General features: G+C 41.5%; 1 pseudogene; it reads left to right on the top strand.

Annotated features, from left to right (window-relative positions):
• Positions 1-14,755: 14,755 nt before the first annotated feature.
• LOC100344406 (epimerase family protein SDR39U1 pseudogene) lies at positions 14,756-50,337 on the top strand (annotated as a pseudogene).
• The last annotated feature ends 21,752 nt before the right edge of the window (positions 50,338-72,089 follow it).

Consider the following 72,089-nt stretch of genomic DNA (forward strand, 5'->3'; position numbering starts at 1 on the left):
CATGCAAGAAAAATAAAAAAGAATCACCAAGCAGGGGCATCTACAGTGTCCTTAGTTCCCCTTTGAGAGGCTTGGTGAGGGCGTTAAGAGGGATTTGGAGCAAAGAAATGTCAAGGCGGGAAGCCTGTGAAATTCAGCACTGACTCAAGCCAACAGTTCCTAGAAAGATGTTGGGTTAATTTTGCGACTGCTGCTCATTCAGCCTGTTCTGCTTTTCAAAGCATCCAGAGTTTTGTCCTAGTTAAAGGCAGAGCTCACCCGCCTGCCTCTCTAAGCTAGGATTTAGACTTGTGCTACAACTGCCTTCCCCATCCGCACCACAACCTGTGAGTGTTCAGCCTGCCCAGGCCGGAATACAACAGTCTAATGAAGCATGACCACAGGTAGGATGTTGGATGTAGAGCTGGAAAGCCAAGTCCTCTCACTTCATCTGTGTTCTTGGAGACGTTAGCAGTGAGGACATCAGTGAGTTGAGTAAGAAACGCACAGCTGTGAAACTTTCCTTCTCGGTGAATGGACAGGCTAGGTGACTCTGAAGCTGCCCCATGGCAACTAGGACTTGCTGACGAATCATTGACAAATCTGCCCATGACAAAGTGGCCCACATCATTGTAGCAGTGTGCTCTCATTAACCTCCCTGGGTTTGGGTGGGAACAGACTTGGAGTAGGCCAAGAAGTGGGAAAGCCAGCTATTTGTCATTGTATGCTGGGTTGTTGGGCATAGAAATGATTCCCACCCACAAAACAACACAACTATAGCTCATTCAGAGGACGCGGCCAAACACAGGTATTTTTGCTCTTTTCATTCTGACAGATGATTTTTTTAAATTTCATTTTAAAATTTAAATTAGTTTTTAACAGATTCAATGTGGTTTGTAGATACAATTCTTTTTTTTTTTTTTTTTTTTTTTTTTTTGATAGGCAGAGTTAGACAGTGAGAGAGAGAGAGACAGAGAGAAAGGTCTTCCTTCCATTGGTTCACCCCCATCCGAAGCCAGGAGCCAGGTGCTTCCTCCTGGTTTCCCATGTGGGTGCAGGGCCCAAGAACTTGGGCCATCCTCCATTGCCTTCTCGGGCCACAACAGAGAGCTGGACTGGAAGAAGAGCAATCAGGACAGAACCGGCGCCCCAAGTAGGACTAGAACCCAGAGTACCGGCACCGCAGGCAGAGGATTAGCCAAGTGATCCGCGGCGCAAGGCTTAGATACAATTCGAAGAACATAATGTAATTACCTTCTTCACTCACTCCCTTTTTCTCCCTCTCTCCCTCCCACCCTCCTTCCTTCTCCTGATCTTGTTTTTGTTGTTAGTTTTTGAGAAAACATATTTTAAGTTGAAATTAAAGTAAAATTTCCTTTTGGGCCAATTGGTATGATTTTGTGTTTTCATGTTATTTAGGTATGTTTCCTCCACCATGGATAATCTTCTTTCCCACCTATGAAGTTGCCTCTTACTTTTAGAGATATCACTCAAATATTTTCTGTGAAATTTTGGTTAGTGATGCATTAATCCTGTGATTATGAAGTAAGTTTAAATCATGTTATTGCAAAAATTAAAGAAAAGAAGAAGAAAAGAAGGAGAAAGGGGAATTGGAGGAGGGAGAGAGGGCAGGAAGGAAGTATGGTTACCTTTTCAGAATTGTATCTATGAAACACATGAAATCTGTTCTTTTTATGTTAATAAAAATTTAAAACTATACCTTAATTCAAAGAGGTTTACATAGATTACTTCATCTCACATCTCATAAATGTGAGACTTTACAGATTCACTTATCATTTAATTGTATACTCCCTCTCTTATATCACCACTCAGCTACTCCCAATTCACAGACCTGCCCATCCGGTTGCACCCTCATTTAGCCCTCCTTGTTAGGGTCATCTGTGATGTCCCTGTACCTGGCCCACATTAGTGCTCCCAAATGTCCCCCCATCCAGCCCTCCAGAATTCCCTGTGAACTTCACCCAACTTTCGTTACCTGAATTCCTTCATTCTATAAGTCAATGTTATCATCTGCTAATGGGTTACATGCATGTAGCCCATCCCTTCTTGGAGCTCATATTCTATATATTTTTGGGGTTTTCTTCAACCAAAAATTCTGCCTGCTTCATATTATTGAACTATATTATTAGGGCTTTTCCCTATATCATCTTGTCTCGCTGATCCTCTTACTTTACTCTTCCTACAACCTTTTAAAAAATAAACTTATTGAGATATTAGAATCCCAAATCCTTCCTTTTCTCCTAGTCCTCAATCCTTAATGCAGATGAATAAGGGAGAAAATGAAACCATAATAAGTGTAGAAACTAAGAAAAAAATCCATTTTGTAGAAAATACTAGTGACCAAAAGCCAGCATGCTTGGAGATGAGCTGAGGAGCAGACCTCTGGTATTTCAACGGTTCCAAGGACAGAATACAGCTGCTCATGTCTGCCTCTGCTTTGGCTACTCTTTTAGCCAATTACGATTTACCTGGAGGTTGTTATGAGTCTGGTATTTCCTTGAGAATTTGTAGACATTTTCATATTTAATTATTTAGAATAATAGCCGGATGTGATTTATTGATTGTGACAAAGACACTACTACAAAATGTCCATAGGAGAAATGGGTGAGGAGTATATGGGGACTCTTTGTATTACTACCTCGCAATTTTTATTCTGTAAATTTTAAACTCTTCTGAAACACAATATCTAAACAAAAACGCTATTTATGAAAGTGTGCTCTTTGGACCTCCTGGGATGACCCTCGCTCCCTGGGAACTTGTTAAGAATATGGATCCTGAGCCCTATCCACCCCAGACCTGTACAAGGAGAAACTCATGATGGGGTCCAGCACTGTTTTCTCATTATCCCAGCTGGTTCTGGTGGACTCCCTGAAGCATGAGACCCACTGGGTCAGAACATCGTCAAGTTCCATTCTAATCTGAGACACTGCGGCTGATTGTGGATAGATGGAAGTGCCAAACAGTTTCGTATCATGTTGAAGGTTTATCTCTGGACTAGCTCTTAATGGCATCATGGCATGTGCAAGCTCTCTAAACCTCAGGAAGAAACGGCTTCATTGTTCTCGGAGATTTTATAACCATTTACCACGGTTGTATTTTTACTTTGGTGTAGTTGAGATGTCACAAATGCTCGTCAAGCTGACCTTGAGGTGCACCACAAGGACAGCATCCATTCTGTCTTAAACTGTAATATGATATCTTGGGAGTCTCTTAATGTGGTCCTTTAGAGCTGCAGTTTTAAGTCACAGAGTATTATTTCTATATTTAATGTTTAATTAGATTTTGAACTTGGAATCAAGTTGAGATAACCCAAAACTTTAGAAGAAAAATGGACTTTCACTTGCTCAGCTGAAATAAATTTTTGAGTAGTTTGCTTAATGTAGGGAAGTTCTGCTTTAAGTAATCCTATTGAAATAATGGTAAACATGATCTTTCTTCCTAGTATAAGGAAAATTCTAAAACATTTTTATGAACAGTTTTCCTGAGAAGACATTTTTACATAGGAAAATGAGTTAATAAAATGTTTTATTATTGAGCATTTGGAATTGTCATTTAATTTTGTTAGGTTCTTCTATATATTCTGTGATCATGTCTAAAACCAAGTGTGATACAGGAAAAAATGAGGGACTTTTTCTTCCAAATTTGTCTTGGTTAGAAGTGGGAAATGATGAAAACAGGAAAAGGTATTTTCTGAACAGAATGCCAAAGCAGAGTGCAACAAGAGAAAAAGGACTGTCTGTGGTCGTCTCTTACAACTGAAACCATTTCACCCTTGATAAATAGAAACCTGCAAAGGAAAATGACTCTAGCATTTCAGAAAAAAAATGTACTTTCACATCAAATACATGAATTAAGCGCTAGTAATGACAGTGAATAATTTAATCAATATCTCACAGTTATGTTAGTAGATCACATATATTTCAGCTCTTTTGGGTTTATTAAGTGTTTTAATTATTGTTTTAACATTTAAAAATTTAACATTTCTGTTAAATGTATTTATGCATATGAACATAAATATGTACATTCACATTTACACGATTTTTGAGGCAACTGTGAAGAATAAAATTGTGATTTTTATCTGCAGTGCTAGGTGATGTCATCTACAAACTCATATTATACAAAGGCATGATGAATTGCTAGAAAGTTGGCCATTCATTTTGAATATTTAAAGTCTCTTTCACATGTTTAGTGAGAACGAGCACTAAATTTGTCTTTCTGTGCCTCTCTTATTTCTTCTCACATAATGTCCCCTGGTGGCATTTATGTTTCTGCCAATGACAGCATTTCATTTGTTTCATGGCTGAATAATTTCCATTGTGTATATACACTACATTTTCTTATCCACTCATCTGTCAGTGGACACCTTGACTAATTGACTATGGTGAGCAGGGCTGTAATAAAAGTGTTAATTACTCTGATTTGAGGGTTATACATAACATATATTTACCAAATTATCACACTGTACTCCACTAATGTATACAATTGTTATGTATCAACTAAAAATAACGATAAAATCCATAAACTATTATACAATTTAATATTTACTTAATTTATTTTTAGTCATGGGGTTATCCACCCACTGATTCATTCCCTAAATATCTGCAACAACCAAGACCGGACCGTCTGAAGCTAGGAGCTCAGAACTCAATCCAGCCTTGCAACCGCTCCTTCCCCACTAACCCAGTGCCACAGATGGCAGGAATCCAACTACTTGAGCCATCATTGCTGCCTTACAGGATTCACATGATCAGGAAGCTGTCTTAGAAAAGGAGCGTCGACTTGAACCCAGGCACTTTGATACCGAATACAAATGTCCCAAAGGCAAATTAAGTGCTATGCTAAATGCCCACATTATTATTAACAGATCAGAACTGACAATTGAATTCTATGTAGTTAAAATAGTCTCTTGGAGTGATTAATATCAGGGTAGCCTGTTCTGATTTGTGTTGTAAAAGATGATTTAAATAATTCATATTTGTTGGAACATTTTAATGAAGATTCCTTATGAAATAATACCAATATCTGATGCATCTTGATCCTGTCATCAGTTTTTTTTTTTTTTTTTTTTTTGACAGGCAGAGTGGACAGTGAGAGAGAGAGAAAGGTCTTCCTTTTTGCTGTTCACCCTCCAATGGCCGCCACGGCCGGCGCGCTGTGGCCGGCGCACCTCGCTGATCCGATGGCAGGAGTCAGGTGCTTCTCCTGGTCTCCCATGGGGTGCAGGGCCCAAGGACTTGGGCCATCTTCCACTGCACTCCCTGGCCTCAGCAGAGAGCTGGCCTGGAAGAGGGGCAACCGGGACAGAATCCGGCACCCTGACCGGGACTAGAACCCGGGGTGCCGGCGCCGCAAGGTGGAGGATTAGCTTAGTGAGCCGCGGCACCAGCCCTGTCATCAGTTTTTATCAGTTTGCTCATGTAGGGCTTTTCCTGGTTCTTGCTCTGTGGTGTTTGCATTTCAATTGTGTTCTGGACATTTTGGATGCCATGTTAAGAGATTCTTTAGGTCTAGCTGAAGGTCCCTTGGCATACTAGATGTATATTAGAGTTTTGTGTCTAATAACAATTTAGTTTCAGGGCACTTGCAACACTACTTCGATGCCCCTGGGTCTCCCTCTGCGTTCTCTGCAGGTGCCATTGGGTGGGAACTTCAGGAAACTTGATATTGGTTTACTGTCTGATGCTGCAGGCAGTCAGGGGAATGCTGGCCTGGGGTAATTTTTGCTGAGTGGAAGGTTTGGGACATCAGGTCTGCTGGCTGCCAGGCCTAGCCAGAGGGGTCACCCATGCCACTAAATGGGGGCTGGGCATGGTGAGTTGCTGCACTTTCTGCTGATATTGACGCTCTGGGCCCTGCTCCCCGGGGTGGGAAGGGTGTCCACTCACTGCTCTGTGGCTGATGCAGCCTGCCCTTTGCCCAGTTGTGTGTGGATCTCCCTGCTACGTCCCCAGTGGTCTGTTCCTTCTCTGGCACTTGTCCACCAGTTTTGTTTCCATCTACATTTTGGTTTATGCCTGCAGTTGGTTCCAAGCACTGGGCAGTTCTGGCTCTCAGTCTGGGATGTATTGAAGACAAATGGAAAGGCTAAAGAATTCAGCTTAGTGGAGGAGCAGTTGAAGTGCTGTGTGGAGCACCATTATCCCATATCAGAGTACCTGGGCTCAAGTTCTGGCTCTGCTCCTGATCCACCTAAGGCACACCCTGTGAAGCAGCCAGGGATGGCTCAAGTACTTAGGTCTCTGCCACCCACACTGGAGACAGACTGAATGCCCAGTTCCTGGCTTTGGCCTGGCCCAGCCCCAGCTCTTATGGGCAACTGGGGGGTATGAACCAGTGGATGGAAGTTTCTCTCTCTCTTTCTCCTAAAAATAAACAAATTTTTAAAATAATATATTTTTTAAATTCCCTACAGTGTTGTCCAATCCTGGGGCCTCCAGGCAGTCTTTTTGCTTTACACATTCAGAGTTCTTTTATTTCTGGGACAAAGGCAGCCTTCACCTTCCCCTCAAACCTCATTAAATTTCAGACAGAATTCTTGCAGGATCTGGAAGTCCTGTCTCAGAGGCCCTGGCTTCCCTTTCCTAGGGGTATTTACTTTAGCGCCCTGACATCACAATTGCCCCCTTTGAGATAGAAATGTTTTGTAAGAGTCCCTTGCCACTTTCACTCTCCAGAACTGTGTTTTTCAAGCACCTGGGAGACATTCTTTGAAATGCAGCCAAATTAAGAAGATAGCATCTCAAGCTCCCACCTCGGGAGGAGAGTAGAAGTCTAACTTTCTTGCTGTAAAACCACCCCAGGCATGAAATTTTAATTTCCTTTGGGGAAGGCAAATCCAGAGAGGGAGGATGCCCAGCCCAGCTCCAGAATCCAGAAGGGCTTTGTTTCTGCACGTTGAGGTACCTGAGTCCTGGCCTTTTTCCCCCACCGCAACAGTCCTGGGTGCAGTACCTTTGTCCAGCACCACACCGGCACTTAGAATCCTGACAGAGCTCTTGCTGGTAGTGCTTGTCCAGTGCTTGTGTTTCTATCCGGGCTCTTAGAGACCCCTGAGTCAGGCAAGCACACCACAGAGGATTCAGTCCCCAGGAATGCACGTGAGACTTTGTGGGGATGGCTTCTTGGTGTTTCCTCTCCTTCTACTTCCCTCTTTTCTTTCTTCCTTCATTTTTGTTCATTTGTTTCTTTTCCAAAACCTTTTTGTTTGGGAGTTCCCTCAACTAAAGTTTAGATGAGATGAATAATAAGACGATGTTTTACTCCCTATTGGCATATTTGCATTTGAAGAAGGGATTAATGCCTTTCCTTCCCCCAGACTCTTATATAAACTATTTCAAGCATTGGAAAGTTCAGTAAGAGGCCCTGCTCAGGTACCTGATAAAGATCTCTCCTGATGGGTATTGATCATCACCCGAACAAACATTTATTTTTAGCACTATAATATTAAGGTCGTATCTCCAGATTAACTCTTTTTTTTTTTTTTTTTTTTTTTGGACAGGCAGAGTGGACAGTGAGAGAGAGAGACAGAGAGAAAGGTCTTCCTTTTCCATTGGTTCACCCCTCAATGGTTGCTGCGGCCGGCGCACTGCGCCGATCCGAAGCCAGAAGCCAGGTGCTTCTCTTGGTCTCCCATGCGGGTGCAGGGCCCAAGCACTTGGGCCATCCTCCACTGCCTTCCCGGGCCACAGCAGAGAGCTGGACTGGAAGAGGAGCAACCGGGACAGAATCCGGCGCCCCGACCGGGACTAGAACCCGGGGTGCCGGCGCCACAGGTGGAGGATTAGCCTAGTGAGCCGCGGCACCAGCCCAGATTAACTCTTAATCACCGTGCATATTGCCAAGGCTAGTGACTTCTTATCCTAAGGTGCCATCCTGAGCCACCCTGCAAGATAGGATTCGGTTTCTCAGAGAGAGGTTTTGGTTTCCTGAAACCAGGCCTGGTTTACCAGAAATCAGTGTCCAGATGTCATCCACATCACCCCCTACCCTAACAGGATTCGCTACTCCCACTCGCTTAACTCTGCAGGGCTATAATACGACTTGTTTTCTAACCTTAGGCTGCTGCTCTCTTGTACATGGAGAAGCAGCCTGTCAGCCTCCCTGTCTTCCTTTAATCCAGTGTTTGGTGTGTTTTGTGGTGGCCTTCCATTGGTGCAATGACTTAGATCCAGGCTCTCCTGTCCACCCGGCTCTCCCTTTGGGAACGTGAGCTGTGTTGGGATCCTGCATGTTGGCCAACTACAAAATCAACCCCCAGCCTCCTTCTTTGCCACCGAATACTCTGTGATCTCCATCCATACATCAACACTTTGAAATTCTGAGGTAAGACAGGGAGAGCTGAGGATTCTCGCACTGTGACTTCTCTAGGAGTTGTGGCTCTATGTTGCTTCACCTCGAAGTCCTGGTACCAGGCGCCACAACTCCTACGGGCTTTACACCCCGTATGAGCCTTACACCCTGCACACAAGTGGGTACGGGTGATGACCCCTCCCTGCGTGTGTTATGGCAAGCCTGTTATAGGAAGCCTGCTTGTGTTATGGTGATGTGGGGCATATTTGTTTTTATTCCAGGCTCTTGCCATGCACAAAGAGAAATTCCAGGTGTTGACATAATTAAGGTGAATTTTATTCAAAAGGTGAGGAAGTGAACACATGCATACACACACATGAACATGGGCTGCCCCACACAGACTCCAATTGTGAGTGGGCAGTGGGCCAGAGCAGAAATAGGGTACAGGAAGAGAGACAGAGACAGTACCCCAACTTCTCCTCCAGCCGTGACCTGTGACAGAATAGAGAGTGAGCATAATCTCTGTACCTCCTTTCGTGAGGCAGGGGTCAGTACCTCTGCAGACATAAAACCACCTGGGAGTTTAGGGTGCTTCCACAAAATTCCGTGTGGAGCCTAAGATCCATATTTACACGTTGTCTTCCCACTTCAGGTCTTGGATGAAGGAGAAGCACCCCCGGGAAACAGGGTGCGCTGATTGACACGTAGAATAGAATTGAGTTACATGGGATGGGGGCTTGCAGCTTGCAGGTGCCTCCAGATCTGCAGATCCTACCTCTCCCGTATCACATGGAGTTCCCTTTGTAGCTCTCCAGGTTTCAACTCCCCTTGCTCCTCTCTGTTTCCTGCCTTCCTCTCCTCATTTCTTTCCACCTAAATTAAAGGTGGCTGCATCGAGGGAGGTGGGGACCCTGATGTAAGAACTGGAGGGCAGTGATGGGGGACTCCTCAGTCCATGCTCCAGCTACAGCTTTCCTCTGTACTCACTTCTTTTCCTTCTTTTTAAAGATTTATTTTATTAATATGAAAGGCAGAGTTAGAGAGAGATCTTCCATCTTCTGGTTCACTCCCCAAATGACTGCATTGGCAGGGGCTGGGCCAGGCTGAAGCCAGGAGCTTCCTCTGGGTCTCACACATGAGTGTCATGGGCCCAAGGACTCTGCCCATTTTCTGCTGCTTTCCCAGGTACATGGCAGGGAAGTGGATTGGAAGCAGAGCAGCTAGGACTCAAACTGGAGCCCATGTCAGCATTGCCAGTGGTGGCTTAACCCTTTATGCTCCAACGCCTGCCACAACTCCTCACTCCTTACCTTGGCAACAACCAGACTTTTGCCAGGTGAAATGAGAGGAGGCTGAAAAGGAGCTGAGCACGGTTGGCTCCGTCAGTGTGGACTTCCTATTCCAAAACGATAATCCTAGTGTTTAAAGGATGAGGGGAGGGAAGGAGGCTGAGACCATTGACACAGTGATGGGAAGCAAACAAACCCTGGGTTGTCATTGTTGGAAGGCAGGGTGATGATTTCCAGCCATGGTAATGACCAGCTCATACTGCAGAAGGAGAGCGTATCCAGACCTAAATGTTGGCAAGGAAAATTATTCCGAAGAGTTAGGGCCTTGGTAGGTTCAACCACAGGACCACCCTGAGGAACTATGAGCAGAACTGGTTTTCCTTAGCCAGGGCAGAACCGCCCAGTGTGCTCAGGGCGATCCTTAACCACCTTCAGGATGAGAAGCACCTGCTGTGCCGGGCTGCACCCATGGCACATGGGAGAGCACTGAGCATGCCCCGCGCAGCTCTGAGACAGGGCAGCACCCCCAGCACAGACCCAGCCTCCTACGCTGAGGCCAGCAGGACTCCCCATAAGAAAGCCTCTGCCCTAGAGAGAATCCCAGGCCCTGTGCCCCAAGATGACACTGGAGATGTCATGTCCTTTTCCCCTCAAAGGGGGAATGTCTGCTGCTGACTGCAGGGCCAAGGATCCATGAGCAGGCAGGAACATTCTAGAAGAAGGGGCTCTTGGCTGAAAGACTATGAACTTCGACCTGTCAAATGTGTAACTTTATTTCTTTGTACTCTACTTAGCTTTTGATTCAATTTCTTTGAGTTAAGAGGAAAACCTAATTGTGCTAATCTAATCTAAATTTCTCCTTGCAGGAAACTCAGTTTCTAGAATAGGACAATCCAGGACTGGCCCCCTTCTCCCTTCTCCCCTTGTTCCTTCAGGGCCCCAGCTGGGGCTGGAGGAAGGGTGTGCGAGGCACTTCCATGTCACCTGGTATCAGAAGGGAGGGGCTGACAGCCACCACCTCCCTTTGCACAGCCCCCTCCACTGTGCTTTGTTTCACTGGGTCCTTGCCCTGGTTCCCCCCCTTTTTTTTTTTGACAGGTAGAATTAAACAGTGTGAGAGAGAGACAGAGAAAAAGGTCTTCATTCCGTTGGTTCACCCCCTAAATGGCCGCCAGGGCTGGCGCGCTGCACCAATCCGAAGTCACGAGCCAGGTCTCCCATGCAGGTTCAGAGCCCAAGCACTTGGGCCACCTTCCACTGCCTTCCCGGGCCACAGCAGAGAGCTGGACTGGAAGAGGAGAAACTGGGACAGAACCTGCGCCCCAACCAGGACTAGCACCCGGGGTGCTGGCGCCCCAGGCGGAGGATTGGCCTAGTGAGCCTTGGCGCCGGCCCACGGTTCCTTCTTATCCATGGCCTTGTAGAAGACTCCAGAGCAAGAGCCTCCCTGGCCCCACCTACCAACCTTTTCCAGCCCAGTGGAGTTGTGTTGTGCTGTCCCTCTCTCAGAGCAGCCCTCCTGAAGGGCTGGGGGTGCAGAGTCTCTCCCCTGTGCTGTCCGTGCCACACTGGGGAACAACAAATACCATGAGTCCATCGTCCATGCAATGCTGGCAACTTGTGTTCTTCCGAGAGAATCAGGCACTGCCTCATCAGCACCAGGCGAGAAGTGGGCTCACTCGTGCTCACGCTGCCTGCACAGGTTCTGCCTGTGGATTCTCCTTCTGTTAATGAGATCCACCAAGGAACTTAATTCTCGTTTATTATTATTTTTATTATTATTATTATTTGACAGGTAGAGTTAGAGAGAGAGAGGGAGAGAGAGAGGAAGATCTTCCTTCTGCTGGTTCACTCCCCAAATGGCCGCTGCGCCAATCCAAAGCCAGGAGCCAGGTGCTTCTTCCTGGTCTTCCATGCAGTTACAGGGGCCCAAGCACTTGGGCCATCCTCCACTGCACTCCCGGGCCACAGCAGAGAGATGGACTGGAAGAGGAGCAATCGGGACTAGAAACTGGTGCCCATATTGGATGCCGGCATCGCAGGTGGAGGATTAACCAAGTGAGCCACGGCGCTGACCCCCTAATTCTCTGTGTTATACCATGGAGTTCTCCTACCACATTAATGAGTGCCACTGCAACAGGGAATTCCAACCCGAGGGTAATAAAAAGAGAAAGGAGAGACAGAAAAGACTGGCTCTCCTCTCAAAGAAGCATCTTGCATTACAGCTGAGTTTCACGTCTGTGTGGAAATACCAGAAAATACTTGGGAATGCCAGCGGAGTGCTCAAGGGCGTCAAGTCAACCCCACAGAAAGGGAGCCTCCATTGGACTCCCCAGGACACAACAAAAACAAAGGACACAGACCCACGCCAGTGACACTGCCTGGCGTGCCTTGGTTGTCCAGCCTGGTTAGAGAAAGACAACTGAGGGGATTGTGAACACACAGCAAAGGGTCGGCCTCTCACAAGAAGCCTGTGGACAGGGAAGGAGGGCAGAGAGTGCAGCCGGGTCGGAGCCTGAGTGACACTGGCTGGGGAGGGAAGGGAAGGTGGAAGCAGGGGCTCAGGTCACCGTGGAAGCAGGTATTCATCTGTAGTTTTGAGTCGTATGTTTTCCACATTTCCCGAAAGGAAGTGATGATTAAAATGTGCTCAGAGAGGCAAGGTTTCTTTCTCAGGGCCACTGTCTCTTCGTGAAGGAGTTGGATTCACAGCTGTTTTTGTAGCCTTTGATAACCTTTTGAGCAGCATTATACCAGTTTGTTGAATAATTTTTTGCATTAAGACTATGCTTTATTTTATTTTCTCAAAAAAGGAAGTCAGATTTTTAAGATAGAAAAATGACAGGGCCAAAAATGACAGGAAATAAGACAGAGAGGGATGGGGAGACAGAGGGAGAGAGAAGATGGGGAGGGAACAGAGAGGGAGAGACGGGGGAGAGAGTGAGGGAGGAGCGGAGAGACAGGGAGGGAGAGACAGAGGGAGAGAGAAGGTGGCGAGGGAACAGAGGAGAGATGGGGAGAGACTGAGGGAGGAGGAGGAGAGAGAGAGAGAGGAGGCAGAGAGCAGGGGGGCAGAGAGGGGAAGAAAGAAGAGAGAGGGGGAGGAGGAATCAAATTAGGCTCCAGTGGGTGTAACTCATGGTGCCTCACTCAGATAAGCTAATGGGAGTGGTGGGAACACGCAGGTGGGAGGGTTTTTACTTGCCTACAGTAATTACTTTTTTTACATGAACAGGAAAAGCAGATTATAACATTGAGTTAGAAGAAATGTGAGGTGAAGAGAGTGGGTGTGGGTGTCCTGTGAGCTGAGAGTGGGGGCAGGGAGCATGCAGGTTGCTGAGGTGGGTGGTGCTAAGGAGGCATCACTGCCTAGAGCCGTGGATGATCACCAGGAGTTGGTGAAGCTTTGAAGGAAACTGTGCATCCTAACTTACTGTTTTTCTACATTCAGCTTGGTGCTATTTGTTCACTTGGAAAACCGACATATTGGGTGACTTGATCTTAAAGAAAACTAAATGAACAAATCTTTTTCAGACCACACAGAACTCAAATATTGCAGCTACCAATCATGTCCTGTTTTCTTTCTTTTTTTTCTTTTTCTTTCTTCTTTTTTTTTTGACAGGCAGAGTGGACAGTGAGAGAGAGAGACAGAGAGAAAGGTCTTCCTATTTGCTGTTGGTTCAGCCTCCAATGGCCATCACGGCCGGCGCGCTGCGGCCGGCGCACTGCGCTTATCCGAAGCCAGGAGCCAGGTGCTTCTCCTGGTCTCCCATGGGGTGCAGGGCCCAAGCACTTGGGCCATCCTCCACTGCATTCCCTGGCCACAGCAGAGAGCTGGCCTGGAAGAGGGGCAACCAGGACAGAATCTGGCGCCCCGACCGGGACTAGAACCCGGGGTGCCGGCGCCGCTAGGTGGAGGATTAGCCTATTGAGCTGCAGCGCCGGCCATGTCCTGTTTTCACTCAGAAAGGAAAGAGGGGAAGGTGAGGGGAAGGGGAAAAAGGAGAGGAAAGGAAAAATTCAATTGCTCTAAAATATTCACAAGGGATCCGGGTTCATTGAAGATGCCGCAGGGAAGATGAGCAGGTGTTCACTTTCAATCCCTAGGTACACTTTCAGGATGCTTGGGAGTCTCGAATTTTCCCAACACAGCAAGTGCCCTCTCTTTGCATCTTCCTCCTTTTCTAGTCTTGAAATGCTAAGTTAGTGGATGAATAAACCCGGCTATGCTGTTTAGACTTCATCCTGTAGGTGATGCAGACCTGCTGGGGTACTTGAACCTGAGCTGTGTGCCAGTGAATCTATTTGGGTGGAATAATTCTGGGGGCAACATGGAGAACAGTTATCCAGCCCTAAGCAAACGTTGAGATGAGATCCTCACAGAAGCAATGACATGGACCTCAAGAGCAGAAGGTTTGGTGGGTATTTAACAAACTTGGTAATCAATTGGCGGTCCAAGATGGAAGAAAGGGAGGAGTTTGGGATGGCTCCCGCGTGGATTGTTGTTTGGTTTGCATGCAATGCTCCACTGGGGGGAGATGTAAGGAGTAGGGCCAGAACAAAGGTGAGAAGCGTGAGGAACTACAGGTCAAATGGCATTAAAACTCAGTAATCAAGATAAAGACAGGTCAGACGAGGTCCACATTTAAGCTGTAAGTGCATGGGTTGAGTTTTGGGAATATTGATGAAAGGTTTATAGATCAAACCCACTGGCATACAAAAGTTTGGCATTAAAATTTTGAACAGGGCTAAAGTATAATTGTTTCCAGTAGCACAGAAGGAAGGTAGGTTGGAGGGACTCAGAGAGAGGCTGGGCTTAACATTATGCGCTGGCGTGATACATGCCATTTTTCTGAAGAGATATTTATTAGGGTCTCAATGTGGTCTATGCCTCTTCATGTTAAGAATTAGCTGAGCATACGCTGTTAAGCCAAAAGGTGAGGGAAATTGCATATAAAGAGCTGATTTTTTTTTTTCAGTAAAGTAGGAAGCAAGGCCATTTGAAAGTGATGCTTCAGAGAGGTGGATGAAAGTGGAAAGGGTTTAAAACAGCTCTGTGGAGAATTACAGAGTTGACCCATGATAATTAAAGAGATCAGTAAGTATCATCGAGGGGTCAGTAAGTAACTCCCAAGGCAGAATCCTTTTAAAAAGTTTTTTTTTTTTTTCTTGCCACCATGATTAAATACGTGTGTATCTTCTCCATGCACATTTTCAGGTAGGTAAGACTCATTTGTATATGTGAGATCATATATTTCCTAAAATTTCATCAGATTATTTTATATCTCCAACTTTTAAAGTGACACTTTCTACTAAAGTAAATTTTATTATCTCCCAAAATATTGACATTAAAATCCTTAAACACTTGATAAAGCAAACAAGTTTATTGATCTAAACTCTTCAATATTTTGACAAATGTCATTGATCAGACAGAAATTTTGGAAATTTAATGTGAAAGTAAAAAATAACTGAAACATGAAGGATGTTGGAGCCATCAAACCATAATCCTTCCTTAATATATGGAATGGCATTGTTTTGTCAGAGATGAGAGGTGTGGTTTTACCAGGAAGCAGATGAAGGCATCAGAATGAAAATGACAGAGGATAAGACATCATGATATTTTTCATACGAGGGAAGGAGGAATACTTGGCTGGTACGAGGTGCCCAATTACCTGAGGAAGTTTGTAAGACTACAAATAACATCTTTAAAAGACAGGTGACAGGTTTTTGAATATTTTCATCCCAATCAGATTATAGATGTTTGAAGAGATAAATATGCTTGCTCTGACTTGAACATCACACAATGTACGCATGCATTGAAACATCATATTAATACTCCATAAATAAGTGTTTATTAAAAATTACAAATAAAATAAAAATAAACCGACATGGGAGCTCTAACTGAACCCCACTGGAGGGGGAGTGGTGGCATTTAGTGAACTCTGTAGTCTCCTAAATGGGAGCCACCAGGCTTGAACTTCAGCTCCTAAATGATGGGACATTTTCCTCTAATCAGGGCTAGACATTTTAATGTATTAATGTCATTAATTAGGAAAAATACTTTAATTAAAAGTTAAATGTGCTTGAGGATAGAAAGACCACCACTGAATCCAGCTCTTGGTTATTCTTTGTAATCGGCTTTCCTTACAGAAGAGTAACGTCTTTGCAGAAAAGTAATATGTTTAGATATGGAACTGTGGCGAACAGGAGGACCTGCTGCTTCCTCTTCCAGACACATTCGTACAAAACCATTGCAAGATGCATCACTTCTGTGCACTCAACATAGACTCTGTATTCTAATTCACTTATGCTGGTATAGCCTTCTCAGCTAAGTTGAATACAAGGAGTTAGTAGCATTGTCACTAAAGGTCATCTCCACATTGCCTCTTGAATTATTTACTCTCTCATTTAATAAATGAGTAAACAGGGACAAATCATCTAACTTGGCAGATATATCCCACCACTCAGTGCAATGGGACAGGGAGAAGGAGGAACCAAGGCATCACCTGGGTTGCATCAACAAAATGAAGATAAATTATAAAATTTTTAGTTCTTAAAGACACTAGGGAGCTGTAGCAAGGAGAACTGCATGCATTAACATTCCAGAGAGTTAGCAATTGTCCTTGGGTGAGCTGACCACTGACCATAGTCTCACCTGAGGAAATGTTATGAGTCTGACATGAGAATAATTCTTGTTACAGGTAGAAAGAGTCAGCCCATGAAAGACCCAGCAGAGCCATTAAGGCTATGGAGGCTGCTATGACAGTTTGGAGTCTAGGATGTCACAGGGTCATTGTCCCTTACTGGACAATTCCCAAATGCTGTGATAACAGAGAATGCAGGGTGTGAGAGTTGGGCTGGAAGGCAAAATACAGTACCTGGTTAAACTGCCACTGGCAGCACTGGCATCCCAAATGGGTGCCAGTTTGAGTCCCGGCTGCTCCTCTTCTGATCCCGCTCTCTGCTGAAGTACCTGGGAAAGCAGTAGAACATGGCTCAAGTCCTTGGGACCCTGCACCCACATAGGAGACCCAAATGAAGCTCCTGGCTCCTGACATCAGTCTGGCCCAGCCCTGGCCATTGTGGCCATTTGTGGAGTGAACAAGTGGATGGAAGATCTATCTCTCTCTGCTCCTTCCTCCCCCTTTCTGTAACTCTTCCTTTCAAATAAATCAATAAATCTTTTAAAAAATTAGAAAATAAAATTCTAAAAAACATGTTAATTTAATTAAAGAACAGAGAACAAAATGGATGAAAAATGGAAACTTCAAAAATTCAAATAGAAATAGAAAATGAAATAAATGAACAATTTAAATGTGCCAGCACAATATCTGAAAAAAATCTTATGGGCTGGCATGATACATGCCATTTTTCTGAAGAGATATTTATTAGGGTCTCAATGTGGTCTATGCCTCTTCATGTTAAGAATTAGTTGAGCATGTGATGTTAAGCCAAAAGGTGAGGGAAATTGCATATAAAGAGCTGATTTGTTTTTTTTTCAGTAAAGTAGGAAGCAAGGCCATTTGAAAGTGATGCTTGGCTGGCACTGCGGCTCACTGGGCTAATCCTTTGCCTGCGGCGCCGGCACACCGGGTTCTAGTCCCGGTCGGGGCACCGGATTCTGTCCTGGTTGCCCCTCTTCCAGGCCAGCTCTCTGCTGTGGGCCAGGAGTGCAGTGGAGGATGGCCCAAGTGCTTGGGCCCTGCACCCCATGGGAGACCAGGAGAAGCACCTGGCTCCTGGCTTCAGATCAGTGTGTGCGCTGGCCGCGGCGGCCATTGGAGGGTGAACCAACAGCAAAAGAAGACCTTTCTCTCTGTCTCTCTCTCTTCAATGTCTACTCTGCCTGTCAATAAAATAAAATAAAATAAAATAAAATAAAATAAAATAAAGAAAGTGATGCTTTAGAGAGGTGGATGAAAGTGGAAGGGTTTAAAACAGCTGCTGTGGAGAATTGTTATAGGTAGAGTCAGCCTGAAAAAACCGTATTACTCTGTGGGTCTCATGGCAGATGGGAAGGAGAAGGCAGGACTGCAGAACTCAGAGGCCTGGCCCAGTGGCACTTTGTCTGGCAATCTGTAGGCTGTGGAGTCTGAAGTGGGGGTGGGTGGATGAAGACAGAGAGGACATCTGAAGAATCGAATGCTGAGAGGCCTTGGAACTTGAAGCACAAGTGCTGTGGTTAAAAATAGTTCATAACCCAAAGAAAAACAAACTTAAGCATTTCTTAATCAGTGCAAAATAAAGATAGTTTTAGATGAAAAAAAAAAGCTAATTGAATTAATTCCCAGTAAGGATCAGACATGATGAAATATCAAAATTCTGAAATTTGAAAAATAATTCAAAATTGTAAGCAATACATTCAAGGAAGAAATGAAAAGCCTCAGAAAGGTAAATGCTGTGTACATTGAAAGAATTGACTATTTATAATCAAATCTGTATATCTTGTTGTTTCTCTAATAGGTCAGCTAAAAACAGACGAAACTCTAGCTGACTTACGTGGCTACATGGGAGGGAACATACAAAGGTCAGTGGAATGAGGCAGTTAGCTGAGGATCGGGAGCAGGCAGTGTGCCTCTGGTGTCAAAGGGCCTGGTTTGAGTCCTGACTGCATTTCAGGTTCTATTTTTCTGCTGATGCACACCCTGGGAGGCAGGAGTGATGGCTCCTTTACTTGGGTCCACACCACCCATGTGGCAGATCAGAGCTGAGTTTCTGTTTCCTGGCGTTGGCCTGGCCCAGCCCTGGCTGTTACTGTTACAGATATTTGGGGAGTGAACTAATACATGGAAATTTTGTCATTCTGTCTGTCTCTATGCCTCACTTTGTATGTAATGGTCCCATTGAGACGGCATTCCAGTCAAAATGGCCATTCTTTTAATAAAATGGAGAAGGAAAAGCTTACAGACAGGAAAGAGTGATACCAGGCACAAGGCCAGGGACATGAGATCATTATAAAAAGATACAAGGGATTTTGCAGAGGGACGAACCAATTCAATCGTGGAAGTGGTTCCATCACTGTATGAATTTGTCAAAGTTCATTTCACTACAGGATTTAACATGCTCATTCTTACAATAAACGTTGAACAAACCGAAAATCTGTGACTCTTCTTGGTGCCACTGGAGAGCTGAGGTCACTGAGAAATGAGCTTGGACAGCCAGGCAAATCCTGGGATTACAGCTGAGCTCCGCGTGCCAGGAGCAGAAGGCACTGGAACCACTAACTGGTAGGAAATGGCGATTTCTGCAAATTGCTAGAGGCTGGCGTGTGGACTGGCATGAGGGTGAGAAACTGCTTAGGGCGGCAGTATTACGAAGACATCCATTTTCATGAGTCCTACCTCCAAAACCCCTCACAGTGAAGAATGGAAATAAAAGACTCCTGCGTCTGGCAGGGGAAGGGACACAGCAGTCACTGTGAAATACGGGAGGCAGCATTCCCCACTACAGAGCCCTACTCTGCAAGGAAACTCATTTCCAGGGCCCACCACACCTTTAGGAAGTGCAGTTTCCCAGCTCTGGCCCCACCTACACTTCCTATGAGAGCTAAGAGCCACGGTGGAGGCCACAGCCCAAGCCCACTGCAAGCCTGAGACATAACTGTAGGATCACAAAATGCTTCCCTTCCCCCACATCTCAGAACCACATCAACAGGATCCAGGATGACAGCAGCAGCTCACAGTGCACAGAGCAGCAAGGCGTGATGCACCTGACAAAGAGACGGTGGGGACACTGAAGACAACACCAGGTGAGCACAGATCAGGGCACGCGGGGCCTCTCCTGACTGCAATGCAGATGATTCTGTGTAGAAATCCTTATGGAGATGCCTACTTGCAACTTGATATTTCTTGGCTCTCTCAGCTGAAAGAGGCTAAAAGAAAAGGTGCCCAGTAGCAAAGAGAACATCCAGCATGTAGAACTGGGTTTCTAACACCGTTCTGTAAGAAAGGGAATCAGGGATCCATGGAGAAACTGCTGGAAATATAAAAGACAAACATGGACGTTTCGTAATGCCAGAAAGTTAGAACGTTCCCAAACAGCAAAGCCAAAAGAGAACACATTTAAGGGAAAGAGTCGGAGAAGCACAGGAGCCAGTGGAAAGAGCTATCAACAGTCAAAGGTCAAAAATTTGAGCAACATAAGCAAGGTGGCTTGGATGATAACTCAAAGTCCAAAGCAAATTCAGATCATTCCCCACAGGTTTTTTTTAATCGACTGAATGCATTGATCCTCAGGGGAAAAGAGGAGTCTCCTAAGCAGAGGGCTTGCAAGCAACTACAGGATACTCTCTCCTGAGGGGAAGGTGCTCTGACCTGTGCTGCGTCACGGGTCTCCTTCCAGACCCCAGACTGTGGGGAACGAGACACAGTTCACCAGAACAGCTCCAAACTGGGAAACAAAGCCTCAATGCTGAACGGTACTGTGCACATGAATACGATGGCGCATACGCTGTACTAAAACAGAGAAGTTACTGATGCAAACACCACACGGATTAAAGAAAGTGAAGCACACGGGGTACCTATCATTTGATTTCATTTATACAAGCTCAGTAACAATCAGAACCAATCAGAGCTCACAGAAAGGACAAGAATGAGCATCTATGTGTGTGTTGGGGGCGGGGCTCTGCATGATGTTCACTGGAATATTTAGTAGTCCTGCCAGTGTTTCACAACCAGCTCTGGCTGCTAGTTCATAAGAATACAAAAGTGCAGAATTTATTAAACTGTACTCCTCATATTAGCACACTTTACACATGCTGTTCCAAAAATGGAAACAGCTTAAAGAACAGCTACCAAGAAAAATTAAAACTGTGGGACAGCTCAGTCCTTCTACCTACTGCCAGCCTATGTGAACTGTTATCCCTCATCAAAGGGCACCCATCAAGCCTCTGGGTAGACCAGGGTCTGACCCGAGCATCGAAGCCCTCTTATATGTATGATCATCTCTGCCTCAGATAGTAACACATGATACATGTATGTATTCACGCTGGAATGCATGCCCTTTGCTTCTACATCCTTAGTGGACACACAGTGATTACCTGTGTGCCTTCAGAAACTAACACAAAACACGCTTTTTCTGTCTCAGGTAATAAAGGTATGAATGTTATCGGGTTCCTTTTGAAGACACAAAGCTCAGCTGAGTGAACACATTATAATGCATTTCATCAGGGGACAATGATGAGGAACAAACCACTTCTCCCTCTGAGGGCTAAATGGTGGAAATGACATCAGGACAGACATGCACAAAAGTCGCTTGGAAAGGAGGCAACAGTTCCCAGGTCACCCAGAAATCTTAAGTCATTCGGAGCAAGGAAGTGTGAACAGGAGTAGCAGAGGGCTGAGATGGTTCAGCTGTACAAGCCTAAGGCAGCCTTGAGATGGAGAAAACAGAGGCATCTCTGGGGGAGAGGGGCTGGGGACTGTCAAGGAAGGTGGTCATACAAGTTTGCGTTCACGGCTCCGTAAAACAGTGTGCATGTGTGTGAGTCAGTTCTTCAGAGCTAAAGGCCTTTCAGTGATGTTCAGGCTGGTAAAAAAAGCCACTTTAATTGTTCTCCTTTCTCTTCATTAGTGTTAAAATTAATTATTTAAATTTGAATTATTAGGAACTCCATATTGAATTGTAAAAGATAAATGGATTGTAGGAACTTTAATAAGTATGAATTCATTAATATATATTAATGGTATAAGATTATATAAAATATTCAATTTCTTAAGTGATATCCATATTTTCAAATCAAAGGAAGCAAGGCTGTAGTGCTGGCACTTGGTATGGGCACTGGTTTGTGTCCCAGCTGCTCCACTTTCGATCCAGCTCCCTGCTATGGCCTGGGAAAGCAGCAGAAGATGACTCAAATACTTGGGTCCCTGCACCCTTGTGGGAGACCTGGAAGAAGCTCGTGGCTCCTGGCTTCGGACTGGCCCAGCTGCAGCCCTTGTGGCCATTTGGGGAATGAAGCAGCAGATGGAAGACTTTTCTCTTTTTGTCTCCCTCTCTCTCTCTCTGTAACCCTAAGTCTCAAATAAATAAGATTTTTTTTTTGACAGGCAGAGTGGACAGTGAGAGAGACAGAGAGAAAGGGTTCCCTTTCCGTTGGTTCGCCCCCCAATGGCTGCTGCGGCGGGCGCGCTGTGCTGATCTGAAGCCAGGAGCCAGGTGCTTCTCCTGGTCTCCCATGCAGGTGCAGAGCCCAAGCACTTGGTCCATCCTCCACTGCACTCCCTGGCCACAGCAGAGAGCTGGACTGGAAGAGGAGCAACCAGGACAGAATCCAGCGCCCCGACCGGGACTAGAACCCGGTGTGCTGGCGCCGCAAGGTGGAGGATTAACCTAGTGAGCCGCAGCACCGGCCAATAATTAAGATTTTTTAAAAGAGGAAGGAAGGGTTTCAGTGTGCTAGAAAGTTGAGAAAGCGAACTTTTTAAAAAACTTTTATTTAATAAATATAAATTTTGAAAGTACAACTTTTGGATTATAGAGGCTTTTTCCTCCATAACCTCCATCCCGCCCACAATCATCCCATCTCCCACTCCCTCTCCCATCCCCTTCTACATCAAGATTCATTTTCTTTTTTTTTTTAACTTTTATTTAATGAATATAAACTTCCAAAGTGCGACTTATGGATTACAATGGCTTCCCCCCCATACCGTCCCTCCCACCCACAACCTTCCCCCTTCCCACTCCCTCTCCCCCTCCATTCACATCAAGATTCATTTTCGATTATCTTAATATACAGAAGATCAGCTTAGTATACATTAAGTAAGGATTTCAACAGTTTGCTCCCACACAGAAACATAAAGTGAAAAATAATAGATGATTTTTTTAAATGATGATGAAATTAGATCAGACCTATTGTCATGTTTATTCCCAGTAAGAGTCAAGCTGGGAATTGATAATTTCTTTTTTTTTTTTTTACAGAAGATCAGTTTAGTATGCATTAAGTAAAGATTTCAACAGTTTGCACCCCCATAGAAACACAAAGTGAAATATACTGTTTGAGTACTCGTTATAGCATTAAATCTCAATGCACAGCACATTAAGGACAGAGATCCTACATGAGGAGTAAGTGCACAGTGACTCCTGTTGTTGACTTTACCAATTGACACTCATGTCTATGGCATCAGTAGTCTCCCTATGCTCCAGTCATGAGTTTCCAAGGCTATGGAAGCCCTCTGAGTTCTCCGACTCTTATCTTGTTTAGACAAGGTCATAGTCAAAGTGGAGGTTCTCTTCTCCCTTCAGAGAAAGGTACCTCCTTCTTTGAAGACCCGTTCCTTCCACTGGGATCTCACTCACAGAGATCTTTTTGCCAGAGTGTCTTGGCTTTCCATGCCTGAAATACTCTCATGGGCTTTTCAGCCAGATCTGAATGGCTTTAGAGCTGATTCTGAGGCCAGAGTGCTATTCCGGACATCTGCCATTCTATGAGTCTGCTGAGTATCTCGCTTCCCATGTTGGATCACTCTCCCCTTTATTTATTCTATTGGTTAGTGTTAGCAGGTACTAGACTTGTTTATGTGCTCCCCTTGACTCTTAGTCCCTTCATTATGATCAATTGTGAACTGAAATTGATCACTTGGAATAGTGAGATGGCATTGGTACATGCCACCTTGATGGGATTGAATTGGAATCCCCTGGTATGTTTCCAACTCTACCATTTGGGGCAAGTCAGCCTGAGCATGTCCCAAATTATACATCTCTTCCCTTTCTTATTCCCACTCCCATGTTTAACAGGGATCACATTTCAGTTAATTTTCAACACTTAAGAATAACTGTGTGATAATTACAGAATTAAACCAGTCATATTAAGTAGAACAGACAAAAAAAATACTAAAAGGGATAATGTATTAAGTTGTTCATTAACAGTCAAGGCTATGCTGATCAAGTCACCGTTTCTCATAGTGTCCATTTCACTTCAGGAGGTTTCCTTTTTGGTGTTCAGTCAGTTGTCACCGATCAGGGAGAACATATGGTATTTGTCCCTTTGGGACTGGCTTACTTCACTCAGCATGATGTGTTCCAGATTCCTCCATTTTGTTGCAAATGACTGGATTTGGAAAAATATTCCATGCTCATGGATTGGAAGAATCAACATCATCAAAATGTCCATTCTCCCAAAAGAAATTTATAGATTCAATGCAATCCCAATCAAGATACCAAAGACATTCTTCTCAGATCTAGAAAAAATGATGCTGAAATTCATATGGAGGAACAAGAGACCGCGAATAGCTAAAGCAATCTTGTACAACAAAAACAAAGCCGGAGGCATCACAATACCAGATTTCAGGACATACTACAGGGCAGTTGTAATCAAAACAGCATGGTACTGGTACAGAAACAGATGGATAGACCAATGGAACAGAATTGAAACACCAGAAATCAACCCAAACATCTACAGCCAACTTATATTTGATCAAGGATCTAAAACCAATTCCTGGAGCAAGGACAGTCTATTCAATAAATGGTGCTGGGAAAACTGGATTTCCACATGCAGAAGCATGAAGCAAGACCCATACCTTACACCTTACACAAAAATCCACTCAACGTGGATTAAAGACATAAATCTACGTCCTGACACCATCAAGTTATCAGAGAACATTGGAGAAACCCTTCAAGATATTGGCACAGGCAATGAATTTCTGGAAAAGACCCGGGAGGCACAGGCAGTCAAAGCCAAAATCAACTATTGGGATTGCATCAAATTGAGAAGTTTCTGTACTGCAAAAGAAACAGTCAGGAGAGTGAAGAGAGAACCGACAGAATGGGAAAAAATATTTGCAAACTATGCAACAGATAAAGGGTTAATAACCAGAATCTACAAAGAGATCAAGAAACTCCACAAAAACAAAACCAACAACCCACTTAAGAGATGGGCCAAGGACCTCAATAGACATTTTTCAAAAGAGGAAATCCAAATGGCCAACAGGCACATGAAAAAATGTTCAAGGTCACTAGCAATCAGGGAAATGCACATCAAAACCACAATGAGGTTCCACCTCACCCCGGTTAGAATGGCTCACATACAGAAATCTACCAACAACAGATGCTGGCGAGGATGTGGGGAAAAAGGGACACTAACCCACTGTTGGTGGGAATGCAAACTGGTCAAGCCACTATGGAAGTCAGTCTGGAGATTCCTCAGAAACCTGAATATAACCCTACCGTTCGACCCAGCCATCCCACTCCTTGGAATTTACCCAAAGGAGTTTAAATTGGCAAACAAAAAAGCTGTCTGCACCCTAATGTTTATCGCAGCACAATTCACAATAGCCAAGACCTGGAACCAACCTAAATGCCCATTAACGGTAGACTGGATAAAGAAATTATGGGATATGTATTCTTTAGAATACTATACCGCAGTAAGATTCATTTTCAATTATCTTTATATACAGAAGATCAACTTACTATATACTAAGTAAAGATTTCAACAGTTTGCACTCGCACAGAAACATAAAGTATAAAGTACTGTTTGAGTACTCGTTTTACTGTTAATTGAGCAAGTGAACTTTAGATCTCTGTGAGTGAGATCCCAGCAGAAAGAACGGGCCATCAAAGAAGGAGACACCTTTCTCTGAAGGGAGGAGAGAACTTCCACTTTGACTATGACCTTATCTAAAAAGATTGGAGTCGGCTAACTCAAAAGCCTTCCATAGCTTTGGCAACTCATGACAAGAGCCTCTGGTGATTACTGCCATCATAAATAAGAGTGTCAATTGTTAAATCAACAACAGGAGTCACTGTGCACTTACTCCCCATGTGGGATCTCTGTCCTTAATGTGTTGTACTATGCAAATTAATGGTAAAACTAATACTCAAACAGTACTTTATACTTTGTGTTTCTGTGTGGTTGCAAACTGTTGAAATCTTTACTTAGTATATAGTAAGTTGATCTTCTGTATATAAAGATAATTGAAAATGAATTTTGATGAAGAATGGGATGGGAGAGGGAGTGGGATATGGGATGGTTGTGGGTGGGAGGGAGGCTATGGGGAGAAAAGCCACTAGAATCCAAAAGTTGTACTTAGGGAATTTATATTTATTAAATAAAAAGTTTAAAAAAAAAACAAGTTGTCGATCTTGCCGGTTTGTCTGGAGCGGGTACTCGCCACACTCCCAGAAGCGGCAAGCTCTGACTGTGTTCTTTTCGCAGGTCTGATGCTAGCCATACTGAAACATGACTTTTCAAGGACTAGGTTTCCCATGGCAAGAGGTTTGCAGTGATTCCTGAAGACTGACTGTCTGGGTTCTCTCAATAGACCTGGGACTCCTAAGAAAATCAGTGATGGGATGTCAAATTCCTGTTGCACGTCCACGTTTCCATGCATCCCCAAGGCAGTGGATGTGAACACCAGGTGTGTGCTTGCTTGTCTGTGGGGTCTACGTGTGCAGGAAATCATGGGGCTGCCCCAGGGGGACCTCTTGCAGATGCTTCGCTGTGGAGCACAGCATTAATGCATTTGCTCCTTTCTCTCAACCTTTTTGAAATCCAGGGATGGTTTGGTTGCATGGCAAAAGCAAAAGCAGAATGTGAGAAACTGACAGGATTATATATAAACCCATGAACACTTCCTAATCAAGTTTTCTTTGCCTATCCTTTGATCCCCAGGCCAAGGAAAAAATAGTAATTTCAGTCTAATTACAGCATTTAACATTTACTGATAGAGGATCGTGAGCTAATACATACAAAATCTTCTGCTTCTCACATGAATCCTTTTTTTCTTCTTAGTGTTTCTCCAGGGGTTACAAAATGATCTATTCTGCAGAGAGAGTCGGAGTGGTGGAAATTTGAACTGATTTATGCAAAGTATCTAGAAAGAATGTCATCTATTAATGAATAGAAACACAGACAAATATAATCAAGTAACATTTGCTTTTAATTTTTATTTACTTATTTGGTAGGGAGAGGGAGGGAAGGAGAAAGGGATAGAGAGAAAGAGAGAGAGAGGGAGAGAACTCACATCGCTGGTTTACTCTCCAAATGCCCAATACTGCTAAGCGGGGCTGAGCTGAAGCCGGGTACTGGGATCTCATTTCAAGTCTCCCACATGGGTGACAGGAGCTCAGCCACCTGAGACACCACTGAGGCATCAGGGTGTGCATTGTCAGGAAGCTGGAGTCAGGAGTTGAAGCTGGAACTGGGCCTAGACTGTTCCTTTCTATCTACATACCGTTATCGTCTAGCTATAGCATTATTTAACTTTTCTCTCCTAATAACTACTTTGTGTTTATCTCATGTATCTCTTCCTCTTCCAGTGTTTCTGGATTATTTTGTTTCAGCTGTCACTTGGAGAGAGCATACACATTTTATTATTTTTTCTTGCTGATTTTGTAACAGCTTTTAATCTAATCAGCCAGTCACTACCTGTATTAGGGGAGTTTATCTTTTTCACTTATTCTTACTACAATTACATTCATTTTGTTTGTGCTATCATATATTTATCATTTTTATTTACAATGTGTTCTGATTGTTTCTATATTTTATCTTTGGTCAGGCTTTAGAATGGATTGCTGGTGTGTTTTATGGTGTTTCTGTTTTTTTTGTTTTTTCACTCATTAGTGATTTGGAAGTTATACATGCTAATTCTATTTCTTTTTTATGATTAGTCTTAAATAATTAATACACAGTTTGAGTTAGAATTTTATTGCAAGTGCTAAAGCAATTAATTATACTTACTTTTTTTCCAAGTAAGACCAATTATTATTTTTTTAAGATTTCCTTTATTTATTTGAAAGGCAGAATTACAGAGAGAGAGGAAGCAGAGAGAGAGGTCTTACATTTGAGGGTTCACTCCCCAAATGGTCGCAACTGCTAGGGCTGGGCCAGGCTGAAGCCAGAAGCTAGGAGCTTCCTCTGGGTCTCCCATGTGGGTGCAGGTGCCCAAGGACACTGGCCATCCTCCACTCTTTCCTGGGAGCATTAGCAGGGAGCTGGATCTGAAGTGGAGCATCTGGGATAGGAACTAGTGGCCACATGGGATGTGGGCACTGCAGGACGTGGTTTTCCCTGCTGTGCCACAACACTGGGCCCTTTCTTAGTTTATTTTTAATATTCCTAAATATCTCCTCTTCCATATCCTTATATTCTTGTGTAGAAATTTCATTCAGCCTTTTTGTAAATATGTATTGATGCATGGGGAGATACACAGGCAAATACCTACAGGACAGACAGACAGACAGATTTTAACGGGGTATGGTCAAGCTCTGGTGTTGCTGCTTCACTCCCATTCATTGGCAGTCCTCCCTGGTCCATTTCATCAACTCTCCATCTACTTCATAGCCTTCAGTTTATTTTATTGTGTCTGCTGTGATTTTTGTGACTTTATTTTTCAAGCTTTGGTTTCTTATGTATTAGAAAATCTAATTGTACGTATTTGTGGGTTATAATTTGAAGTTTTGCTACATGCGCACATAGTAGAAAGATCAGATCAGTCTAGTTATCATGTCCATCACTTCAGATAATTATCGTGTTTTGAGGTAAGAACATCTGAGGTGCTCCCTTTCAGGTAGTTTGAAATCTACACTGTTGTTGGCAGGATTCAGTGTGCCCTGTGACACAACTCAGCAACTCTTTCCCTAACTGTGACTTGAACCCGTTGACCAGTGTTTCACCTCTCCTGCTCATCCCACAGTGGTCTACTCCCTCCTTCTGTGAATTCTACTCTTTTGCACTCTACATATAAGTCAGACCATTTGATATTTACTTCTCTGTTCCTGGCTGATTTAACTTAACATAATGTCTTCTGCATTCATCCATGTTGTTGCAAAAGATGCAGCTTCCTTTGTGAGGGTTGAATAGTATTCCATTGTGTACATACCCTACATCTTAGAACACCAGCCATCAATAGACACAAGCTGCCTCGATACGTTGGCCACCGTGAATGTTGCTGTAATGAACATGGGAGTGCAGGCATCCCTTAAGCATACTGACTTCAATTCATTGGGTACTTACCAGGAATGGGATCCACAGATCTCATGGCAATTCTGTTTTTAATCTTTTGAGGAACCTATATGTTTTCCAATTGCTGGCTTTCCCAAAATGAACACTTGAAATTTTCTATTCTGAGAAATATGTGAGCCATTATTCCTTTCAGACACTGCATTTGCATAATGCTAACCTTGTTAGAGATGTGTTATAACCAATGAAGCTAATCTTTATAGATTCAATTTGTCTCTTCACAAATTCCTTCTTTCAATTTTAGCTGCATTTTCAACTTATTCTTCTAAATTAGTGGCTCATACTTCAATTGTGTTGTTTTGTATTCTATACATCTACTGTGATTAATTAATTCTTTTAAAAATTCATGGAAATATAGTTTTCCTTTTAATACTGTTTTCCATGAACTTAAAACATATCTATTGGCTTTTTACTTAAATTGAAAGAGAGAGAGAGAGAGAGAGAGAGAGAGAGAGAGAGAACTCATTTCCTGATTCACTCCTCAAATGTCCACAGCAAACAGGGCTGTACCAGGCTCAGTGAGCAGCCTGGAACTGAATCCAGGTCCCCCACAAGGGTTGCAAGGAGCCAACAACCTGAATCATCACTTGCTGCCATACAGGATACATCTTAGCAGGAAGCTGGATCACAGGCTGGGACTTGAACCCAGGGACTCCAACATGGAGTGCTGGCTGTTCATGGAAGCTCTTAACCACTGCATCAAAACCTACACCCACCATGTCTAATTTAAAAAGAAAACGTTTCATATCTAAGAATTAAAAATAAATTTGTATTTTTCTTTTTAAATTTGCAACCTCTCTTTGTTGTGCTCATGTTCTTTAATGCAGTGTCTTTTTTGTGGGCTTGTTCTTTTGTGTTATGTGGAGGTAGTAAATGCACTTAATTTGAAAGGCTGCCAATGTGAAGAACTTCCCCTTTTTGTGCACCTGCCTGTCTTCCATTTGTTGCACTTGCTGGTTTGTTTTTCACTGTGCTTTAATGGGCTTTTCCTGAGTGATGCTTGGTTTGAAGCTCATATTCTGGCTGACTTCATGATTTCTGGCTGTGTGCTGGAATACCAGGCTATCCTGTTTGGATGCTTTAGTATAGAAATGTGTTTCAAGTATTTATGATGATCTTTGTGACCTCCTTAATGTGGAAAGGATGTATCAAACTTCTCCTGGAGGCTGGCAATGTGGCATAGAAGGTTAAGCCTCCACTTGCAGCACCGGCATCCCATATGGGCACCTGTTCTAGTCCCTGCTGCTCCACTTCTGATACAGCTCCCTAATAATGTACCTTGGGAAGCATTGGAAGATAGCCAATGGCTTGGGCTTCTGCTCCCATGTGGGAGACCCTGAAGAAGCTCCTGGCTCCTGTCTTCAGATCGGCTCAGCTGGAACTGTTGTGGCCACTTGGGGAGTGAACCAGCGGATGGAAGTCTTCTCTCTATTTCTTCCTCTTTTTGTCTGCAATTCTGCCTCTCAAATAAATAAATTAATTAAAAAAAACCTTCTCAACAGCTTTGAGACTTGGTCTCTGAGAGGTGGGAACATTAGGACTTTCCCATGGGTAGTGTTGCAGTCATGTTCTCACACCCCACAGTGGTAGGGGAGAGATGATGGAAACCTGGGCTTTGGTGTGGTCAGGTGCATGGCCAGTTTCAGCTGTGTGCAGTGCATGATTCTGGCTCACAGCTCCACATGGGCCCAGGGAATTCTGTGTGTGGACATCTTTCTCCAATAACCTCATTTGAAAACTTTGATTTCCAACACTGTTGTTATTTTCTTATTTTTAGTGATAGTTCTCCTTTTTTAGCTGATGAATATTTTTCAATAACTGTTTCTGATTACATATAAGTGTTTATGAGTTTTTAAGAAAGTAATTTGGTGTATTTATCTGTATTTGCAGCAAAAGCATTGGGTTTTAATATACACTCAATCAACTAGGATAGTAAGTTTTATTTGCATTTGTTTTACCTTTGTGTTGACACAATGTATTAAAATAACAGTCATTCTAATCTGGAACTTCTAGGGAAGGTAGTTGAAATTCTTTTCTACCTGCACACACACAATGATCTTAATACTAGACACTGGCTTCCATAGCTGTTTCACCTTGCTGCTTTGAATATTTATAGAATTTATCTCCTGAAAATGCTCTGCGGTGAGGGTGAGGTTCGGCATGGTGATGAAGATGCTGCCTGTGTTGTATAGATCCTGTCATCCGGCATCAGAGTGCCTGCTGTGAGTCCCAGCTCCACTCCTGGTTCCTGCTTCCTGCTAACGCAGAGGAGGCAGCACATGGCGGTCCAGCGCTTGTGACCTGGCCATCCACCCTAGAGACCTGGATTGCATGCTGGGCTTGGCTTCAACATGGTTTGACCGCAGCTGCTGTGGGCATTTGGAGAGTGAACTAGAAGATGGGGGATGCTGCTCGCTCTCTCTGTCTCTCTTTCTATCTCTGTCTCTCCCTCTGTATTTCTGCCTCTCATATAAATAAAAATAAATAATAAAAACTGAAAAAAAAAGACTTCACTGGTCATTCCTTTTACAAGTTTGAGATCAGATGAAATATTTATTTCTACTGAAAATATGAATGTACTTCATCATACTACTTTAGTTTATGTGTGCTTTATATTCTCTCTTGGTTTGTGGTACAAATCTGAGGTTGGATTTTTGGCTAGGGTCATTTATAATGTTACAACACAGTACTGATAGATGAGATTTCTTAGACATACTGTAGAGAACATCCAAAGTAACATTTATTTTTTTGAAAAAATCATGTATATGCTACTCCTTCCATTCAAGACTTCTGCTATAAAAGCATCAGAGTCTACAGTAGATCCTAAAAGGATATTTGTGGAGTCAAAGACATTTTCCTCTGGCAATTATGGCCTGGTGCCTATATGAAATGCTGCTTATTTGGTCTTTCTCATCTTTCCATATGACATTTACATTCATTTCTTCCACTTTTTGGTGTATTTTACTTTCATCATTGAGAACTATGACAATGACAATGAAATATATATATATATATATAGAGAGAGAGAGAGAGAGAGAGAGAGAGCGCCATTCTTTTGGCACCTTTTTGTGGTCATGCAATATATCCAGTAGATTCCAGAAGATTTGGGGTCATTTTAGTTCTAAATTGTACGCTGGTTTCCTCTAACAAAATTCTAGTCATTGTTCAAATTCACATTTTGCTAAATCTCTTCATGTGCATGTCCTGTGCCTGCCCACTCTATTTAGAAGGCAAAGAACTAAAAGTGATTAAAATAAAGCAGAATTATCGGTTAGTACAAATAGATATCCTCTATTTCTTTGCCCAGCGACCTTTGTACATCATTTGTCCCTTTGCCTTTTGAGCTTCTCAATATTTAATTAACAAACAATTTAATGTAGTAATAAATTCTTTAAATAAAAGAAAATTTTTCTGAAAACATCTTATCTGTCCATACTTTATATCATTATCATTAATGCATTAATATTTATTATTGTGCTTTTATCTTTAGGTAGTTATTGCCCCATTCATTTTTACTTCACTGATAACTGATTAATATGTTTACTAAGAATAACAAATGAAGTACTAACCACTGAAAATGTAGTTAGAGTGAAAAGTATAACATATAATATGAAAGTCTTCACAATGACTTCTAAAACATGGGTATATTTCCACATGCCTGTAATCAAATTGTTAGCCATTCTTGTCAATGGAATTTATAGTAAGGCTTAGTCCAAGAAGTTGGAAAATTGGACTTTCCTAGAGTGAAACTTTCAAAGTAATATATAATGGATCAGAGTACAGCTATGAAAAGTTCCTTGAAAGATATAAATTGGTTTCCATAAATGTAGATATGTTTATAACTTAATTAAGTGCATTAACATATCTAAAGAAGGAAATGTTAATCCAAAAACCATTTATCATGCTTAAAAGATAATCACAGGCAGTTTCCTTGGCAAAGAGAATTTGAGTCAATGCACTGTAGGTTTCAGTCTTTTGGTAAAACTGTCCCTGCTTTGACATGGCTGTGTGAGCTTGGTGTCATTGAAAGTCCCATTCTTGTACCTTTTGTTGATTTTAGGCTCATACAGTCTTTAGACTCCCTCTGTGTGTCTGGTAATATTGCAGGGAATGATAGTCTGATTCTTGTGGCAATTGTTCCACTTGTCAAGGAAATTAATCAATGCCTGCTTTTTCTTACACCTGAGCTTCAGTGAAGTTCCTCTTGATACCTTGAAAAATCACCTTTCTTAGGCAGCGAGGGAGAAGGCTGAAGGCTCAGTTTTCAACTTGAGCCAATTTAGCCAGGTATCGTTTGGCATCCCACGGGGCTCCTGGAGAGAATGCCTGTAGACTTTCCCCAGAGAACCCATGCCTCCAGTGGACTTTGATGTACAAGAGCAGGTCTGTTTTCAACAATGACACACAAAGCAACCATGGCTTTTCCTAGGAAATCAATACTAGGACATCAGAATGAGAAGGGACCAGGAGGAGTACTGGGTAAAATATATTTATTTCCAGTAGTATTATCTTAAAATGAAATTACTGTTTTCCTAAAAGTTTAGGGTAAGATTTAATTTTAACTTTAGGCACAAAATTATTTGTTTTGTTTAAATAAAAGAAAATATGCATGATGCTCTACTAAATAATATAATAGGTTTTAGGACTCAGCAAGGCTTCATGAGAAATGTTTTGACTTAAAATGGAGGGTGACTTCTTTTATTACTTTCTCTAATAACTGAGAAGAATGAATTGATATTTTTTCAAACTTTTATATTTATTTGAAAGGTAGATACAGAGAGATCCAACCGCTGGCTCATTCTCCAAATTGTCGCAAATACCAGGGCTGGGCTAAGCCAAAGTCAGGATGCAGCAGCTTTATTCAAGTCTCCCATACAGGTGCAGGGGGCCCAGCAATTGGGCAGTCCTCAGCTGCTCTTTGAGGTTCTCTAGCAAGGATCTGGATTGGAAGTGGAGCAGCCCATATGGGATATTGGCCTCACAGGCAGTGGCATCACCAGCCAGCTCATATAGGTGCTATGCATTATTTTCATGCATCAAGTTGGCATTAAACCTTGTCCACTGTCATGGTAAAAAGACATGAATCATTTGGGATGGAAGACGATGAGGAACAAATGGGATTGAGTATTGATAAAGGGTTGATTCTGTCCTCGGAGACTGTGTATAAAGCAAGAGACTGTCAAAACATTCAATGCAAAAACAGAACAGCAAGGCATGGACAAATCCACTGTTACAGTTGGAGATTTCGGGATGTCTCTGTTCTTAACGGGAGTATTGGATATGGATGGTGGAAACTCCATTAATGTAAAGAAGCTTAGTAGTCCAGCTACTGAGCATGAATAGAGAAACTTGTCCCAGAGAAGCCATTATTTGTGCTACATGCTTTAGTACACATCCTTTTTTTTTTTTTTTTTTTTTTTTTTTTGACAGGCAGAGTGGACAGTGAGAGAGAGAGACAGAGAGAAAGGTCTTCCTTTGCCGTTGGTTCACCCTCCAATGGCCGCCGCGGCCGGCGCGCTGCGTCCAGCGCACCGCGCTGATCCGATGGCAGGAGCCAGGAGCCAGGTGCTTCTCCTGGTCTCCCATGGGGTGCAGGGCCCAAGCACCTGGGCCATCCTCCACTGCACTCCCTGGCCACAGCAGAGAGCTGGCCTGGAAGAGGGGCAACCGGGACAGAATCCGGCGCCCCGACCGGGACTAGAACCCGGTGTGCCGGCGCCGCTAGGCAGAGGATTAGCCTAGTGAGCCGCGGCGCCGGCTACACATCCTTTTTTTATACACATCTTTTTCCCCATACAATCAGGTCAAATTATCATTTAAATAGGCTAATATAAAAACCCTCTGGCTTAAACCACCAAAGTAGAATTAATTAGTATCTAGATTACTCTCATTAGGGATGAAATATATTTTTTCTTATATGAGAAAAATCAAGTTATTTGGCTTCATTTTTGTTTTTATTTTAGAAAAAAGGAATCAAAACAGGTATTTATATCCATGGTTATAGAACTCAAAATTAAGGAAAGAACACCATTCTGGAAGTTAAAAACATGAGTGCTCATCCCAGGTGTGATATTTATTTTTGTTGCTTGAATTTTGCAAACCACAGAGTGAGGATACTGACTTAGTATATGAATATTTCCTTCATTTTTAAAGCTCCATACTTGATTTTACCTTATCATAGACTTGTGGCAGGAAGCTGCCTCTCCAGAGAATCATTTGTCATCTCTGATAAAGACACATGTAATTAAGACATTGCACATACTCTCGTGATTGTAATGTTCAAATACTGAGATATCAGAGCAAAGAAACATGATTTTTCCCTTCATTTTAAGTTTAAAAATTTCTTCAAGGCTTCACGTTTTTAACAGCCTTTTGGCACCAACCCAGTTGCACACACACACAGATGTTGTTGAAGATGCCATCATCAGATCATTCTATGAATTTCCTGATCAGATTATTGTTTAGAATAAATTTGTAATCACTCCAGACCTTAACCGTACATTAGAGCATGTGTCCTGGTTTTTCATGGAGATGGTAATGTATTTTTTGCTAATCTGGGGCATAACATTGTAAACAGATGAAAAACCACCAGCTGCTAGAACCAAGAAGTGTCAGTAATCCTGTTTCTTCAGGAAATGTCTCACATTCCCTGTCTGCTGTATGTGAGGGAACTGGCATCACGTGATGCTCCCCTTAGTGGCTGAGCTTTCCTATTGCAAACAGGAACTTCACATCACTTATGTTTTGGGACATCTGAATCAGGCAGACAGACTGCATGTAAAATTGGAATGACTGACGTACAGCACTGGCATGCTGCCAGTATATTTTGTGACAAGGGCGAGCCGAGCCCATGGGAGAAAATTGGCCCTACCTGTGCAAATGAGGAGAACAGAACCTTAATAAAGAGAAGGAAGACTTTGGACTCAAAAGTATGGAAGTTGGATAACAGTAGGCAGAGAAACAGAATTTTGTGTCTTTCATACTAGCAGTCTTGATCTGTTATGAAAAAAACAAGAGAGAGCGAGAGAGAGAGAGAGAGCGAGAAAGAGAGAGCAAGGAATTGGTTCAATACAGATGGTACATGACACAAATAACGTCAGTCACTGAAAAGGGACCAGAATGATATAAAAAGGAGAATGTTATGAAACAGCTCAGTTCAGAAAGATATGTTATTTGATTGTGTCTGGCAAATGTTCTACCAGTGTCTTAGTTAAGAGATTGGATGTTAAAATAAGAGTAGCATTACATTCTCCTTTTAGATTTACCCATCCATGATGTTAAGCTATAATAAGTTGTGTATGACTCTTGCTCTGTAACTGTCTTCCTATATTGATAGGTTTATTTCAAAATTATTGACATGCAGGTCTGTCACATGGCAGTACACTAATCTATAACTGATATCAGTGGCTGCTTCCAGAACTGGAAAACTAAGACCCAGATAAAAAACAATCTATTGTGTTTCTGGATTTCTAAGCAATCTGTATCTAGAGTTTCAACCCATAGGAATTTGTTTAAAGATCAGCGTGACTCAAAGTGCACATCCTGAAATTTTTGTTAAGGATGCAGTCCCTCTAATTTCAGTTCAGAATTTCTGAAATGTAAAGTCAAGTTCAAGGTTGACTGTTCCAAGTTTCTTATTATATTTGTGGAATAAGAACATTATATGTTTATAAATGATTTCTTTCATTTAAACAGTCTTTAGTGGTTTATATACAATGATTGTATACCACTATTTATTGGGCACTATGTTAGATATAGGAAAAGAGAGGATATTTGCTACTTCTCAGCTAACTGAGCAAGAGCAAAAACTGAATCACAAATGACTGGCATAATGGAACAGTAGAATTTTAGATAAAACATCTGTTTGACATTTAGTCTTTGGCGGAGTGTGACACCAGCAGGTCAGTTTTCCCTCACAACGGCTGGTGGAGATGAGTGCCCACAATGTACATCTTGACTCTCAGGGTTGAGACCAGGAAAGAATGCTTAGCCCTGCGTCCTTTTGTTAAGAAATTGCTGTCAGCAAAGTGACTTGAGGAGCATTCCCCTTGAAAGAAAAAAGTACTACGGAGCATTTCATTTAGGTCATCACTAGACACAGATGAAGTATTTATCTAGAAATCACACCACTTGTAAAGACCTGCTAGATTTTATGTATGGAATTTAGAGTTGATCCTTGAAATAGAAATAGGCTACTTTGTCACATCAGTGATTAATTGGTTATAAATATTTTCCTGTATCTACGATTATTTTCCAAATTAACAGTTTGGAGAAATTATTTGGAAAAATAATGTGCTATTTTTACATTAAAAATAAAAGTATTGGCCGGTGCTGCAGCTCACTAGGCTAATCCTCCGCCTTGTGGTGCTGGCACAGCGGGTTCTAGTCCCGGTCGGGGCACCGGATTCTGTCCCGGTTGCCCCTCTTCCAGGCCAGCTCTCTGCTATGGCCTGGGAGTGCAGTGGAGGATGGCCCAGGTCCTTGGGCCCTGCACCCCATGGGAGACCAGGAGAAGCACCTGGCTCCTGCCATTGGATCAGCGCGGTGTGCTGGTCGCAGCGCGCTGGCCGCGGCGGCCATTGGAGGGTGAACCAACAGCAAAAGGAAGACCTTTCTCTCTGTCTCTCTCTCTCACTGTCCACTCTGCCTGTCAAATAAATAAATAAATAAATAAAAGTATTGTCTATTTATAAGCCACGAAAGATCTTAGACTTCCTAGTTAGGCTACGTAAACTTCATTACTAGCAATATCAATGTAAAGAGATCACAGTTTCCCTTTTCATGATTAGTTTGGGTGCTGCATGTAAAGCTAAGTGCTGGAATCAGGGCAAAATAAACGGGAAAATAATTGTCACGTGATATACAGTAAAGGAACTCATGATTGTATTAACACTCACATAAAGAGGATGCCATGTGTGACATGGATCTTGGTACCTTTCTCAAAGTTGAAATTCACTGTTTGGTTGTTGGTTGTTGAGAATCGAGGCTGACTTTGTGCATTGAGTTCCACTACAGGCAATTGCAGAAAGGCCTCATAATCATGACAAAATATTCCGAGAACTCTGGAAAAATCACCCAGACCCAATTTAGTGATAAAAAGATAGATATTTTCAACACGTCTGCAACAACTTTCCTTTTTCCCTTTTACTCTCAGCTAATTGGTTGTAATAACCATGTTCCATGTTTTTCTTTATTAAAGTCAGACTGCAGAAGCCCTGTCAACAAGATTTTAATGAAGTTAGAGTTGGACGAAGCCAGGTTTTCCTGGGTAAGGATCCCAACAGATCCCAAGGAGCCTGTAGTTTGGATCTGAAGCCGGGGATGCTCTGACAGCTGTAGCCAGAACTACCCAGGAACAGATGGACGAGGCACTTCGAGGGTTGAAGAAGGAAAGAAATCTGGCTTCTGAAGAGTTACAGTGGCTAGAAAATGCTTAGACATTCCTGATCCAGGCAACAGACACCTGTGTTAGCAGAATCAGAAATTCAGTCAGCTCCTCCTGCTCACCAGTAAGTAGATTTAACAGCACTACTCCTTGAATAGTGTGTGCTGAGCTTAGGAAGGTGGGTGCCTCTTCAAAGCCAGAGCACTGGAAAGCTGATGAACACACACACCCTCACCTGGAGCAGCTGACTATGATGTTGTCTGTAAGGTGAAAAATTCCATTGAGAAAGAATTATTGACTGTCAAGGCCCAGCTTTTATTGATTTGGAATGAATAGAAGTTTCTCACAAAATAATTTTGCAAATACTCGAATACTGTGTTGTTGGGCCCTTTATTTCATCGCAGTCCAGGACCAGGAACAGTTATATCATGTTGGAGGCACCTTGATCCTTCCATAGCTGTCTATGTGTTTTATTACAGCATCCTTCATTCAAGCTGCCCTTGTTATATTCGCGTATTCATGAATTCTCCATCCATTCATCCAGCCAATTAATAACTAATACTTTCATTCTCACTACCCACTATCACGCTCAGAAGGAAAGATACAGGTAAAAATGAGGCATGACCTCTGCTCTCAAACAGTTCGCATCCTAGCAGAACGAATGAACATGACCTAGACAACTCTGTGACACTGTGTGCTGGGCTCTACTAACAGAAATCACAGACATCCCTTTGTAACAGACACACCTTTTAGGACTATGCCATTCACTCCCCTTCCTTCCTGATGACACAACTACTGATATCCTTTGCCACCCAAACCTCACCATCTTTGTTTACATCATCTTGGCGTCTTAGGATCTGAGCTGGTGAGATGGCCTCATTTTTTTTTTGCTACTACTATTGATTTAGGGTGTTGGTGGTCAGGAAGGGACACTGCGCACTCTCAGGGCATGGACACATTGGGGAACGTCTGGGACCACAAAGGCCCTTTAAATCCCCAGAGTGAGCCACACAGGAGGAAACGAAGTCCTGATGAGTTCTGAGATTTTTTTTTTTTTTGAGTCCTTGGTCAAACTGTCACTGAAACGTTGCCATGATTCCTTTTATGGAAGCCAACAAATGACCTTCAGGTTTAAAAAAAAATTATTTGGAAAATCTGCATGCCAATGAATGATTCCAAAAATATCTTACTATTTCACCATAGGTGCATTTTACCATCCCTCAGCATGTCTCACGATTTGCTAGTATACAAGTACAGGTACTGCTCTGGTCAAAAAAGATGAAACAAGACTTAGTTATCTTTCATATTCAATCACATTGTTTTACCAATTCACTAAGGACAGTGCATGTAGGTAATGCCAGTTTTTTATATATACAATTTCAAGGGTCACTTAGAGACACTGCAAGAATCAGATGCTTGGTTCGATTTGGATAAAGAAAGGCTTGGCTCAGAATTTCTTCTTCGTCGTCGTTTTTTTCTTCGTCTTCTCTCTCTCTCTCTCTCTCTCTCTCTCTCTTTGTCTCTCTCTACCAAATGATCCCTACCATACATGTTGTTAATGCAGACATATATAGAAAGAACTGGGACATTATTTCCTTTTTTTTTTCTTTTTTGAGGAAAGTGGTATTAGGTAACAAGCACCTTTCTATGCTGTCAGCACCATATTTTTTTCCTGTTCATAACTTTTCATGATTTACAACAAGTTGTAATTTAGTTATTTATAGTAATTTGCACAGAAACGGATTTAATTCTTGTGGCTTTCAGAAACGCGGCCTAATACGCGGTGAATGTTGGAAGGCTGCATGCTTCTATCATGGGTACACTTGCAGAAGTGTCTGTAACAGAGAAGCTTCTGCAGTCTGGGCCCACTACCGTGTGGGAAAGAGGTAAAAAGACAGGATACTGCTCTGGGTCTCTTCATATGCTAAATAATTTTTTCCATGTACATAATATCTTTGCTTTCAACACTATGTAAAACACAGTACAGGAAAAACCAGCTCTAAATTATTTCAATGTAGATTAGCATTTTAACTGTTTCTTATTATCTTATTTCTCTTTATGTGATTAATTATGCAGGGAGACCAAGATAAATTAACAATAAGGAGCTCATTTGGAGGTGCTGACTTTCTCCTTAGGATTGATTTACTAATTAGTCAAGAAACAGGCTTGCTGACAGGCTCCTATTTCAAGGCTGTATCCTCTTGAATTCTCTTAATTCTTATGTCCATGAACTTGATTAATAGATCATCAAAGCTACTTTTCTTTCACATGATATAAAAATGTAGTACATCTTTGATTAACTTCCTTTCAAACTCCATTTAAGAAAAGTATTAGGTCTATTTTTGTAGCCACAAATGCCACTTTATTACTTTCATTGCACATCATTACCCTGATACAAATATAGTAATAGCTACTTAAATATTTACTGTATTTTTCTTTATTTTTGACTAAACATTATTTTTCCTAATTAATGGATTTGCCCTCATTATATACGTCACATTATAAAAGAAGATAATTACAAGTATACGCGTTTATATAGCTACTTAAGCCACCAATAACTTTTCTTATTACTCATTCTAGTTCAAGAAATTTGAAATAAGCTATGTAAAGGAAGTATTTAAAATAATCAATATCGGCTGGCGCGTGGCTCACTAGGCTAATCCTCCGCCTGTGGCGCCAGCGCACCCGGTTCTAGTCCCAGTTGGGGCGCCGGATTCTGTCCCAGTTGCTCCTTTTCCAGTCCAGCTCTCTGCTGTGGCCTGGGAGTGCAGTGGAGGATGGCCCAAGTGCTTGGGCCCTGCACCCCATGGGAGACCAGGAGAAGCACCTGGCTCCTGGCTTCAGATCAGAGCAGCACGCTGGCCGAAGCGGCCATTTGGGGAGTGAACCAACGGAAGGAAGACCTTTCTCGATGTTTTTCTCTCTCTCTCACTGTCTAGCTCTGCCTGTCAAAAAAATAATCAATATCCTTTGCCTTAGTAATGTTGACCGCCACTTCCAAAACAGCATTAGAAGTATCCTTTGTGCTGGAGACAGGGTGGGGAGGAAGGAGGAAAGGTTACTTTGTATCTCTAACTAGCATTAGCTGCAGAGCTTACTCCAAGAGTGGCTGTGTTTTTCCTAGCACAGTTCTATTATTGAGGCCTTGGAAGTTAAAAACTTCCAGAAGGGAGGAGGAAAGATAAGCAGAATCATTGTAAACCTTGGATATTAAGCTTTCAGATGGACACTTTGCCTTCTTGTCTACTGACAGAGAACCAGGGAATGCCCTCTCAGAAAGTGATGCCAGTGTGCTCTTAGAATGTTACACCAATGATCACATTGCAAGAGGTACGTTGTGCATGAAGCCCAAAATACTGACTCCTGCACCTGAAAGAAAACAGCTCTGTGGAAATATTTTAGGTATTCCCTCCACTATATTGTGGACATGTGGTGTCCCGATTTTTGGATCATCTGTTGGTGGTTAAGATGCCCATAGATTTAAAAATATCAAGAAATGAATTACCACCTTATGTGAAATGGAAGAGCTGTAATATCTAGCGACAAGGAATGGCATGCTGCGTCTTCCCTGTCTTCTTTTTGGTGAGCTTAAGAATGTGAGAGCAATCCCAGATGTCTGTCCAAAATATGTGGGAGGCGCAGTTTTCTCTGGAGTAGAGGGTAGGGGATATCTGGCCCTCTGGCCAAATAAAGTCCAGAAAATCATTTGATCTGGCCCTGCAAGGCACTGCAGATGGGACTTGAAACTCAGTAAATCTATAGCAGGATAATTTTTGGAGCTGATAATTTTGTATGGCCCACAAATGACCATATATCCAAATGGCCCTTGGCAGAAAAATGGTTCCATACTCCTCTAGAGAATGTCAGAGAAGACGATGTGGAACCTGGAATGGGTCTTCTTGGTTTTCAGGCTTGGTTCGGATGTCACACATGGAATGATTCCAATCGGGAAAAAACAGACAAGGTAAGAAGAAGGAAAGGTGACATCTGAGAATGATGTTCTAGCACAAGCAGCACTTGCTTCCTTGGGAAGCCCAGCCTGCTACTGCCTCAGAACTCTGAGTGCTGAAATCTCTTGGAATGACATTCACTGATAACATCTCTTCCCATGTGCACAACCTTTTTGAGTTTTTTTTTTTTTTTTTCCTGAATAACTTATTTGGATAGTTTACAGCTACATGGGAAAAAATAGAGCAAGTCTTTAGGCTCCAGCCAATCAACAAATGCAATCATGTGGCAAACAAGAGGTGAGTTATGTGAATTCAACAGAAGAGAGAATACTGAAAGGGATGTGGGGACTTCCTAAGGTTGACTTAAGGCAAGGACATCATCTCTCTTGAAAGTTTTCAAAACTCTGTGTTGTGTTCTCATACTTGAAGTAGATCTAATTGCTTCTCTCTCTCTCTCTCTCTCTCTCTCTCTCTCTATATATATATATATATATAAATTGTGTGATGGATTTTTTTAAATTAACCTTTCTATCATCAACTCAGTAATTAAGGAAATGTTATAAAATGCTACTTAGATATCATGTGCACTAAAATACTTAAATTTTATTCAGGGCTAACAGCTATGCATTTTTCTTGCTATTTCTGTTTCTGCAATGTTAAGTGAAGATAAACAGGATTAAATTTTTTTTCATGTTTTAATGATTCTTGGAAAATGTAACACATTTTTTCTTATTTCTTCACCTCCTGTTCTTGGTTAACGCTGTGATTTCAGTATTTCATGTTGGTTCAGCAAAACATACATTGAACAGGCTTGTATTTTGACCTTATTTCTACAACATCCTTCATTCTGTTGGTGCATGTTCCAGGTTGTTTGCTGCAGTTTTGTTTGATCCCCACAGCATATGAACGTTTATACTGGTAAAAAAGAAAAGGCCTTACTTTTGCTACACGATTAGAAATGCCTTGCACTTAGGACGTTTGATGTTGTCTGGTATTAAGAACAGAGTCGGGCTTGTTTCATATCTGCGTCTGTTTGCCTTTCTGTTCATGTGTCAGGACTTTAATTCACATCTCTGCAGTGGTGGCTGTCTCAAATGTGCCAATGTAAATTATAAATCAGTATTCACCTTTTACTCTGTCACCAATAAAGTGCCAGAGAAAATGCTGTCTTAAAAGTTACTTTTAAAGTGTCAGCTTCTGTTTTTTTTTTTCTTGCCTACTTCTTTATACACATAGACTCAATACATAGTCATTGCAACAAGTCAAGAATCAAGATGATTTTCAAATATGTACCCTATTGCAATGTTCTACCTGGAAAGGACCACTATTCACATGTTGAATTATATTCTTCTAGCTTTTGCATCTTTCTGTGCATATATGTATCTGTGTATCCGTTTATGTGTATCTAACTTGTCTTATGTTTTAACTTTTAAAATATGTTTAATTTTCACAGTGATGTGGTACAGTGGGTATTTCAATGCACACATACACTGTGTCAGGATGAGGTCTGGCTAATTAGTATATGCATCATCTGAAAGACCTATGATTTCTCTGAATTGGGAACAAAGTCCTCTCTACTTGCTACTTTGATATAAACAGCAATTGTTTTTGGTTAGTTATCCAACTGTGCTACAGAACAGTAACCTGTATTCTTCCTATCCAGCTGTACTCCTACACCCATTAACCATTCCTTCCCCACCCCTGCCTCCTGTCATCCTTTCCAGCCACTAGTAATCGCTGTTCTACTTCCTACTGCTATGCGGTTAGCGGTCTTAGTTTTCACATGTAAGTGACAGCATGCAATGTTTGTACAGTAAAGGGAACAGTCAACAGAATGAAGGGAACCTACAGGTTGGCAGGAAATATTTGCAAGCTGTTTATTCTGTAGACAAAGTCCCACTATAACATTCGTAACACTTTAAAAATATTTTCACAGAATTTATCACAGATTCATATCATCAAGCTTAATTTTTCTAATCTGACATTGTTCCCTCTGCAATTCCTGATTGTTACTAACATTAATTATTTTTTCAAGGTTTCTTAGCTATATGTTATTGAGACAGTTATTCATGTCTGGATATTTCTATTGTACTTTTATAACTATATAGGGTTTTAAAATATTCTGCATATGCATTCTTTGATATTTATGTATAAATATTTTCTCTCAACTTATTTGACTTTTTACTATAATATCTTTTGTTGTAGGTCAATTTTAAATGTGTAGCAATAAACTATACTGAGCTTTTCCTTTGGGATTTCTAGATTTGTATTTTCTTTGGAAGTACTGCTTAGTTTGAACCTTTAAACATGCCCATATTTTTATGTTTTGATTTGCAGTATTTTAAATCCATCTGGAAAGTTTTTCATGGAATACTGATTCTAACTATGTATTTGCATTTAATAGACAAATGTAACAATACCACCATTTTTGAGGAGACTTGATTAATTTGAATGCAAACATTACTGAATTTGTGTGAGGTTTGGCTACACAGAAGCTGGTAAATCACTTACCCAGATTCCTTTGCAGCAAGGGGTGGTCACGTGACCTGAGTCTTGCCATTGAATGAGCAGAAGTTCCTGAATGAGCATTCCTCCAAAGGTTTACCTGTGGAGAGGTGAGAAAGTGAGTGTGGGGTTCACGGTGTGAGCACCTCGAGTCCAGTGATGAAGGTTTCCCAGGAAGGAGGAAGGGCCAGAAGTGTGCAAAGAGCCCAGTGCCTAGTGCATCAGAGAATTTGATTCCATTAGTGAAATACTGGTCACGGTTTACTGACGTTTGTGTTGGCTTTTCTATTGCATGACCTCAAATGCTGTTAAAACTACTACGAACAAAAACAGCATTCAAGGGCAACCATGTTGATGACTCAGCTTTCAACCTATCTGTTACCTTCACAGTGCTGCTTAGTCCTACATCAATACCATAATCATTCACTAGCATTTAGTTCATATATATTTCAATACACGTATTTTAATATGTGAATCACATATTTTATTTTTATTCATAAGCTTTTATTTTCATCTAGTTTTAAAATGCATTATTTTACCATGCCCTATAAATAATAATGTTTAATTTTCATAAATTTCATGCATTATTTGTGCATTTGAATAATGAATATTTTGAACATTTTATTTATTTTGCTTTTACATCATTTTCAAATTTATTAATGTAGAAAATTACATTACTACATTATCTAACTTGACTATTTTGAATTACAAAGCTAAATTCAAGTTGATCATGGTGTTTTCACTTTAGTATTTATTATTATTTATTTTTAATGCATTATGGTGTATTTTATGCAGGATTGTAATCTATGCTTATTACTGACATTGTAGTTTTATTTCTCTTGCTACAATTTTCTGGCATAATACCATGATTATTTGGGTCTCAGAAAATGATTTGGGTATTTTTCCATTGTTGTTCTGGAATACTTTGTAAAAGATGTGCGTTATTTGTTCTTTGAGCATTTGGCAAAATTTGTTCATAAACTATTTATGTGTAATGTATAGGCTTCATTCTTCAACTTAAAAGAAAAAGTTTATTTAGAATGCATCCTTCTAAAATCTTATCTAATAATGATTTCAATATAGGACATTTATTGATTTTACCATTTATAGTCTTCTTTGTAATTTCCAGAATAAACAAATATAAAGAAGTCAGATATATAAAAATCATATGGATTAACAATCGTTTTAGAAAGTGTGCACATTATTTGAGTTCTTCTGTTCACATATATAAAGAAATCCCTTATCACAAAGTCGCATTTCTTTTAAGAAATCTTAAGCAGTTCTTTTAACTAAAAATTTATGATTTAAAAAGCAGGTTCTAAATTTCCTTTTATGGAATTAAAACTTGAAATTGAAAGTGACTTATTTCATGAGCGCGTTGTTTAGGACCTCATGCAACAACCTAAACAAAGAACGGTGAATGCATGATTCTTGAGAATGTCACAGAATAGCTATGACATTGTGTCTTATGGTTACATTTTCTAAAAATGTCTCTTGAAGTGGCAACATATCAAACATCTATTGCTTCCTAAACAGGTACCTATCTCTCTTCGGAGAAATACTGAGCAAAAAACACACCTTATATCAGACTAACAGACAACAATCAAGTTATTATAAACAAATCAATATTATTAATATGATCCATAACAGCTTTTAAATTCCAAAATTTCTGATTTTGATTACTTTCCCTGTGACTGTATTTCTTAGTAATATTTTATATGGCAAGATGCTTACCTGGCATTATAAACTATTTGGGTAGTCAGGAACAATGGTGACCACTCACTTACATACCTGGGGTTTTTTCTAATTAAAAATAATTTCTTATGTGTGTTTGTATTCAAAAGTCACACTTTCAATATCTCCCAGGCACGCACATGTACAAACACATGTGATCAGTCACACACACACACACACACACAATCACTCACATACCAGAATGATTGAATGGAAATACCTCCAGCTTTATATATACATTAGATAAGTTTTTGTTTTTTCAAAACTACCATTCTATTTTACATGCCTGACAAAAGTTTGTCTAAATTGTCATAATTCTGATCAACAATGGTTCATAGAAATGAGTCTATATTCAGGGGTCTGTGCTGTGGTGCAGCGGGTTAACACCCTGGCCTGAAGCGCCGGCATCCCATATGGGTGCCGGTTCTAATCCCAGCTGCTTCACTTCTGACCTAGCTCTCTGCTGTGGCCTGGGAAAGTAGCAGAAGATGGCTCAAGCCAAGTCCTTGGGTCCTTGGGCCCCTGCACCCGCATGGGAGATCTGGAAGAATCTCCTGGCTACTAACTTCAGATCGGCGCAGCTTCGGCCTTTGCGGCCAATTGGGCAGTGAACCATCGGGTGGATGGAAGACCTCTTTCTCTCTCTCTATCTCTCTGCCTCTCCTCTCTCTGTGTAACTCTGACTTTCAAATAAATAAATAAATCTTTAAAAATGAATTTATATTGTGTTAAACTTCAAAATCATAAAAAATAAAAGGTCCATATTTATGTTTAAAATCCACAGACATAAATTACATAAATTGTCTCTATTTTAAATGCCCTCTCTGGTAAACTAGAGGGCATACATAGAACATACATTTTAATAAATATGAATATAACGTAAGTAACGTGTCAATTATATCATGAATTTGTCCCCAAAATTTACTTTTATGAAAGTTTTTAAAAATACACAGTGAGCATTGAGATGATTTTTTGACCTCATTAGTTAGCAATATGTTTCCTATTCAGTCCGTCATCAAGATTTTTTTCTTTTTCTTTTTTTAATTGCACAATTAACTACATAGTGAAGCAGAACAATCTAGTCACTCCATTAATATTTTGAAAGAAATCTTTCACATTTTATTATATGAACATGGAGTAACTTAAGCATAAATAATTTCAGACTACGGAAAGCAAGGAACTTTAAAATTTATCTTATGACATTGCTTTAAAATAACCATTTCTAAATTGAGCAGAATATCTCAAGTGGGTGATCTTTTACTGGCATTTTATCACAGTAATTCCTATCACATTGTCTCATTTGAGCCCACAACATTTCTGTGGGAGAGATATTCGTTTTAGATCTATTTTAAAATGGAGTAATATGAAGCTCAGTCAGTCTTACGATTGTAAAATATTAGACAGAGCTTGTAAAACTAAAGCCTTATTATTTTAAAATCGTGTTGCCTTACTTCCTGATCTGCCGAGATTCTTGGTGATCTCTTCCTGTCTCTGAAGTTGGTTCATGTAAAGTGGATGCTTATCAAAGAGAGAAAGCTCTTTGGGCACAATTTCTTCAGAGCAATCTAAGTAGTAGATGTGGTTATGCAAGACTCCTGAAGAGGAGTTCCAATAAAGGATGTTGCTTAGTTGGCTTTCAAGGTTTGGTCTCAGAAATCATGAAAGAGAGAGGTAGGTGGTGGAGCCCTTGGTTGTCTGTTGTGAGGCTTGTACCAGCCTACATCTGTGATGACCGTGCATGCGTGGACTCGGGCTACGTGGTGTGATGAGAGCCACTACTATGCTGAGAGTAACAGCTGCGTGCCAGAGATTACCTGCTTCCTCCATAGGAGACCCCGGGGGATTTCTTTCTAGTTTGCTAATTTGATCATTTCAAAGTCACTTGATTCCTGGTAAAGTTGAGTGTTTTTACTTTTTTTCTGCGAATTTTTTTTCCTGGTTTTGATTTATTCAAGTCACAGATATCATTCAATTCTTGTTATTTTCAGATCTTGTGCTAGGCATTGTCTGCTGGGTCTTCCAGGGAACCGATGTTGAAATAACATGTGGTTTGTTGGGAGGGATGCCTTGGAAGCATCAAAATGGGAAAAGGCAGTAGCTGTCAGAGAAAGCTGTGGGCTGTGATGACCTGAAGCCCTTAGAAGGAATAGCAGGGGGTGGGATTGGTCAGGAGAGACTCAAGTCACCTTGCAGAGCTGAAGAAGCCTTTGGCAACTCTACAAGGTCCCAATAACACACTGACTGTGGAGCTGTGATAGAGCTGGCAGACCTCGCCAGGCTGGGGTGTCCTTGCTCTGCTTCATCACTCATACTCAGGGAGAGGCTGCCATGGGAGAGTCTGGTTCTGCCCAGAAGCAGCAGTAACCCAGGCCAGGGTCCATTGCTGCAAGGAGTCATCTTTCTGTGGTTGTCACTGGGAAAATCACCTTTTTTTCCTTCATGTATACATTGAAAGGGTGGAACACAATGATTTATAAGTGCATACATTGTGAAATGATTACTATGGCCCAGCAAGTTACATGTGCGTCTTCTTGCAGTTGCCCTTTCGTGTATGTGTGAGAGGAAAACCGAAAATCTACTTTCTCAGCAAATTTCCAGTATCGCAATCCAAGTTATTTCTTGCAGGAAGGAGCCAGCAGTCACCTGAGACTGTCTCTGCAGTAGGGAAAAGGGAGGCATAGTCCCCACAAAGGGGGATCAGTGGAGTGAATGAGAGCAAGGATGAGCGAGGACATCAGTGAGCTTTTTCAGAATGGTTATGTACTGGGAAGGACACAAAGCAGGTTGCTTTAAATAGAGTGACTGGGAGGTAAACAACTTAGTGTGGTAGGGTCTCTGGAGGGCGCTATCCCAACAGAATGAAACATCTGTGAAGCGGCATTTGCACCTGGGGCTCGCATCTGAATGAGAGTAAGGAGTCAGTCATGGAGAAATAGCAGCTATGGCTGGAGCGGCTGCCTTTGTCTGACCCTGAGAGGGACTTGGGAGTGAGATGTCATCAACACCTGAGATTCTGAGCCCAGAATTCCTGCGTGGTTGGTGGTGCACCACGGCATCTCTGGGAGTGCACCTGCAAACAAGACATTGGAAGAGCTGTGGCAGGGGTGAGGGAGAGGAGGGCTCAAATCTAATAACTAGGTGATGAGATGATGAATTCCTTTTCCTTTTTCTTGGAATCTCTATTTGTAAGCATTGATTTATCATACTTGTATACATTATTATTTTCCAATTCCTGTCTCCTGTCACATTGGCTGTGATTATAATTTTTTAAAAAAGTACTTATTTAATGGAAAGTCAAGTAGAGAAAGGGTTTGGGGGAGAGGGAGAAAGGGAGGAAAGAGAGAGAGAGAAAGGGGCAGAAAGAGAGAGTGCGTGCTCCCATTCTTGTGTTAGCTCCCTTAATTGCTTTGGGAGTGCTTGTGGGTGGCGGCTTCATCAGGACAGCCCTAGCCCAGCTGCTAAGAGCCCCAGGGCCACGAAGTGATGACAGTGGGTCCCGGCCGGATCACGTGGGATGCGCTCGCCCAGTCGGGGCTCCCCAGCTGTGAAGCCGTGGTCAGTCTGGCCGGAGCAAACATCCTCAACCCTCTCCGAAGGTGGAATGAAGCCTTGCAGCCGCCTGGAGACCTGAAGATGCTGGCTAAAGCCATCAGAGAGGCCCCACAAAGCCCCCAGGCCTGGGTCTTGATCACAGGTGTAGCTTACTTCTGGCCCAGCCAGACTGCAGAGTGTGACAAGGACAGCCCACGAGGGGATTTTTTTCTCCAAGCTCATAGCCAAGTGGGAAGCTGCAGACAGGCTTCCTGGAAACCCTACACTCCAGGTGGTGGTGCGCTTTGGAGTTGTGCTGGGCCAAGGTGGTGGTGCCATCGGCCACATGCTGCTGCCCTTCCGCCTGGGCCTGTGGGGACCCCATTGGCTCAGGCCATCAGTTCTTTCCCTGGATTCACACTGGGGACCTTGGAAGCAGACCATGTGCAGGGAATCCTGAATGGAGTAGCCCCAGCCTCTACCACTACCAATGCAGAATTTTCCCAGGCCTTTGGCACTGCCCTGGGCCGCCCAGCCTTCATCCCCCTCCCCAGTATTGTGGTGCAAGCTATCTTTGGGAGAGAAGGTGCTATTGTGCTGTTGGAGGGCCAGAAGATGGTCCCATGGCAGACACTGGCAGCTGGCTACCAATATTCCTTCCCAGAGCTCCGGGCTGCCTTGAAGGAAGTCGTAGCCTAAGGGAGGTTCATGGCAGGGGCTGGAGGGCCTGTCCCTGAACAGAGGCCTCCTGATTACATAATCGACCTGGGCTCAGTATGCTACAGGCACAGCACTCGTCTACTTGAGATCTGAAACCCTCTGGATTTTAGGGACTCCTTCTGTTCCCATTCCTTTGCCATCGTTCCATCTTATGTAACTAAGAGACTGTCCCTTACTGCTTCCACTCCTTGTAAAATTCCCATGTTTGGTTTGTCTCATGTCTCATTGCTGGCCCAGTTCTATATGCTAGAATGCTCTGTGATTGCGACAATAAAGATAAATCATTTCACTAAATACATATCTTATTTATTCAGTAAGCCATAAAGACACATTTCCAAGAGCAAAGTCTTCAGATGATATACCAAGAACTACTTCCCCACATGCATGAAAATAAATATAAAATACAAGGAACATGGATGGGGTGGGCATTGTGGCACAGCAGGTAAAGCCTCCAATTGCAGTGCTGGCATCCCACATGGGCACCAGTTTGAGTCCTGGCTGCTCCACTTCCAATACAGCTCTCTGCTATAGCCTGGGAAACCAGTAGGAGATGGCCCAAGTCCTTTAGCCCCTGCACCCACATGGGAGATCCAGAAGAAGCTCCTGGCTCCTGGCTTCAGATTGGCTCAGCTCCATTCATTGTGGCCATCTGGGGAGTGAACCAGCAGATGGGAGACCTCTCTCTCTTTCTCTCTCTCCCTCTGCCTCTGTGTAACTCTACCTTTCAAATGAATAAATAAATCTTAAAAAAATACAAGGAACAAGGAGCAAGGAAGACAATATGACTTGCCAAAAGGAAGAAAATAATATTTCAGTGTTAACTTGTGAAGATGAGAGGATAAATGAAATGCCCAAAAAGGGATTATTGTAAGATTATTCAAAATTTCAGAGAACCAACTACACAAGTTAATGAAATTTGTACATGTTATAGATGAGAACTTTTGTTGTGAGATAGAGATATTAAAGAAAAATCAACTAAGTTATTAGCATAAAGTGAACTGAAAATAGGTCATTGTAAAAGTTAAGACAAGGAATAAGAGAGGAAAGATAAGGAATGGTGGGAGCTTGGGCAGAAGGGAGGGGAGGGTGGAAAGTATAATTATGTTTCTAAGTCTGTATATAAGAAACTCATGGTACCTGTTTACTCTAAAACATTTTTGAAAAAGAAAAATCAAACTGAATTATTAGAAATGAAGAATTATATATGTCAAATTAAAAAAAAAAGTATGAAGCTTGTTGAGGCAAAAGAAAAAATATCCAAACTAAAAGACAAATTCTTGGAAACATCTCAGTCAGACAAATAAAAAAGTAGAAAAAAAAATTTTTTGACAGGCAGAGTGGACAGTGAGAGAGAGAGAGAGAGACAGAAAGAAAGGTCTTCCTTTTGCCATTGGTTCACCCTCCAATGGCCGTTGCGGCCAGCGCATCGCGCCGATCTGAAGCCAGGAGCCAGGTGCTTCTCCTGGTCTCCCATGCTGGTGCAGGGCCCAAGCACTTGGGCCATCCTCCACTGCACTCCCTGGCCATAGCAGAGGGCTGGCTTGGAAGAGGCGCAAGAACCCGGTGTGCCGGCGCCGCAAGGTGGAGGATTAGCCTAGTGAGCCGCGGTGCCGGCTCAAAAGTAGAAAAAATTTACAAAAACCAAAAACAGTGTTTGTAATCTATGGGATGCCATCAAACACCCAAATATGCATATGTTAAGAGTTCCTGAAGATGTGGATAAACAGAATGGCTCAGAAAACTTACTCCATGAAATAACAGCAGGATGGGCCAACATTACACGGTGTAATAGGGTTAAGCTGTCCCCTGCAATGCTGGCATCCAATTAGACTGACAGCAGATTTCTCAAAGAAACCCTATAGGCTAGGAGTGAATGAAGAGATATAGACCAACTATAAAATTAAAAGGAAAACAAAAACCTCTCAACCACATACTGCACCCAGAAAAGCTCTCATTTATAAATAAAGGTAAAATAAAGACCTTAAAAGGAAACAGAAATTGAGTTTGTCACCAACTATCCAGTCTTACAAATGATATCTAAGGATGTGCTGCTACACACAGAGACAGAGAAAGATAATCAGCATCATGAAAAAATCATGAAGGTAGAAAATCTCCTAATAAAAGTAAAAATAGATCCAAAACAACAATAGGAATACTTTGGGAAAAATGGCAGAGCCAAGTCACTACTTAACAATAATAACCATGAACACAAATAGACTAGATTCTCCAATTTAAAACAGAGACTGGCTGTATGGATTAAAAAGCAAATCCCATCAATATGCTGCTTATAAGAATCATATCTCATGAACAAACATACACACAAACCAAAAGTGAAATGATGGAAAGATATATTCCATGCAAATGTAAATGAAAAACATGCAGGGATAAACATCCTAATATCAGACAAATTGACTTTAAAACAAAAACTGTCAGAAGATACAAAGCAGGGAATTATGTAAAGATTAAGAAATCAATTCAACAGGAAGTTGTGAGTATAGTTAATATATATGTACCCAATGCCAGGACATCTGGCTATTTATGAAAAATGTTAATGGATCTAAAGGGAGACCTTTGTTCCAACACAATAATAAATTGGACTTCAACAGCAACTTTTGTCAATGGACTGATCAATTAGCCAAAAAATCATCAAGAACCAACAGGGCTAATCAACACTACTGACCAAACGGGCCTAGTAGATGTCCACATTTCATCCCATAGTTGTAGAATACACACTTGTTTCACCAGGGGATTCCAATACAATCACATCAAGGTGGCAGGTACCAATGCCATCTCACTAGTCCAAGTGATCAATTTCAGTTCACAATTGATCACACTGATAGGTCTAAGAGTCAAAGGGATGACACAAACAAGACTAGTGTCTGCTAATACTAACTGATAGAATCAAAAAGGGAGAGAACGATTCAACATGGGAAGCGGGATACACAGCAGTCTCATAGAATGGCAGATGTCCTAAACAGCACTCTGGCCTCAGAATCAGCCGTTAAAGCACAAGGATCTGGCTGAAAAGCCCATGAGAGTATTTTAGGCATGGAAAACCAAGACACCCTGGAAAAAAAAAAGAAAAAGAAGACCTAAATGAAAGATCTCTGCGAGTGAGATCCCAGTGGAAAGAACGGGGCCATCAAGGAATGAGGTACCTTTCTCTTCTCTGAAGGGAGGATAGAACTTCCACTTTGACTACGACCCTGTTGGAATAAGATTGAAGTCGGTGAACTCAAAAGGCTTCCATAGCCTTGGCAACTCATGACTAGAGCCTAGGGAGATTACTGATGCCATAAACAAGAGTGTCAAATTGTTAAGTCAACAACAGGAGTCACTGTGTACTTACTTCTCATGTGGGATCTGTCCTTAATGTGTTGTCCAGTGTGAAGTAATGCTATAACTAGTACTGAAACAGTATTTTACACTTTGTGTTTCTGTGTGGATGCAAACTGTTGAAATCTTTACTTAATATATACTGAATTGATCTTCTGTATATAAAGATAATTGAAAATGAATCTTGATGTGAATGGAATGGGAGAGGAAGGGGAGATGGGAGGGGTGCAAGTGGGAGGGAAATTATGGGGGGAGAAAGCCAATGTAATTCATAAACTGTACTTTGGAAATTCATATTTACTAAATAAAAAAAATTAATAAAAGAAACATTCTCTAGGATAGGTCGTATGCTAGGCCATAACGTAAGTCTCAACAAATTCAAAATAATTGAAATAGTATCATGCATCGTTTATGAGCCCAAAGGAATGAAGCTGGAAACTAACAACATAAGAAACTCTACGGCTGGCGCCACGGCTCACTAGGCTAATCCTCTGCCTGTTGGGGCACTGGATTCTGTCCCGGTTGTTCCTCTTCCAGTCCAGCTCTCTGCTGTGGCCTGGGAAGGCAGTGGAGGATGGCCCAAGTACTTGGGCCTTGCATCCGCATGGGAGACCAGGAGAAGTACCTGGCTCCTGGCTTCGGATCAGCATGGTGCGCCGGCAGCAGTGGGCTAGCTGCAGCGGCCATTGTGGGGTGAACCAAGGAAAAGGAAGTCCTTTCTCTCTGTCTCTCTCTCACTGTCCACTCTGCCTTTCAAGAAAAAAAAAAAAAAAGAAAGAAACTCTAGAAAATTTGGAAGCACATGGAGACTGAATGACATGCTCCTGAGTGAGCAGTGAGTCTCTGAAGAAATCAAAAGGGAAATAAAATAATGCCTCTAAATGAATGAAGGTGACAATACAGCATATCAAAACATATGTGAGGGCTGGCGCCGTGGCTCACTTGGTTAATCCTCCGCCTGCAGCGCTGGCATCCCATATGGGTGCCGGGTTCTAGTCCCAGTTTCTCCTCTTACAGTCCAGCTCTCTGCTGTGGCCCGGGAGGGCAGTGGAGGATGGCCCAAGTGTTTGGGCTCCTGCACCCACCTGGGAGACCAGGAAGAAGCACCTGGCTCCTAGCTTCGGACTGGCACAGCGCTGGCGGTAGTGGCCATTTGGGGAGTGAAGCAGCAGAAGGAAGACCTTTCTCTCTCTCACTGTTTGTAACTCTACCTTCAAATAAAAACAAATACAAAAATACTCATGTGATACAACAAAATCATAGTTAAGAAGAAACTATACATCAATTAATGCCAACATCAAGACATTGCAGAGGTTTCAAATAAATGATCTATTAGTGCATCTCAAGGACAAGAAAAACAATAACAAACCAAACTGTAAATTAGTAGGAAGAAAGAGATAATAAATGAACAAATGAATAAAATTGGAATAAAAAGATGCAAAATATAAGTGAAGTGAAGAGCTTTTTTTGAAAAAATAAACAAAATTGATAAACCATTGGCCCAACTAACTCTTGAGGATTAGTGATTTTTCTACTTACTACTGGGTAAATTCCATTAGTGGAAAGTGATGTTTGTAATTATAAAGTAAATTGAAAGTATGTCATTAAAATAAAAATAAGAAAGGGAGGAGAAGGGATGGTAGGATTGGGGATTATTATTATGCTCTTAAAACCATATATATGAAATGTATGAATTTTTTTCCTGTATATAAATAAAAATTACTTCAACTAAATGTAAAATGAGGGAGAAGAATCAAATCAATAAAATCAGAGATGAAAATGGAGATGTTACAACAGATGTCAAAGAAATAATAAAGAAACATCTAGAATTACTACAAACAGCTATAAACCAACAAATTGGAAAATCTGGAAGCAATGGATATATTTTTGGACATGAATAATTCACCAAATTTGAGGCATGAAGACATAAAAAATAGAATAGACCAGTAACCAGGACAGAGATACCATCAATAATAAGGACCCCCCTCTCCTCCCCAAAGGAAAGCATAGGACCAGATGGCTTCACTGCTGAATTTTACCAAACCTTTAAATAAGAACTAATCCTAAATCTTCACATATTCTTAGACTATCCAAATGAATTGAAAGAGAGGTAATCTTCCCAAACTCTTTCTGTGAGGCCAGGAACACCTTAATTCCAAAACCAGAAAAAATGATACAACAGAGAAAGTGAAATATAGGCCAATATCCCTGATGAAGTTCACTGCAAAAATCCTCAAAAAATATTAAGTAACTGAATGCAACAATAGATCAAAAAGATCATCCACCCAGACCAAATGGGATTAACAGCAGCCATGCACGGATGGTTCAACATACATGAATTAAGAAATGTGATGCATCACAATAACAAACTGAATAATAAACCTACATGATTATCTCAGTAGGTGCACAGGTAGCATTTGAGAAAATACAACATTCTTTTATGATATAAAAAAAGACCTTAAACTTTAAGTAAATTTTCTGTATAAGGGACATACCTCAACATAATTAAGGCAATATATGACAAATCCACAGCTAGAATAATATTGAATGGGGGAAAACTAGGAGCATTTCCACTAAGACCCTGAACCAGAAAGGATTGCCACTCTCACCTGTTCAATATAAAGTTCTGGAAGTTTTAACCTAGCCATTAGACAAGAAAAATAAATCTAAGGAATAAATGAGGAGGTCAAATTACACTTGTTTGTTGATATGATCCTATACACAAGGGAACCAAAAGACTCCATGCAAAGAATATTGGAACTTATTGGAGAATTTGGCAAAGTGGCAGGATATAAAATCAACACACAAAAATCAATAGTCTTTGTATATGAAAACAACACCATGGCTGAGAAAGAAGTTGTAGATCAATTCCAATCACAATAATTACAAAATGTTTAAATAACTTGAGGTAAATTTAACCAAGGATGTTAAAAATTTCTATAATGAAAATCAAAATGTTAGGGAAAGAAATAGATGAAGACATAAAAAATGAAAACAATACCTTACTTAGTCATGGATTTTAAGAATTAATATAATCAAAGTGTCCATACTATTCAAAGCAATTTACACATTCAGTGATATACCAGTCACAATTCCAAGGGCGTTTTTCACAGATCTAGAAAGAATGACCCTAAACTTCATATGGAAACCCAAGAGATCCCGAATATCTTGAACAATCTTAAATAATCAAAATAAAACAATATTCAATTTCAGATACTGGCACAAATGGACATGTAAACCCAAGGAACAGATGAGAAAACCCAGAAATTAATTTACACAGCTACAACCTACTAATCTTTGACAAACAAGCTAAAATCGCTCCTTGGAGAAGGGACAGTCTTTTTAACAAATGGTGTTGGGAGACTTGAATCTCAGCATGCTGAGTATGAACTAAGACACCTGCCTTACTCTCTATAGAAAAATCAATTCACAATGGATCAAACATATAAACCTAAGAGCTGATATTATCAAATTACTGGAGAACATCAGGGAGGCTCTACAAGATGTTAGTATAGGCAATAACTTCTTGGAAAAGACCCCAGAAGCACAGACCAAAAAGGCAAAAATTGACAAACGGGATTATATCAAGCCGAGAAGCTTTTGTACTGCAAAAGAAACACTCAGTAAAGTTGAAGCAACTGACAGAATGGGAGAAAATATTTGCAAACTATCACGTGGTAAAGGATTAATATCCAGGACATATAAGGAGCTCAAGAAACATAACACCAACAAAAGGAACAATTTAGGTAAGAAATGGGCCAATGACTTGAACAGGCAGTTTTCAAAAGAGGAAATACAAATGTCCAAAAGACACAGGTTAAAATGTTAATAGGGAATCTTCAATCCACTGGTACACTACCCAAATGAACACAATGGTGGGGGCTGGACCAGGCTTAAGCCAGTATCTGGGAGCTCCATCAAGATCTCCCACATTTATTGCAACAATCTAAGCATTTGAATCTGCTTCTTTCCCAGGTACATCACATGGATCAGAAGCAGAAAAATGGAAGCTCCAACCAGCACTCATATATGGGATGCCATTGTTGCAGGTGATGGCTTTATCTGCTGAGACACAATCCTGGCCCCTAAACCTTATTCTTTTATATATAGTTCTCTGATTAGGCAGAAAAGTATTCTGTTGTGTAATGTGAGTTCATACTTATACTTAAAATTGTGGTTGGTCCTCCAAGAGAGGTGAGAACTCTTGACTACAGGATGCATGATAAAATCAGAGAATTCTTCAGCTCTCTCCATCTGCATCTCATGCATCATGAGTTAGATGAAAGAAATCTGAGGGGAGAGGGACTTCTTCCATTTTTTTATTGCATTTCTGGAAGAAAGCAGTATCATTCTCTGATCTTTTATTCCCGTTTGCTGTCATTCTTCAATTAGCAACCAACTTCAGTTATCAACTTCTCACTCCCATCCAACAGATTCTCACTCCCAGGTTTATTTCCTGATCTTCACATACTATCATGCTTGCATTCCTAACACAGGTATTTACTGAATAATCAATTATAAAATTTGATGGCCAATGTCAACTTTGATTGGGTAAATGAGAACAGCCAGAGGAATAGGAATCATTTGTTAAGGAAGTAACAAAGATTTTCTAAAAGCAAATTCAATGCATATATGCACTTAATTTTCGAACTGCCTTTGACTGTCAGAGATATAAACTCTTGGTACAAGAAAGATTGTGAAATATTGTGATTTCTAATCCCCACCAAAAAGCCAAATTTATTTTAGTCTTTATGCCAGCCAAGTTGATATTTGTGTGTGTGTTAATTCTCATGTGTGTTCATCTTCATTACCCATACCCCAACAAAATTTAATTAAGCAGGTATTAAGTGTCAAACAGCACTTAGCTGTCTGGGATTTAAAGATGAGGGATATTCAGGGTATGCCATTGAAGATATCCAAACCCAGGGAGATAAGCAGACATATCAGCAGATGCCTATCATGTTTTTGTTTGATAAGGGCAGTTTTTAATCTAAGCTTTTGGAGGGTCAGTTCCCCACAACTGGTTTTCCTGGTGTTCGGGAAAGGCTCCCTGGAAGAAAGTGTCATATATTAAGTTAGAGATCTTGCTTAATACAAGGGGGAGTATGCAAGTAGCAACATTAGAGACCAGAGAGGTCTTGTCTGGGGATGACTGCATTCTATGCATCTTTCAAATTCTTTTTCTAAAGGATTTATTTATTTATTTGAAAGGCAGAGTTACAGAGAGGCAGGGACAGAGAGAAAGAGAGAGAGGTCTTCCATCTACTCATTCACTCCCCAGATGGCTGTAATGGCTGGAGCTGAGCCGATCTGGAGCCAGGAGTCAGAGGCTTCTTCCAGGTCTCCCACATGATGCAGGGGCCCGAACACTTGGGCCATCATCTACTGCTTTCCCAGACTGTAGCAGAGAGCTGGACCAGAAGTGGAGCAGCCCGAACTTGAACCATGGCCCACAGGGGATTCAGGCATTGCAGGTGGTGGCTTCACATGCTATGCTACAGTGCTGGCCCTGCATCTTTTGAATTGATAACATCACAGAGTAGCATACTGGAAGCACCCCAAAATAACGAGTGAGCCACTCAGCAGAGTCAGGAACCCTGGGTCCCAGACTCTGTGTGCTTTGAGTCTCGATTGTGCTTACGGAACTCAGCATTCTGTCTAGGCTGTGGAGTGCTGCTGAGGGGTCGGGGCAGTCTAAGAGGTCAGAGGCACTCTTCATTCAAGGAAAATAGTGATCACTGGTCACTTTGCATCTATGATAATGTAAGATATGAAATGAACTTTTAGCTGCCTACTTTGGCTAATGCATTTGTGAAAAGGTAACATATGAGATGAACTTTTAAAAAGTGTCTCTGCATCATAACCAAGTTTGTAAAATTGTATGACCAACACTAAATAATCATTTCTCTGTAGTAGTGAAAGATTTCTTTGCAAAATATGGATATTATTTTCTCTTTATAAAAATATTTCTAGTACATTTATCACATTTATACCTACATTGAGGTTTATATCAATGACTCGATATTCTTTTTTTAAAGATGTATTTATTTATTTGAAAGTAAGAGTTAGAGAGAGAGGGAGAAATGGAGAGAGATCTTCCATCCACTGTTTCACTCCTCAAATGGCCACAATGGCCAGGGCTGGGCCAGGCTGAAACCAGGAGCCAGGAACTTCATCCAGATCTCCCATGTGGGTGCTGGGGCCCAAGCACTTGGTCCATCCTCTGCCGCTTTCCCAGGCACATTAGCTGGGAGCTGGATCTGAAGTGGAGCCACAGGACTCACTCTGGAGCCCTTATGGGATGCCAGCATTGTAGGCAGCAGTTTGACCTGCGATACCACGATGCTGGCCCTGACTCAATATTAAACAAAGTCATTGAGAGGAGAATTGATTATGTTTGAAAAAAAGCTATTAAAATAAATTAACAGCATGCCAAGAAAAAAAGCCAGTATTTTTCTGCTGACATATTGGCCAGATAAGTTGTTTTTATGTGTATTTCGGATGATTCTGATCCTATCTCACATCGCTTGTTGAAAGAAGTCTGATTTCACTTACCCTGTTTTCAGTAAGCATAACAGTGGTCTAAGGTCTCCATAGGTCCCTGGAAGAAAATTATATCCTCTGATGCTTTTGAGATTAAACATATTCTTTTCATTCTGAGAAATCACTTCTCTCATGCTCTTTCTAATAGCTGCGAGGTATGTTTGATTCTCTAAAACTGAACAAGAGGAAGCAGAGTCAATCCTGTGATCTCCTCCCTCTGGTGATTCACTTTTTTCCTGACTTCTCTTCAAACATGCTCTTCAAGCTGTTCAAGCTAAAGTCAAATTAATGTCTGCTCTTCCACACAGAGCTAGAGGGAGGCTTTAAGATCCTAGGGACTAGGCCGGCGCCATGGCTCACTAGGCTAATCCTCAGCCTGTGGCGCCAGCACACCGGGTTCTAGTCCCGGTTGGGGCACCAGATTCTGTCCCAGTTGCCCCCTCTTCCAGGCCAGCTCTCTGCTGTGGCCAGGGAGTGCAGTGGAGGATGGCCCAAATGCTTGGGCCCTGCACCCGCATGGGAGACCAGGAGAAGCACCTAGCTACTGGCTTTGGATCAGCGTGGTGCACGGACCGCAGCGCACCGGCCGCAGCAGCCAATGGAGGATGAACCAACGGCAAAGGAAGACCTTTCTCTGTCTCTCTCTCACTGTCCACTCTGCCTGTCAAAAAATAAAAATAAAAAAAAAAGATCCTATGGACTTGAAGTAATACCCCAGCACACGCTGGTGCAATTTTCAAAGAAGAATTTGTAATCTGATTCACTTGAAAAGGTATAAAGCCCCGTTTTATTGTTGGTTTCAAATGTTTCCATTGAGAGAGGGGGTAATTGAAAATGGAATTAAAATATGTTTATTTTTGTCTAAAAACATTTAGAAATCCATGCATAGGTTTTTCATAATACACATTTCCATAAATATTTTGAACACCCCTCTTATGAATGGATTTAAATTTTTTTATACCAAAATACTTATTTGTCAATTCCAGTTTCCACTAACTTTTTGAAGTCCCCTCATATATGTGTGTGGTCATGTATGTCCGTGCCTGTGTATATGCATGTATCATGAATGGTTAATCACATAGATGTAGACAGAGATACAGACACAGAGAACGAGGTGAAGAGCTTTACGAAGCCGGAGCTGATTACATGTAATTTCCATTGCCAACACTCCTTTTGTTCCTCATCCACCCCCATTTCTTCCGTCAGCTTTGGCTGCTTCTGCAATCCCTTGGTTAAGGTTTGGGCATTTTTGCTGATATAGCAGGCCTCCACTCTGAAGTGTGGCAGAGTGGAAATCAGAATTGGGTAATAAGATGCCCCTGACTGTACTTTAATCCTGGAAGTGTCAGGAATAGCCAGCTCCTTAAGCAAAGCATTCTTTAGCTCATATGCCAAGGTCATGACAGTCCCCATGGCGGTCACCTTGTTTCACTTGTCAGACACAAATCCTGCTGTTCATGCTTTTCTTATCTGAAAGAACTGGAATCACTGTATAAACATCACAGAAACAGAGGGCTGGGATGAGGTTCTGAATGTGGAGCACTGGGACTGATGCCTGGCCCCTGAGAAGTGTCCCCTCGATGTTAGTGTCCACACTGGGGAGAGATGAAGACGTGGAGGATGCCTGGACACAAGGAATGTCACAGATAGGGATGTAGGTGGAGTCACATACTTAGAGCGTAGAATGAGCAAAGACCCCAGAACTGTCGTGGGTGGCACCGTTTCCCTTAACCACAGTTGTTTATATTTAACTGAAGTAAAACTTCAGTTCAGCAGTCACACTAGTCCCATTTCAAGGGCTTGATATTCATGTGTTTACTGACTATTGGACAAAACAACTGTAGGGGATTTTCATCATCACAGAAAATTCTATGGAAAGTGGTTACCAAGAATAAAACCCCAAGAAACATGTCTGGTGAGGAAATCATGATAGTAATGGCTAATAATCAATGAGAACTCACCATGCCATGTACTGTGCAAAAATCTCTAACACAAACATAAAAGAAACTTTAATAGAGTTTTTTAATCTTCAAAAGCTTTATGGAATACTTGTTATTTCTATTGGTATTTTACATATGAGCAGATTAAGAATCCCACTGTTTAAAGGGTAGCAAGTGTCTTACAGAGGTAGGGTTGGGAAAGCCATAGCCCAACTCGACTCCTCAGTGCCTGCTCTATGGGATCCACCTGCGACTCAGTAGCTGTCATCCTACATCACCGTTCCTATGCAGAACGCAGGTGGTCTTTATTTGTGAGCCAGTTGTCTGTTCTGAAGTTTGCTATCTCTTCTATGGTGACAAAGAGTGGTTTTAATAACAACATAAATATTAGTGTGCTGTACATTGAGATTTAATGCTATAACTAGTACTCAAACAGTATTTTTCACTTTATGTTTCTGTGTGGGAGCAAACTGTTGAAATCTTTACTTAATGTATGCTAAACTGATCTTCTGTATATAAAGAGAATCGAAAACGAATCATGATGTTAATGGAAGGGGAGAGGGAGCGGGAAAGGGGAGGGTTGCGGGTGGGAGGGACGTTATGGGGGGGAAGCCATTGTAATCCATAAGCTGTACTTTGGAAATTTATATTCATTAAATAAAAGTTAAAAAAAAAGAGGAACAAAAGCAGAAAAAAATATTTTACAGACATTTTTCAATGCTTCTAATCTTCCTAAACCAAAAGGCATTGGGCAGTTAAGTAATTTACCCAAAGGAATGTATCACTGCATGCGGGGCCGGGAGTCAAACTAGCGCCTAGGGCAGCAGCAGCAACCAGACCGCCTGTGACCCTTTGCCAGCCGGTCTCTCCCTGCAGTCTCTGAATACACAGATGTTCCCTTAGTGCACCCTGATCTTATTATAAACTGGTGGTCAAGCATTTCACGAGTGGAGTCAACTCACTGCTTTTCCTTTTCTCCCTGAAGAGGGTGGCTTCCTGAAGCTGTCCCTTGTCCCCAGGCCTGCTGTCTTCTCATTCTGCTTCCCACTGAGTCAATAGTCAGCGATGTTGAATCTTCCTGATGTCTTGACAGTGCTGTGAGTCTGCTAAAATCAATCATGTTGATGATAAAATTAAGACAATTATGTCCTGTTTTAGCCACACTGCAGTAAAAAGTGTTCTTTTCAGAAATAATAACAGCTTCTCTACAAGACTGTGCCTTTCTCATTGTTTCTCTAATTTGCTGCTAATTGGCATGTGCCAATCTCTTTCACTCCATAGATCTTTCCATTTACTTTTAAGTGACATTTTGATGAAATGTGCAACTCATGTGAAGCCAATAATACTTTCCATATTCAATTCAATCTTACCTTGTATACTTACATAAGCAGAAAACCACAAGAATTTGTACAAAAACAGTTCTGCATACTTGACTTAGAGACCATTTCACTTTGCAAAGAAAAATGTCACGGATTACTATTGTCCTATCGATCATACTGTGTGATGTCATATGCAGAACAAGGAAGGAAAATGATGTTCTCAAAGGAAAAAATGCTTTGTAAACCTCAATAAAACTACACAGCAGTTACAGGGGCCAAGGCTATCATCAGGGAGGAGACAGCCATTTATCCTCATGAGAAATCTTACCATGCCAAGAAGATACTGCGACTTTCTGGATAATGCACACACTCCTGTGTCTGCTGGACATATTCAGTAAACACATCTTAACTAACCAACAAGTGTCATTCTTTTTCCACAAAGGGCTATTGACTGATTTTTCATGTTTACATTTCAGAAATTAAATAACTGGACAATACAGAAAAATATTTTTGTAATCTTACTGTTATTATATGATGTTTCAGGTGCATGAACTTATCTGAATCTCTGTAACTAAGTATGAAATTTGGAAATGAATTTTAACTTTGCTTGGAAACATTTCTAAAAGTAGGACTATTCCATATCAACTCACTTTTATGAAATAGCACCTTGAAAATATACACAAAATATTGTTAGGACATTTAAATTTATGCTCTGTAAGTGCTGTGTACCTGCCTGTAAACAAAGTACTTCTTAAACGTGTGGAAAATGGAATGAAATGTAAGTTATTTAATGTATGTCCAGATGGCCTGATATTTGGAGCTAATGACCTTGAACTCAATAAGAGATAATTCAAAAGAAGAAATGTTAGATATAAAATCTATAAGGAAATAATGTGTAAACTGTCAAAAGAGATAAAATTACTAGCTGTAATATGAAGTAAAGGCATTTGTGAAACACTTAGGGAGGAGTTGATGCTTAAAATGGGGGCCGGCGCTGCGGCTCACTAGGCTAATCCTCCGCCTAGTGGCGCCGGCACACAGGGTTCTAGTCCTGGTCAGGGCGCCGTATTCTGTCCTGGTTGCTCCTCTTCCAGGCCAGCTCTCTGCTGTGGCCTGGGAGTGCAGTGGAGGATGGCCCAAGTCTTTGGGCCCCGCACCCCATGGGAGACCAGGAGAAGTACCTGGCTCCTGCCATCGGATCAGCACAGTGCGCCGGCCGCGGCGGCCATTGGAGGGTGAACCAACGGCAAAGGAAGACCTTTCTCTCTGTCTCTCTCTCTCACTGTCCACTCTGCCTGTCAAAATAAAAAAAAAATGGGCCTTAAAAATTGATATGAGTATTTCATGTAATGTGCAAAACCTTCAATTAAAATGATTAGAGACAAATGATCAGTGATTTAGAACACATAGAAAAAATGATCAAGTATAGCATGCATATTATAAATACAATTATGGGTATAAGGACAAGGATTGGATCTCTAATGTGCACAAGCAATACAAAATTAATTGATTTTGACTATATTTAATTTCAATTAAATTTGTATATTCTAGAAAGATATAACTCTTGCTAAGTAAACAGAGAATACTTGCTTACAATCTTCCATTTTACCTAGTCATAACATTTTTCATAGATAAAATGCAATGGACACAATTATTTGGATGTCATCCAGTTTGCCTATGGCAAATAGCTTCCCACTTGAGGGATGTTTTGTTCTGCACCTTTGCCAGTTTTAGTTTTGGAGTTAGGATGTGGGGAGGGGGATTCCAGTGCTCCATGCCTGGTGGCACTGCATGAATGCACAATGTGATAGGGAACAGACGGGGGACGACAAACCATTGTGGACTCTCCCCTGACAAGAGAAAGAGTCGACTGCATTTGCAAATAAAAATAAAAGGAGACTGAGTTATAGCGTACACAGTATTTCTCATTCTGATATAAACTGTGAGCAACATCCAGAGTCTAAGAGGAAAACTTCGTTGATAATAAATGGAACCAACTCTAAAAAAGAACTTAGTATAAAACACCTTGACTAGCATGTGAGTGGGTATTTACTCCCCAGGAAGCTATTCATGCTAAAAATATAAGCAGGCAGCTTCTGCTGAGATGGGAATAAGGCAGTCTGAGGATTACTCTCCATTAATACCACCCTCGGGGATCTGCAAAAGAAACTGTGTCTAATCTGCTCTGGAAAATAACCTAAAAACTACAAGAAGCCGCTGGGGAGAACAGATTGCCCAGTCTGTCAGGCTCCTGGGCTCCCTTATCAAGCACCACCAGGGAGGTGGCCCGGCGGCAGAAGTTTGTGTCTCCCAGCTCTGGAGGCTGGAGGTCCCAGGACCTCAGCAGGCTCGGCTCGCTCTGAAGTTTCAGGCAGCAATCTGTCCCCTTCCACTGGGGGCTCACGGACTTATCTGAATGAATCACTTCCCCAGCCTCCCCACAATCAAGTCAGGGCAGGTCCTGAGGCCCTGGAGGCTTGAGCTTCGACACAGTTCACCCCGGACCACAGGGAGGTGGGTGACTGTGTCCAGGGGAGACCAGACACCATAGACAGGAGGAGAGAACCCTAGCGGCGAGGTTTTCCTTTCTCCATGTTGCTCTCAGCGAGCCCACAGCTCTCTGATAAAGAGAAGACAGAGCACGAGAGTGTCTAATCTCTGACAAGTGGCAGGGAGGGGTGGGAGCTGTGGCACCGTAGGTTAAGCCAGTGGGTGAATCCTGTTGGCATCCTGGCTACCCTGCTTCTGATCCATCTTCCTGCTGTTGTGCCAGGGAAGGTGGCAGAAGTTGGCCCAGGTACTGGGGCCCCTGCCACATGAGTAGGAGACCGAGATGGATTTCCAGGCTCCCTGCTTTGGCCTGGCTCACTCAGACTTGGCTGGTGTGGCCAACTGGGGAGTAAAGCAGCAAATGTGATCTCTCTCTCTGTCAATTTACTTTCAAATACATAAATAAATAAATCTCAAAAAAGAAACCAGGAATGGAAGTAAGTATTAATTTGCCATTTCTGTTATAACAAATAGCTATAAATTCTGTCTTTTAAAATAACAAATGTTTATTATCTTATAGCCTTGGATGCTATTACACAATATTTTATTTATAAATTTTTCTTCTGCTCCTCAACTGAATGTGAAATTCAATGAACACTTTTAAATTTTCCTTTTAAACAGTTCTCAAAAATAGAGCTACTGTTGTACAGCACTCCATTCTGTAAATTGCAGTTAACAACGTAGACAATAAGTTTTAAATGACAAGTTAATTAGGAAATTCATGTTCTACCATGTGGCTACATATGCAAATGTGTATAGATACATTGTATACAAGCCATTATTGAAAATTATGTACCTATGTTGAACTCTTTGAACTCATATTCATAAGAAATATCTCAAAAGTAGAAAGATTAAATACAAAATGTATAAGGAGGTAATTTGTAACCTATCTAGGGAGGTACAGTCATCGTATTTAATGTTCATTAAAGTTATTTGAGAGGGATTTACAGAAGAGCTAATGCTTTAGATGGCCCTTGAAGTACTGGTGAGATTAGAACAAACGTCTACGAAACAAATGTGAAAGGATCCAGTGGAAGTGGGGCCTAGAGACAAGGAGCCAGTTTCTTGGCCATCTACTAACATCTAGTAACTGCCACAAGACATAGCAGGGCTGGCTTCTGGGGTCCATTTCCCAACGTTTTCAGCCCCTAGAAGCTGGCCACATTCTGTGGCTGCTGGCCCCCCTCCATCCTCAAAGCCAGTGGCCAAGTTCATCTGACACATGCCATTCACCACATCTACTTATCTTACTCCCCTGCCCTGGCCCTCCCCTTGCCCTTTGGTGACACTGGGCCCACCCGAATAAAGCAGGATGATCTCCCTTCTCAAGGTCTTCACCTCATCACGCCTGAAGAGTCCCTTTTGCTGTGTAAGGCAACCTATTTAGAGGTTTGGGATCTCAAGACCCAGAGTGACAAGGGGCTGTCATGCTGTCCACAATTCAAGGTGATGCATGCTCCCTGCTGTCACCAACACTGACAATCTGGGAGACCTGAACCTCTCCTTTGCTCCTCTACACTCTCCTGCGCCCACTTTCACAAACTGCAGAGTCAGGGCTTTAAGCATCAGAGATGTTACTGATATGTGTATTCCATTTCCCACAGGGCAAGTGGGAGACTGTGTTTTCTGAGACACTGACCCACTTGACAGTGAAGGCTGATGGAACTCTCTGCATTTATGGGCTACAGCAACATGGAGGCCTGGGTGACCATCTACATCCAGGAGCTTCCACTGATGGGGCCATGAAGGCCCCTGGGGTGGGGGAACCACCCGAGCCCCAGGGGACACAGCCGAGCACAAGCTTCTCACTCTCACCCCGTCCTTCCCTCACAGATATCTTAAGATGTTTTGTTTTTGCAAAATAACTAAATAATAAAAAAAAAAAACTTTTGAGGGGGGGAGCCCTTGGAGTTAGGGTTTATTATTATTTTTTCTGCTGCAGTCTAAGCTTATAGAGTCAATAAAATAATTCTTTTTTAACTTCAATTTAACAATTGAAGTTGGTGAATAAAATATTTCATCCTATTTTAAGCAGTGGCACATGATACATTTTTTAATTTGCTATAATACTAGAATTTGTAATAACTAGGAAATAGGCTTTTTAATTTAAAACTGATTTTTTTTCTCTTTCTAAACAGCATGGAAACAGCATTGCTATTACTCATCTAAAGAAAATAGATGGGGCCGGCGCTGTGACACAGAGGGTTAAAGCCCCGGCCTGAAGTGCCGGAATCCCATATGGGCACCAGTTTGAGTCCCGGCTACTCCTTTTCTGATCCAGCTCTCTGCTATGACCTGGGAAAGCAGTAGAAGATGGCCCAAGTCTTTGGGACCCTGCACCCACGTGGGATACCCGGATAAAGCTCCTGGCTCCTGGCTTTGGATTGGTGCAGCTCCAGCCATTGCAGCCTTTTGGGGAGTGAGCCAATGGATGGAAGCCCTCTCTCTGTCTCTACCTCTCTTGGCAACTCTGTCTTTTAAATAAATAAAATAACTCTTTAAAAAGAAAATAGATGAGTGGGGCTGGCACTGTGGCGTAGCAGGTAAAGCTGCTGCCTGCAGGGCTGGCATCCCTTATGGGCTCCAGTTCGAGTCCTGGTTGCTCCACTTCTGATCCAGCTCTCTGCTATTGCCTGGGAAAGAAGTGGAAGATGGCTCAAGTCCTTGGGCCCCTACACCCATGTGGGAGACCTGTAAGAAGCTCCTGGCTCATGGCTTTGGATTGGCGTGGCTCCTGCTGTTGGAGCTAATTGGGAGTGAACCACTGGATAGAAGACCTCTCTCTCTCTCTCTCTCTGCTTCTCCTTTCTCTGTGTAACTGTGACTTTCAGATAAATAAATATATCTTAAAAAAAAAAAACAAAGATCCTTGTGTAAGAAAGCATTTAAAAAATGAGAAGAGCTTGCCCCTCTTTATGAAAATTAATATATATATGTATATACACATTTTATTTTTTGGAATTCATGATTTCATGTAACTTGTACCTTATAATTATATTTTAAATAAAGCATATGCTAATGCTTTGTATTCTTGATATTACGTTAAGGGTTACTATAAAATTTATTCAAGTTGAAATGCCTCAAAATATTTTATGAACATAAATTTAAGGAAATGAATTATTTTTATTATTAATAATAGAGAAAATATCAAAGAAACTGAACACATTCAATATATTTACAAATGTTATTAAACATAAGAGTAACATTTGTAGGAAATATATCACACAATAAAATCAACAAAGGGTATTTATTTATTTTTAAAGATTGATTTATTTGAAAAGCAGAGTTATAGAAGGAGAAACGGGGGGTGGGGGAGTCAGAGAGAGAGAGAGAGAGAGAGAGAGAGAGATTTTCCGTCTACCGGTTTACTCCCCAAACGGCTGCATCAGGCAAGACTGGGCAAAGCCAAAGCCTGGACTCCATCTGAGTCTTTGGCCTTCTGCTGCTGCTTTCCCAGGCATGTTAGCAGGGAGCTGGATGGAAACTGGAGAAGCCAGGACTTGAACTGGTGTTCACATGGAATGCTTGCATTTCAGGAAGTGGTTTAATCCACTGCATAGCAATGCTGGCCATGATAACAACAAATTTTAAATTAATTCAAGTACCAATGTATGAAAATGACTTACTGCTAATAATAAAAATGTTCACCCTCAATTTTACTTGTTTTAGTTTAAGGTAAAAACTGTATAATATTAAATAAAATGGGACATAAGTATCTTATTATTGAAGTCATTTAATTCTTTGTTATATTCTCCAGTGATATGACACAATTCATTTTAAAATGATTTATTCAGTTATTTATCTGAAAGGCAGAGAGGGAGGGAGGGAGAGAGAGAGAAAGAGAAAGTGGGAAAGAGAGAAAGAGAGAGAGAGAGAGAGAGAGAGAGAGAGAGAGAGAGAGAGAGAGAGAGAATCTTCCACTTGCTAGGAGCCTGGAACTCCATCCTGACCTCTCACGTGACTGACAGGGGCCAAAGTGTTTGGAACATCCTCTGTTGCCTTCCCAGGCCCATTAGCAAGGAGTTGGGTCCGTGTCACAATGCCAGACCCATAATACCAAAATTTACCAGCAAAGATAGGTTTAGATGATCCATTACTTAAGAACTCAATGAAGCCTTCTTAAACTTGTTAATCAAGTGAATAATTTGAATTCTTCAAAGTTGTAAAAAAATGGATCAGTTCTTGCAATCTCCTTGGAGAAGCCTCTCTGTCTCCCAGAACAGTGCTCACTCCCTCCACATGGTCACCAGCTAGGGAACATGCCCTCAGGGAAGACCCTTGGCTAGAATGAAGTCTCACAGGGAACGCCTGGAGGACAGGAGCACCTGGGAATGTGGAGGTACGCTCTAATTGGGAAACCTCAATGAGATTCCCTTCTGCAGTGCGCTGTGGACAATGTGCTCCATTCCTTGAAGAATGTTGGTGTGGGCATACAATTTGAGAACTGTTTGTTTCTTAGTCTTTGCATTGCAATGTTTTCTTCGTTTATGTGTGATTCCTTTTTTTTTTTCTCAGTAAACTAGCAGCATTGATGTTCTCAATATTTTGAGTACCACTCCAAACATTTTTCAGTGTTAAGTTCACAGGCTGTCTGCTTTGCAGTAACTGAACCTCTGCCAAGATCTCGACTCAACGATCTCTAAGACCATATTGATTTTTGTTTAAGTTCCAGTGTGATTTGACTGTGTCCTTCCTTTTATCCGCATTGTTCTCATTTCAGAGTAGTGATTCTTCCCTCTACAATTGGAACAGCATTTATTATCCACATCATTTTGTGCAGTGTAGCCTCCTGGCAACACATTTCTCAAGTGTCTCCAGGACTGTCCTTCTAAAGGCATCCATAACCATGAAGTCTCCTGATGTCCCTCCCTCTTGTTCTTTGGTTCCTTTTTCTTAAACTTCATCATAACCGTTTTTCACTGAAACGTAACTTTCAACATTTAACTCATTTCCATCTTTTTTAGGAACTCTCCTTTTATCCTACTTTTTTAGTAGTTCAGTGAAGATTGTCTGTCTTTTCCATGAGTTCAATATCAATCGTGTTCCACTGAACCATAGATATGTATTTATTATTATGTGTTTTTCTCTCTACCAGATAGCTTTTGAGAGAAAGATTATATCTTTAGTGATAAAAGAATACTTGGCTCAATTGTAGTTTTTGAAAAAGTAGAAGAATTAATTAAACTCTGTCTTGTTTCTGATGTAGTGCCTTCAGTGTTTTTTGTTTCAAATTTTTTTTTTTTTTGGAAAAGAAGGAGGAGTACTGTTTGCAAATTATAAGGTTTGAAGTAATACATTCATTTTATCATTAAATTCTATTGACACATGCAACTACAAAATATTTTATTTCAATAAACATCCTTTAACAGATATGATTTGAATTCCTAGCATATTCATTACCATTCCAATTTCAAACTTTCACATAAGAAATGGAAGGAATCTTGAAAGCCAAATTTCATATCTCAAATATTGTATTATTGTTTATATAGAGAAGGCTGGAGGAGGGAGAGCAGCAAACAAAAGCTGGAGGGTGATCACCATGTGTGGTTTCCCAAGAACAGAAATTAGTGTGTCTCTAATCCTCTCTGTATACTGGCTGGGGGAATGCAAAACCTAATTCAACATCTGATGTTGAATAAATCTCAATATCTTTCAGTAGAAAAATCTCATGAAACCATTCTAATTTTTCATGTACAGGGATTCTAAAACTTATAATTAAGTGTATCTGTGACAAAATAAGAATAATCTCCTTAACACACAACTTCACAGAAAGCACCATATGTTTGTGGTCTGAAATAAGTTTTGAAACATTCAAAATATTGGTAGCTTTGCATATTTTCTTCAGGCTCAATGCTTCCTTTATGACAAGTAAAATTTTCTGTGAACATTCTGAGGTCTTAATAGTGATTGAAGCTTATTCTGCATATCTGTTCTGGTTACAAGAATAGGATAAAAGTTTGCAATTTCTGTTAGTAGTAAAACATTAAAATATGTTTGGGTTCTGGATATAAATTAGCAATGTATACCTTAGCCATATCTGTTG

Source organism: Oryctolagus cuniculus, chromosome 10 (assembly GCF_051225735.1).
Source record: "Oryctolagus cuniculus isolate XC-2025 breed Fujian yellow rabbit chromosome 10, ASM5122573v1, whole genome shotgun sequence".
NCBI lineage: Eukaryota > Metazoa > Chordata > Mammalia > Lagomorpha > Leporidae > Oryctolagus > Oryctolagus cuniculus.